Source organism: Triticum aestivum, chromosome 7D (assembly GCF_018294505.1).
Source record: "Triticum aestivum cultivar Chinese Spring chromosome 7D, IWGSC CS RefSeq v2.1, whole genome shotgun sequence".
Taxonomy (NCBI): Eukaryota; Viridiplantae; Streptophyta; class Magnoliopsida; order Poales; family Poaceae; genus Triticum; species Triticum aestivum.
Window position 1 is genome coordinate 589,357,856 of NC_057814.1, and position 72,089 is coordinate 589,429,944.

At 45.8% G+C, this 72,089-nt stretch overlaps 1 protein-coding gene and 1 long non-coding RNA gene across 7 annotated transcripts; one reads left to right on the plus strand and one right to left on the minus strand.

Moving 5' to 3' along the window:
• Window positions 1-20,943: 20,943 nt before the first annotated feature.
• Window positions 20,944-25,936, minus strand: LOC123168343 (pollen receptor-like kinase 4). Its single transcript, XM_044586213.1, has 4 exons — window positions 25,325-25,936; window positions 22,431-22,723; window positions 21,957-22,338; window positions 20,944-21,858 (listed from the first exon to the last, which is right to left on the minus strand). The coding sequence occupies exons 1-4, from the start codon at window positions 25,716-25,718 to the stop codon at window positions 21,194-21,196; spliced, it is 1,734 nt and encodes a 577-aa protein (XP_044442148.1). The 5' UTR covers window positions 25,719-25,936; the 3' UTR covers window positions 20,944-21,193.
• A 19,164-nt stretch (window positions 25,937-45,100) lies between these two features.
• Window positions 45,101-50,500, plus strand: LOC123168347 (uncharacterized). 6 transcript variants are annotated; one of them, XR_006484291.1, is made up of 6 exons: window positions 45,101-45,632; window positions 45,731-45,782; window positions 45,869-45,932; window positions 47,485-47,638; window positions 49,113-49,289; window positions 49,392-50,500. It is a non-coding gene; the product is annotated as an uncharacterized lncRNA (long non-coding RNA). The 6 variants fall into 6 exon arrangements; XR_006484293.1 differs by having other exon boundaries at window positions 45,869-45,928; window positions 48,146-49,289; XR_006484294.1 differs by having other exon boundaries at window positions 45,869-45,928; window positions 48,392-49,289.
• Window positions 50,501-72,089: the final 21,589 nt, after the last annotated feature.

A 72,089-nucleotide genomic window follows, 5' to 3' on the forward strand; every position in this document is an offset into this window, starting at 1 on the left:
TTTTGAACGTCATGGAGCATATGAGATGTTCCAGGAGTTGAGGTTAATATTTCAAGCAAATGCCCGGATTGAGAGATATGAAGTCTCCAATAGGTTCTACAGCTGCAAGATGGAGGAGAATAGTTCTGTCAGTGAGCATATACTCAAAATGTCTGGGTACTGCAATCACTTAATTCAACTGGGAGTTAATCTTTCGGATGATAGTGTCATTGACATAATTCTTCAATCACTGCCACCAAGCTACAAGAGCTTCGTGATGAACTATAATATGCAAGGGATGGATAAGACAATTCCTGAGCTCTTCGCAATGCTAAAGGCTGCGGAGGTAGAAATCAAGAAGGAGCATCAAGTGTTGATGGTCAACAAGACCACCAGTTTTAAGAAAAAGGGTAAAGGGAAGAAGGGGAACTTCAAGAAGAACGGCAAGCAAGTTGCTGCTCAAGTGAAGAAGCCCAAGTCTGGACCTAACCCTGAGACTGAGTGCTTCTACTGCAAAGGGACTGGTCACTGGAAGCGAAACTGTCCCAAGTATTTGGCGGATAAGAAGGATGGCAAGGTGAACAAAGGTATATGTGATATACATGTTATTGATGTGTACCTTACTAATGCTCGCAGTAGCACCTGGGTATTTGATACTGGTTCTGTTGCTAATATTTGCAACTCGAAACAGGGACTACGGATTAATCGAAGATTGGCTAAGGACGAGGTGACGATGCGCGTGGGAAATGGTTCCAAAGTCGATGTGATCGTGGTCGGCACGCTACCTCTACATCTACCTTCGATATTAGCTTTAGACCTGGATAATTGTTATTTTGTGCCAGCGTTGAGCATGAACATTATATCTAGATCTTGTTTGATGCGAGACGGTTATTCATTTAAATATGAGAATAATGGTTGTTCTATTTATATGAGTAATATCTTTTATGGTCATGCACCCTTGAAGAGTGGTCTATTTTTGATGAATCTCGATAGTAGTGATACACATATTCATAATATTGAAGCTAAAAGATGCAGAGTTGATAATGATAGTGCAACTTATTTGTGGCACTGCCGTTTAGGTCATATTGGTGTAAACCGCATGAAGAAACTCCATTCTGATGGAATTTTGTAATCACTTGATTATGAATCACTTGGTACTTGCGAACCATGCCTCATGGACAAGATGACTAAAATGCCGTTCTACGGAACTATGGAGCGAGCAACAGATTTGTTGGAAATCATACATACTGATGTATGTGGTTCGATGAATGTTGAGGCTAGCGGCGGGTATCGTTATTTTCTCACCTTCACAGATGATTTAAGAAGATATGGGTATATCTACTTAATAAAACATAAGTCTGAAACATTTGAAAAGTTCAAAGAATTTCAGAGTGAAGTGGAAAATCATCGTAACAAGAAAATAAAGTTTCTACGATCTGATCAGGGAGGAGAATATTTGAGTTACGAGTTAGGTCTTCATTTGAAACAATGCGCAATAGTTTCGCAACTCACACCACCCGGAACACCACAGCGTAATGGTGTGTCCGAACGTCGTAATCGTACTTTACTAGATATGGTGCGATCTATGTTGTCTCTTACTGATTTACCGCTATCGTTTTGGGGTTATTGTTGGGGAACGTAGCAGAAATTCAAAATTTTCTACGCATCACCAAGATCAATCTATGGAGTAATCTAGCAACGAGGGGAAGGGGAGTGCATCTACATACCATTGTAGATCGCGATGCGGAAGCGTTGCAAGAACGCGGATGAAGGAGTCGTACTCGTAGCGATTCAGATCGCGGTTGATTCCGATCTAAGCACCGAAGAACGGTGCCTCCGCGTTCAACACACGTGCAGCCCGGTGACGTCTCCCACGCCTTGATCCAGCAAGGAGAGAGGGAGAGGTTGGGGAAGACTCCATCCAGAAGAAGCACGACGGCGTGGTGGTGATGGAGGAGCGTGGCAATCCCGCAGGGCTTCGCCAAGCACCGCGGGAGAGGAGGAGGGAGAGAGGTAGGGCTGTGCCAAGAGAGAGACCATCTCGTATGTTTGCATCCCCAAATACCTCAAGTATATATAGGGGAAGGGGAGGGGCTGTGCCCCCATCTAGGGTTCCCTCCCCAGGGGTGGCGGCAGCCCCCAAACCCATCTAGGGTGCGGCCAAGGGGAGGAGAGAGGGGGCGCCACTAGGGTGGGCCTTAAGGCCCATCTGGACCTAGGGTTTGCCCCCTCCCACTATCCCTGCGCCTTGGGCCTTGGTGGGGGGGCGCACCAGCCCACCTGGAGCTGGTCCCCTCCCACACTTGGCCCATGCAGCCTTCTGGGGCTGGTGGCCCCACCTGGTGGACCCCCGGGACCCTCCCGGTGGTCCCGGTACGTTACCGATAGCACCCGAAACTTTTCCGGTGACCAAAACAGGACTTCCCATATATAAATCTTTACCTCCGGACCATTCCGGAACTCCTCGTGACGTCCGGGATCTCATCCGGGACTCCGAACAACATTCGGTAACCACGTATATCTATTCCCTATAACCCTAGCGTCATCGAACCTTAAGTGTGTAGACCCTACGGGTTCGGGAACCATGCAGACATGACCGAGACGTTCTCCGGTCAATAACCAACAGCGGGATCTGGATACCCATGTTGGCTCCCACATGTTCCACGATGATCTCATCGGATGAACCACGATGTCGGGGATTCAATCAATCCCGTATTCAATTCCCTTTGTCTATCGGTATGTTACTTGCCCGAGATTCGATCGTCGGTATCCCGATACCTTGTTCAATCTCGTTACCGGCAAGTCTCTTTACTCGTTCCGTAACTCACATCATCCCGTGATCAACTCCTTGGTCACATTGTGCACATTATGATGATGTCCTACCGAGTGGGCCCAGAGATACCTCTCCGTTTACACGGAGTGACAAATCCCAGTCTCGATTCGTGCCAACCCAACAGACACTTTCGGAGATACCTGTAGTGCACCTTTATAGCCACCCAGTTACGTTGTGACGTTTGGTACACCCAAAGCATTCCTACGGTATCCGGGAGTTGCACAATCTCATGGTCTAAGGAAATGATACTTGACATTAGAAAAGCTCTGAGCAAACGAACTACACGATCTTGTGCTAGGCTTAGGATTGGGTCTTGTCCATCACATCATTCTCCTAATGATGTGATCCCGTTATCAACGACATCCAATGTCCATGGTCAGGAAACCGTAACCATCTATTGATCAACGAGCTAGTCAACTAGAGGCTTACTAGGGACATGGTGTTGTCTATGTATCCACACATGTATCTGAGTTTCCTATCAATACAATTCTAGCATGGATAATAAACGATTATCATGAACAAGGAAATATAATAATAACCAATTTATTATTGCCTCTAGGGCATATTTCCAACAGTCTCCCACTTGCACTAGAGTCAATAATCTAGTTCACATCACCATGTGATTAACACTCACAGGTCACATCACCATGTGACCAACATCCAAAGAGTTTACTAGAGTCAACAATCTAGTTCACATCACTATGTGATTAACACTCAATGAGTTCTGGTTTGATCATGTTATGCTTGTGAGAGAGGTTATTAGTCAACGGGTCTGAACCTTTCAGATCCGTGCGTGCTTTACGAATATCTATGTCATCTTGTGGATGCTACCACGCGCTACTTGGAGCCATTTCAAATAACTGCTCTACTATACGAATCCGGTTTACTACTCAGAGTCATCCGGATTAGTGTCAAAGTTCGCATCGACGTAACCCTTTACGACGAACTCCTTTTCACCTCCATAATCGAGAAAATTCCTTAGTCCACTAGATACTAAGGATAAGTTCGACCGCTGTCATGTGATCCATTCCCGGATCACTATTGTACCCCTTGACCAACTCATGGCAAGGCACACTTCATGTGCGGTACACAGCATAGCATACTGTAGAGCCTACGTCTAAAGCATAGGGGACGACCTTCGTCCTTTCTCTCTCTTCTGCTGTGGTCAGGTCTTGAGTCTTACTCAATACTCACACCTTGTAACACAGCCAAGAACTCCTTCTTTGCTGATCTATTTTGAACTCTTTCAAAATCATGTCAAGGTGTGCGTTCTTTGAAAGTATCATCAGGCGTCTTGATCTATCTCTATAGATCTTGATGCCCAATATGTAAGCAGCTTTATCCAGGTCTTCCTTTGAAAAACTCCTTTCAAACAACCCTTTATGCTTTCCAGAAATTTTACATCATTTCGGATCAACAATATGTCATTCACATATACTTATCAGAAATGTTGTAGCGCTCCCACTCACTTTATTGTAAATACAAGTTTCTAACAAACTTTGTATAAACCCAAAAACTTTGATCACTCCATCAAAGCGTATATTCTGACTCCGAGATGCTTGCTCTAGTCCATGGAAGGATCGCTGGAGCTAGCATACCTTTTAGCATCCTTAGGATCGACAAAACCTTTCTGATTGTATCACATACAACCTTTCCTTACGAAAACTGGTAAGGAAACTTGTTTTGACATCCATCTGCCAGATTTCATAAATGCAGCTAATGCTAACATGATTCCGACGGACTTAAGCATCGCTACGGATGAGAAAATCTCATCGTAGTCAACTCCTTGAACTTGTGAAAATACTCTTTGCCACAAGTCGAGCTTCATAGACGGTAACATTACCGTCCACGTCCGTCTTCTTCTTAAAGATCCATTTATCTCAATGGCTTGCCGATCATCGGGCAAGTTCACCAAAGTCCATGCTTTGTTCTGATACATGGATTCTATCTCGGATTTCATGGCTTCTAACCATTTGTCGGAATCCGGGCCCACCATCGCTTCTCCATAGCTCGTAGGTTCATGTTGTCCAACAACATGACTTCCAAGACAGGATCACGCATTACTCTGAAGTAGTACGCATCCTCGTCGTCCTACGAGGTTTGGAAGTGACTTGATCCGAAGTTTCATGATCACTATCATAAGCTTCCACTTCAATTGGTGTAGGTGCCACAGGAACAACTTCCTGTGCCCTGCTACACACTAGTTGAAGTGACGGTTCAATAACCTTATCAAGTCTCCACCATCCTCCCACTCAATTCTTTCGAGAGAAACTTTTCCTCGAGAAAGGACCCGTTTCTAGAAGCAACTACTTTTGCTTCCAGATCTGAAATAGGAGGTATAGCCAACTGTTTTGGGTATTCTATGAAGATGCATTTATCCGCTTTGGGTTCGAGCTTATCAGCCTGAAACTTTTTCACATAAGCATCGCAGCCCCAAACTTTTAAGAAACGACAACTTAGGTTTCTCTAAACGGTGTCGTCTCAACGGAATTGCGTGGTGCCCCTTTTAAAGTGAATGCGGTTGTCTCTAATGCCTAACCCATAAACGATAGTGGTAATTCGATAAGAGACATCATGGTATGCACCATATCCAATAGGGTGCAGTTATGATGTTCGGACACACCATCACACTGTGGTGTTCCAGGCGGTATTAATTGTGAAACACTTTCCACAATGTCTTAATTGTGTGCCAAACTCGTAACTCAGATACTCATCTCTATGATCATATCACAGACATTTTATCCTCTTGTCACGGCGATCTTCAACTTCACTCTGAAATTACTTGAACCTTTCAATAATTCAGACTTGTGTTTCATCAAGTAAATACACTCAGCATCTACTCAAATCATCTGTGAAGTAAGAACACAACGATATCCACTGCATGCCTCAGCACTCATTGGACTGCATACATCAAAATGTATTACTTCCAATAAGTTGCTCTCTTGTTCCATCTTACTGAAAACGAGGCCTTTCAGTCATCTTGCCCATGTGGTATGATTTGCATGTCTCAAGTGATTCAAAATCAAGTGAGTCCAAACGATCCATTTGCATGGAGTTTCTTCATGCATATATACCAATAGACATGGTTCGCATGTCTCAATCTTTTCAAAAACGAGTGAGTCCAAAGATCCATCTACATGGAGCTTCTTCATGCGTTCTATACCAATATGACTCAAATGGCAGTGCCACAAGAATGTGGTACTATCATTACTATTTTATATCTTTTGGCACGAACATGTGTATCACTGCGATCGAGATTCATTTTAGGTGCAAGACCATTGAAGGTATTATTCAAATAAACAGAGTAACCATTATTCTCCCTAAATGAATAACCGTATTGCGATAAACATAATCCAATCATGTTTATGCTCAACGCAAACACCAATCTCGATGGTAGAGGGAGCATGCGATGCTTGATCACATCAACCTTGGAAACACTTCCAACACACATCGTCATCTCACCTTTAGCTAGTCTCCATTTATTCCGCAGCTTTTATTTCGAGTTACTAACACTTAGCAACCGAACCGGTATCTAATACCCTGGTGCTGCTAGGAGTACTAGTAAAGTACACATTCATATAATGTATATCCAATATACTTCTGTCGACCTTGCCTGCCTTCTCATCTACCAAGTATCTAGGGTAGTTCCGCTTCAGTCACCGTTCCCCTCATTACAGAAGCACTTAGTCTCGGGTTTGGGTTCAACCTTGGGTTTCTTCACTAGAGCAGCAACTGATTTGCCGTTTCATGAAGTATCCCTTCTTGCCCTTGCCCTTCTAGAAACTAGTGGTTTTACTAACCATCAACAATAGATGCTCCTTCTTGATTTCTACTTTCGGGGTGTCAAACATCGCGAATAGCTCAAGGATCATCATGTCTATCCCTGATATGTTATAGTTCATCACGAAGCTCTAATAGCTTGGTGGCAGTGACTATGGAGAACCATCACTATCTCATCTGGAAGATTAACTCCCACTCGATTCAAGTGATTGTAGTACTCAGACAATCTGAGCACATGCTCAACTATTGAGCTTTTCTCCCTTAGTTTGCAGGCTTAAGAAACTTGTCAGAGGTCTCATACCTCTTGACGTGGGCACTAGTCTGAAATCCCAATTTCAGTCTTCGGAACATCTCATATGTTCTGCGACGTTTCAAAAACCGTCTTTGGTGCCACAATTCTAAACCGTTAGCATTACGCACTGAACTATCACGTAGTTATCAAAACGTGTATGTCAGATGTTCCGCAACATCTACAGACGACGCTGAGGTTCAGCACACCGAGCGGTGCATTAAGGACATAAGCCTTCTGTGCAGCAATGAGGACAATCCTCAGTTTACGGACCCAGTCCGCATAATTGCTACTATCAACTTTCAACTAAATTTTCTCTAGGAACATATCTTAAACAGTAGAACTAAAGCGCAAGCTATGACATAATTTGCAAAGACCTTTTGACTATGTTCATGATAATGAAGTTCATCTGATTATTGAACTCCCACTCAGATAGACATCCCTCTAGTCATCTAAGTGATACATGATCCGAGTCAAACTAGGCCATGTCCGATCATCACGTGAGACGGACTAGTCATCATCGGTGAACATCTCCATGTTGATCGCATCTACTATACGACTCATGTTCGACCTTTCGGTCTCTTGTGTTCCGAGGCCATGTCTGTACATGCTAGGCTCGTCAAGTCAACCTAAGTGTTTCGCATGTGTTCCGAGGCCATGTCTGTACATGCTAGGCTCGTCAACACCCGTTGTATTCGAACGTTAGAATCTATCACACCCGATCATCACGTGGTGCTTCGAAACAACGAACCTTCGCAACGGTGCACAGTTAGGGGGAGCACGTCTCTTGAAATTTTAGTGACGGATCATCTTACTTACTATCGTCGTTCTAAGCAAATAAGATGCAAAACATGATAAACATCACATGCAATCAAATAGTGACATGATATGGCCAATATCATTTTGCTCCTTTGATCTCCATCTTCGGGGCACCATGATCATCTCCGTCACTGGCATGACACCATGATCTCCATCATCATGATCTCCATCATTGTGTCTTTATGAAGTTGTCACGCCAACGATTACTTCTACTTCTATGGCTAACGCGCTTAGCAATAAAGTAAAGTAATTTACATGGCGTTCTTCAATGACACGCAGGTCATACAAAAAATAAAGACAACTCCTATGGCTCCTGCCGGTTGTCATACTCATCGACATGCAAGTCGTGATCCCTATTACAAGAATATGATCAATCTCATACATCACATGTATCATTCATCATATCTTCTGGCCATATCACATCACATAGCACATGCTGCAAAAACAAGTTAGACGTCCTCTAATTGTTGTTGCAAGTTTTTATGTGGCTTGTATAGGTTTCTAGCAAGAACGTTTCTTACCTACGTAAAACCACAACATGATATGCCAATTTCTATTTACCCTTCATAAGGACCCTTTTCATCGAATCCGTTCCGACTAAAGTGGGAGAGACAGACACCCGCTAGCCACCTTATGCAACTAGTGCATGTCAGTCGGTGGAACCTGTCTCACGTAAGCGTACGTGTAAGGTCGGTCCGGGCCGCTTCATCCCACAATGCCGCCGAAACAAGATAAGACTAGTAGCGGCAAGAAGAATTGGCAACATCTACGCCCACAACTACTTTGTGTTCTACTCGTGCATAGAAACTACGCATAGACCTAGCTCATGATGCCACTGTTGGGGAACGTAGCAGAAATTCAAAATTTTCTACGCATCACCAAGATCAATCTATGGAGTAATCTAGCAACGAGGGGAAGGGGAGTGCATCTACATACCATTGTATATCGCGATGCGGAAGCGTTGCAAGAACGCGGATGAAGGAGTCGTACTCGTAGCGATTCAGATTGCCGTTGATTCCGATCTAAGCACCGAAGAACGGTGCCTCCGCGTTCAACACACGTGCAGCCCGGTGACGTCTCCCACGCCTTGATCCAGCAAGGAGAGAGGGAGAGGTTGGGGAACACTCCATCCAGCAGCAGCACGACGGCGTGGTGGTGATGGAGGAGCGTGGCAATCCCGCAGGGCTTCGCCAAGCACCTCGGGAGAGGAGGAGGGAGAGAGGTAGGGCTGTGCCAAGAGAGAGACCATCTCGTATGTTTGCAGCCCCAAATACCTCAAGTATATATAGGGGACGGGGAGGGGCTGTGCCCCCATCTAGGGCTCCCTCCCCAGGGGTGGCGGCAGCCCCCAAACCCATCTAGGGTGCGGCCAAGGGGAGGAGAGAGGGGGGCGCCACTAGGGTGGGCCTTAAGGCCCATCTGGGCCTAGGGTTTGCCCCCTCCCACTATCCCTGCGCCTTGGGCCTTGGTGGGGGGGGGGCGCACCAGCCCACCTGGAGCTGGTCCCCTCCCACACTTGGCCCACACAGCCTTCTGGGGCTGGTGGCCCCACCTGGTGGACCCCCGGGACCCTCCCGGTGGTCCCGGTACGTTACCGATAGCACCCGAAACTTTTCCGGTGACCAAAACAGGACTTCCCATATATAAATCTTTACCTCCGGACCATTCCGGAACTCCTTGTGACGTCCGGGATCTCATCCGGGACTCCGAACAACATTCCGTAACCACGTATATCTATTCCCTATAACCCTAGCGTCATCGAACCTTAAGTGTGTAGACCCTACGGGTTCGGGAACCATGCAGACATGACCGAGACGTTCTCCGGTCAATAACCAACAGCGGGATCTGGATACCCATGTTGGCTCCCACATGTTCCACGATGATCTCATCGGATGAACCACGATGTCGGGGATTCAATCAATCCCGTATTCAATTCCCTTTGTCTATCGGTATGCTACTTGCCCGAGATTCGATCGTCGGTATCCCGATACCTTGTTCAATCTCGTTACCGGCAAGTCTCTTTACTCGTTCCGTAACTCACATCATCCCGTGATCAACTCCTTGGTCACATTGTGCACATTATGATGATGTCCTACCGAGTGGGCCCAGAGATACCTCTCCGTTTACACGGAGTGACAAATCCCAGTCTCGATTCGTGCCAACCCAACAGACACTTTCGGAGATACCTGTAGTGCACCTTTATAGCCACCCAGTTACGTTGTGACGTTTGGTACACCCAAAGCATTCCTACGGTATCCGGGAGTTACACAATCTCATGGTCTAAGGAAATGATACTTGACATTAGAAAAGCTCTGAGCAAACGAACTACACGATCTTGTGCTAGGCTTAGGATTGGGTCTTGTCCATCACATCATTCTCCTAATGATGTGATCCCGTTATCAACGACATCCAATGTCCATGGTCAGGAAACCGTAACAATCTATTGATCAACGAGCTAGTCAACTAGAGGCTTACTAGGGACATGGTGTTGTCTATGTATCCACACATGTATCTGAGTTTCCTATCAATACAATTCTAGCATGGATAATAAACGATTATCATGAACAAGGAAATATAATAATAACCAATTTATTATTGCCTCTGGGGCATATTTCCAACAGTTATGCTTTAGAGACGGCTGCATTCACGTTAAATAGGACACCATCTAAATCCGTTGAGACGACGCCTTATGAACTGTGGTTTGGCAAGAAACCAAAGTTGTCGTTTCTTAAAGTTTGGGGCTGCAATGCTTATGTGAAAAAGCTTCAACCTGATAAGCCCGAACCCAAATCGGAGAAATGTGTCTTCATAGGATACCCAAAGGAGATTGTTGGGTACACCTTCTATCACAGATCCGAAGGCAAGATATTCGTTGCTAAGAATGGATCCTTTCTAGAGAAGGAGTTTCTCTCGAAAGAAGTGAGTGGGAGGAAAGTAGAACTTGATGAGGTAACTACACCTGCTCCCTTATTGGAAAGTAGTTCGTCACAGAAATCTGTTCATGTGACTCCTACACCAATTAGTGAGGAAGCTAATGATGATGATCATGTAACTTCAGATCAAGTTACTACTGAACCTCGTAGGTCAACCAGAGTAAGATCCACACTAGAGTGGTACGCTAATCCTGTTCTAGAGGTCATGTTACTTGACCATGATGAACCTACGAACTATGAGGAAGCGATGATGAGCCCAGATTCCGCAAAATGGCTAGAGGCCATGAAATCTGAGATAGGATCCATGTATGAGAACAAAGTGTGGACTTTGGTTGACTTGCCCGATGATTGGCAAGCCATCGAGAATAAATGGATCTTCACAAAGAAGACAGACGCTGACGGTAATGTTACTGTCTACAAAGCTCGACTTGTTGCGAAAGGTTTTCGACAAGTTCAAGGAGTTGACTACGATGAGACTTTCTCACCCGTAGCGATGCTTAAGTCCGTCCGAATCATGTTAGCAATTGCCGCATTTTATGATTATGAAATTTGGCAAATGGATGTAAAGACTGCATTCCTGAGTGGATTTCTGGAAGAAGAGTTGTATATGATGCAACCTGAAGGTTTTATCGATCCAAAGGATGCTTACAAAGTGTGCAAACTCCAGCGATCCACCTATGGACTGGTGCAAGCATCTCGGAGTTGGAATAAACGTTTTGATAGTGTGATCAAAGCATATGGTTTTATACGGACTTTTGGTGAAGCCTGTATTTACAAGAAAGTGAGTGGGAGCTCTGTAGCATTTCTAATATTATATGTGGATGACATATTATTGATTGGAAATGATATAGAATTTCTGGATAGCATAAAAGGATACTTGAATAAGAGTTTTTCAATGAAATACCTCGGTGAAGCTGCTTATATATTGGGCATCAAAATCTATAGAGATAGATCGAGACGCTTAATTGGAATTTCATAAAGCACATACCTTGATAAAGTTTTGAAGAAGTACAAAATGGATCAAGCAAAGAAAGGGTTCTTGCCTGTGTTACAAGGTGTGAAGTTGAGTCAGACTCAATGCCCGACCACTGCAGAAGATAGAGAGAAAAATAAAAGATGTTCCCTATGCATCAGCCATAGGCTCTATCATGTATGCAATACTGTGTACCAGACCTGATGTGTGCCTTGCTATTAGTTTAGCAGGGAGGTATCAAAGTAATCCAGGAGTGGATCACTGGACAGCGGTCAAGAACATCCTGAAATACCTGAAAAGGACTAAGGATATGTTTCTCGTTTATGGAGGTGACAAAGAGCTCGCCGTAAATGGTTACGTCGATGCAAGTTTTGACACTGATCCGGATGACTCTAAGTCACAAACCGGATACGTATTTATATTGAACGGTGGAGCTGGCAGTTGGTGCAGTTCTAAGCAAAGCGTCGTGGCGGGATCTACGTGTGAAGCGGAGTACATAGCTGCTTCGGAAGCAGCAAATGAAGGAGTCTGGATGAAGGAGTTCATATCCGATCTAGGTGTCATACCTAGTGCATCGGGTCCAATGAAAATCTTTTCTGACAATACTGGTGCAATTGCCTTGGCAAAGGAATCTAGATTTCACAAGAGAACCAAGCACATGAAGAGACGCTTCAATTCCATCCGCGACCAAGTCAAGGAGGGAGACATAGAGATTTGCAAGATACATACGGATCTGAATGTTGCAGACTCGTTGACTAAGCCTCCCTCACGAGCAAAACATGATTAGCACCAAGACTCCATGGGTGTTAGAATCATTACTGTGTAATCCAGATTATTGACTCTAGTGCAAGTGGGGGACTGAAGGAAATATGCCCTAGAGGCAATAATAAAGTTGTTATTTATATTTCCTTATATCATGATAAATATTTATTATTCATGCTAGAATTGTATTAACCGGAAACTTAGTACATGTGTGAATACATAGACAAACTAAGTGTCACTAGTATGCCTCTACTTAACTAGCTCGTTGAATCAAAGATGGTTAAGTTTCCTAGCCATAGACATGAGTTGTCATTTGATTAACGGGATCACATCATTAGAGAATGATGTGATTGACTTGACCCATTTCGTTAGCTTAGCATATATGATCATTTAGTATATTGCTATTGCTTTCTTCATGACTTATACATGTTCCTATGACTATGAGATTATGCAACTCCCGAGTACCGGAGGAACACTTTGTGTGCTACCAAACCTCACAATGTAACTGGGTGATTATAAAGGTGCTCTACAGGTGTCTCCGATGGTACTTGTTGAGTTGGCATAGATCAAGATTAGGATTTGTCACTCCGATTGTCGGAGAGGTATCTATGGGCCCTCTCGGTAATGCACATCACTATAAGCCTTGCAAGCAATGCAACTAATGAGTTAGTTGCGGGATGATGTATTACAGAACGAGTAAAGAGACTTGCCGGTAACGAGATTGAACTAGGTATTGAGATACCGACGATCGAATCTCGGGCAAGTAACATACCGATGACAATGGGAACAGCGTATGTTGTTATGCGGTTTGACCGATAAAGATCTTCATAGAATATGTAGGAGCCAATATGAGCATCCAGGTTCCGCTATTGGTTATTGACGGGAGACGTGTCTCGGTCATGTCTACATAGTTCTCGAACCCGTAGGGTCCGCACGCTTAACATTCGGTGACGATCAGTAATATGAATTTATGTGTTTTGATGAACCGAAGGTAGTTCGGAGTCCCGGATATGATCACGGACATGACGAGGAGTCTCGAAATGGTCGAGACATAAATATTGATATATTGGGCGACTATATTCGGACATCGGAAGTGTTTCGGAGAAGTTTTGAATATAACCTGAGTACCGGAGGTTACCGGACCCCCCCCCCCCCGGAAGCTATTGGGCCTTATGGGCCTTAGTGGAGAAGAGAGAGGGCAGCCAGGAGGTGGCGCGCGGCCCCCTTGCCCTAGTCCGAATTGGACAAGGAGAAGGGGTGGCGGCCCCTCTCTCCTTCCTTCTCTCCACCTCCTCCTTCCCCCTTCTCCTTCTTGGAATAGGAAAGGGGGGGGCAAACCTACTTGGAGTAGGATTGCCCCCCCCTTGGGCGCGCCTCTCCCCTGGCCGACCCTCTCCTCCTCCCCCCCTTTATACGGAGGAGGGGGACACCCCATAGACACACAAGTTGATCAGTTGATCTTTTAGCCGTGTGCGGTGCCCCCCTCCACCATAATCCACCTCGGTCATATCGTAGCAGTGCTTAGGCGAAGCCCTACATCGGTAGCATCATCATCACCGTCATCACGCCGTCGTGCTGACGGAACTCTCCCACGAAGCTCTGCTGGATCGGAGTTCGTGGGACGTCACCGAGCTGAACGTGTGCTGAACTCGGAGGTGCCGTACGTTCGGTACTTGGATCAGTCGGATCGTGAAGACGTACGACTACATCAACCACGTTCTCATAATGCTTCCGCTTACGGTCTACCAGGGTACGTGGACGACACTCTCCCCTCTCGTTGCTATGCATCACCATGATCTTGCGTGTGCATAGGAATTTTTTTTAAATTACTACGTTCCCCAACAAAAAATCTAGTATAAATAAACTTGTGCATGTGCAGCCCAACCTAACGACTTGGCCCAAAAAAACCTGGCATGTTCAGATCTCCTGAGTCAGGCTCGGACCTGGTTTAACTACCAAACTAGGAATATATTGTGTGGTGTGGGTGTTGATGCTGAAAACTAGGAATATATTGTGTGGGTGGATAGTTCATATGTGGATGATGAGGCTGGAAACTAGGATTAGATTGTAGACTAATTTGGTTTTGTGGATTTTGTAGGTTGTTTGGGCTCTGTGCATCTGAAGGTGATAATGAGGAGTCCATCGAGAGTGGCGATTTGGTGCCCGGGCTCAAATGAGCCCGGACATGAAAAATACCGTGATTTAAAATAGAAAAAAGTTCAAAAAAAAAAACTCATCTGAGCCCGGGCTCTAAGTTTAATTATCGGAGTTCATCATGCTTGTGAAGTTTTGAGAATATGAAAGCTCCATGTTTTGTGGGAGAACATTATAGGATCTGTTGAGTTCCATGAACTTGGTTTGTACATTATATAAAGATTTTCTTCTCCAAATGGGCAAATTTTGGTTGTGCAATGCAACGGTCATATGATGTGAATTAAATGTTGTTTGCTGTGAATTGAATGCTGTTTTTTAGTAGTAGTTGAGATAGGAAAGCTCCAGTAGAGATGGTAGTTACAGTTTAATATATTTTATTACAATCCTGGAAGTGGCGCCGGAGCAGCTATTTGCTCCGGTTCCCTGAATTCTTTTATGACACCGCATGGGCAATGGAGGGCACCACTGCCAAATGATGAAAAAGTGGATTTGGCACCTGTCTTGGCCTACATAGTGGAAGGCCTAATATAGACTCGGACAATCCTGAAATCCTTGCAGTCACTTGAGCATGGTTGTCAGCGAAATGTGGCTGCACATTCATAGAGATCACTTCATTATATAAGAGAACTCACAAAGGAAAACGGAGAAACTAAATAAGACTAGAATATGTTAACAAACCTTGGCAACTAGTGAGTCCAATTTAGATGCATCAACCGGTAGTCACTGTAAAATCTAAAAAAAATGCAAAAAAGAACTGAAAACAGAAAAACAATCAAATAAAAGAACAACACAAGTCAAAAGCTTGTGGATACGCCATTCATAATATGACACAAAGACCAGATGATGACAAATCTAGAAGGAAAACACACACACTGCCAGCAGCATTCAAAATCGCGTACACAAAGACATGAGAAAATATGGGTAATATTTTGTGAATGTCAGCTAGAGAAGTGGAGAAACAGATCTCAAGTCCAACTATAATTTCTCAAAACATGTTTCAGAGTTCCAGATTCCGATTCAGAATGACAAACGTTCAATCAATATGAATCCAATTTGGCATATTTTTTACTAGAATTTCTTTTTTTCTTTCAGCCGCTCATTTCCTACTTTAATCAATCCAACCAAATCTTGTCCAATAAACCATTGGACAACGAGATGAGAAGTACTCCTTCCGGAGCAAGTATCTGCCAGGTTTCAGTGCCACACCACCGGCAGGGCCGTTCTTCACGGCCAGCTCCGCCGCCGCTGACCCCTCGTGTCGCGGCTGCTGGATCAGGGCCTGCCGCCACTCGGCAACCACAGACTCGACAACGAAGAGGTTGGTGATGTCCCTGAGCGGCACCCGCCACTGCGCCCTCCCGAGCCGCTTCAGCTTGCAGCTCCTGAGAACAACGCCATGTGTATGGGCGATGGCGGCGGTCGAAGGCAGCAGATTCTCCTTGTCGGCGTGGTTAACTACCATCTTGGAGAAGAGAAGAGCCGTTGCTCTCGGAATCCTGGCACAGCGATGAGCTATGCCTAGGCGGCGAGGTGTCTGGTTTGGAGCTTGATGGGACTGGGAAGATCTTCCATGGGTATTTGTACCGGAGGTGGGGGGAAGGAGAGGGAGGGGATGAAAAGATTTGAGTTTTGGCAGGAGAGGAGTGGAGGGAGCGGAGGATCTGTGTTCCCTGCCTTTTTTGGTCGGAAGGCTCGAAGAGCCAGCGAATCTTGAAAAATTTCGCTAAATGTTTGGAGGAAATTCGGATTCAAGGCAGGGAGGGGAACGGGAGGAGCGCGAGCTAACCATTGTGCTCGTGTCGGACATATTGATGAAATCTATGGCGCGTCATACTTGAGGCGACACGGTCCGGTTTTTCACTGTTTTTTTTTTGTTTTTTGTTTTTTTTCATTTTTTCACTGTTTTCAAATACAAGTTTTACTGGTTTTTGAAAAATGGGTTTTCTTATACACATTTTTAAATGATTGATTAATATTTTTCAAATAAAAAGATCAATATTTCTTGAGTAAATGGTCACCATTTTTTATACACATTTAACATTTTCCATACTCTTGATTAAAAAAATTCAAACACCTGCTCAACATTTTTTCATATGCTTGTTTAACATTTTTATATACATGATCAATTTCTTTTATCATTTTTTAATACATGGTCAACATTTTTCTATGCACATTTAACATTTCTGAAATGATTGATTAACATTTTTCATATACTTGTTTAACATTTTTTAATTGTTTGTTAACATTTTATATACTTGATAAAAAATTCATCATTTTTTATACATGATCAACAAATTTTCTATTCATGTTCAACATTGTCCGAATGCTTGTTCAACATTTTTCAAATAAATATTCTATATTTTTCAAATAATCCCTCAACATTTTTCAAATACTCGTTCAACAGTTTTCAAATACTCGCTCAACATTTTTCGAATGCTTGTTCAACATTTTTCAAATGTTTTTTGGTGAGTATTTTAAAGTATAAACAAAAGTAAAAAATAAAGCAAAAACAGAAAACAGAAAACGCAAAGCAAAGAAAAAGAGGCTGTGCCCTCCCGCGCGCGTGGGCCAGCCCATCTCACTCGCCCTTCATCGAGCCGGAAGCTGGATTCGCTGAAGGCAAGATAGGGCGCCCGGGCACATAGGCATGGCTTCGCTGAAGCGAGCCTACAGTTGGGCCGGCCCATGTACGTAATTCGCGTGATGTTTGTTAGCTGCTGTTTCTTGCGGGTTTTTTTCTTCTGTGGTTTTTTGCTTCCGGGTTTTCACTGTTTTGTCCGATTTTCAGTGGTTTTGTTTTTCTTTTCTTTTTTTCTTCTGTTTTCCCTTTTTACCTATCTATATCTATATCTATATCTTTACCTATTAATAAAAGGAGGAATATTTACTTCTCCTTTCGTCACCCTTTCGTATTCGTTGATTTTGTGTTAACCATAAAAATTGAAGGCTGAGATTTTTGGTTCTCTTTCGTCGTTGTGTATTTTTTTAATAACTCCGCATGTAGCCGTCTGTTACCTGCACGCACTAATAAAAGTCCCGACCGAACACACCTTACATTATATAATCGTAATGATTGGATAGGAAGGAGAACCAACCTTATGTTATATAATCGTTCCTTCTACTTGCAGCCCCCCCCCCCCCCCCCCCCCCCCCCCCCGATTTTCTCATGGTATCAATCCAATCTCTTGCGGCCTGTGGCCTCGATCCGCTCAACGGAGCATGTACTTTCGTCTCGCGACCAACGAACGAGAAGACGCAGAGGGATCATACCCGAGAGGATGAGAGGAACAATTCCATCAGGCTAAATAGTGAGCAACAGCCATGCCTCGACACAGATGATAGCATGCCCGCCGAGAGGTTGTCTGGCCTCAACTCATATGCAGAAGTACTCACGTACTCTCCTCTTTCCAATCAAGCACGTGAGCACTCAGATCAACCTTGCTGATTGATGGCATTAGCGGCTGCTTCCAACAATGGTATAAAGGACCATGGATGATCACATCGTATACATGTATTAGTATCGAGGACTTGGTCATCCGGTTGTTGATTCTAGCACTTGATGTGCTTCATGTAGGCCACACACAAAAGTAATCTTGGCATAGGCACCTCGCCGAAAGTTTGTTGGCACCGACTCCTCATACCAGGATGCCCCCATCTGACGGGCGTTGATGCCAGATCGCTAAATGCCGCTGTCGTAGGCAATAATCCCAATGTTGTTGTATCGTTTGTGGGTATAGGCATTGCCATCTCGTGGCTGGATATGACTGTGGCTCCTATACAACGCCGGCTTGCGACTGGACGAACGAATCAGGGAGCACCCCGTCCGATCATTTGATTATTCAGGTACATCTTCACAGTCGTCTATTTTTCTGTCAAGTCATGTGATCACGGGATTCTCATCTTTTTTTGTTTGTTCATCCGTTTAGCACAAAACCCATCAGCAAAACTTTACTTAGGTGGCAGTACACTATGGTATGAATGCATGATTGGCAAAGATGCATGTTGCATCTGTTGTTCTTGTGCTAATTCAGGAATGTAATCAAGGCAAGTGCTCCAATAAGGTGGGAGGTATATGATGGATTGATGGATTGCCCAATTGAAAAACTCCAAAATCAATCTTGCAGCTAAGTACTCTTGGCGTAGCTTATTCCTAGTTTTTCATTCAAGTATCAATCTCATATGTTTCTTGTCACATAATACTAAAATGGGAGAAAATTGCCCCGTTGTTAAATTTTGACATGTTTTCTTTCTTCACAACATATTAGTTCATATGGAACTACTATCATATTTAGCCCATATGTAATTAATTAAGATGCAGATTCATGGTGACTGATGAAGAGGTCGTTTCAGGCCTATGACTATGAATAATGAACGCATACTACAAAAAAGAATCAAATGCTCTCACTAGGAATACATTCCTCGCCTTTTCACTTGCAAGCCTTCCTCGCCTTTTTTCTGTAGCAACACTCATTTTAGGTGCGAAGGTTGAACTGAACTTAATAGTCCCGTGATTCAGTTACTCGACCCGATCATTCGTGATTCATGGCAACTGGCATTTGCTCCATAGTGAAGCACATGCGTTGTATTTGGCACTATTGATCTTATGCTATAGTATTTATGCCTCGTTGCAACACACGTGCTACCTAAACAGTTGGTCCCCACTACTCAATTATCTTAACATGCAACCATGCCAACTAATCATACGAACATGATGCCTCACTAAATTTAATTCTTTCAACATGCAACTATGCCAACTCACCATGCCACCATGCATGAAAAAAATCCCACCTTAACATGCACCATTTGTGCTACTCATATTCAATAATATTTTAAAACTATATAATAATCAGATATAAGAAATTATATGTACTTTAGTTTCGATTCTCATATTGCTAATCCAAAATGCTAAAGTTTCATACTGCCAGTTCTCATAGAAATAACCGCATCCATTTCCCACAGCGCGCAGGGTGTCATGTCTAGTTTATATGAATCAACTACATTTTGCTTCTGATAATTCTAACGGATATGATTCAAACAAGGAAGAATATCATGCCTGATGTGCTCTCGATTATGTACGTTCCCATGACATGTCACTATCTGAATAGCTGTAAAAGATCAATTCTTCTTTTCCTTTTTTGTATATGCATCCAAGATTAATGCTAGCTTTTACATTGTGCAAGATTTGCTTGACGTCGCTCATATGTTTGATTGTCGGATTCTCCATAGTGCAATATCTGCAATATGTTGTTTCTTTTTTTATAGTGTACAATAGGTTATTCGTTAGTGTTATATTTAGCAATTAATAGTTTCACATACTTAATATTCCGTGATGATTGAATTTACTAGAAAAAGGAGTTTCATTTTATCATCTCTCTTCCAACTTAGTAAGACGCGACATCGCTGAGAGAAAGTTATCTAGAATCATTGTTTGGCTAAAGCAAAACACCTCGTGTACATGCTCTTACTAGCTTCCCTCTAGTTTGTTTCTTTTATTTGTTTAATGATACGCGGGATTTCTCAAACACCCACTTGCCCGATCCATTTTCATGATAAATTCAGAAAAACAAATTTGTCTAGAAACTACCAGCACTAGCAAACTGTCACCACGTGTGACAAAAATACTTGTGTTAGATTTGGTCAAAGTTTGAAAACTTCTCCACTTAAAAAAAAGAGTAAAAAACTGTGAAGCTAGTTTGGGCCAGGTTGACACCAAACTGCTCATCAGGCCTGTCATATTCCTACTCTACCCTAAAAAGTATATATTCCTACGCAGGGCTCATTTTTTTTTTGATAAACGCAATGCTCCCTCGACAATGGGGCCCCGAAACCCGCATCCCCGCGGGTTTTTACCCTATTAGGGGAGGGGATGACGTCTTTCTATCCACGCGGGCTGTTGGTGGGTAAATTATAAAATCCGACATGTTTCACGGGTTTAAACCCGTTTCAGTATTACCCAGACCAGAAACCCGACAATACCCGTCAAACTACAGTTTAACGCGAAACCCAACAATAATCTTGACTCAAGAGGCTCGAAGCCACATCGGCTGAGTGATCAAGCCCCCTAGTGTCGAGCCCCTTGAGTACAAACCAACCCCCAGATACTATTTATCTTATGTTGCTGCAGCTGAAATATACTAGGTTTTTGCTGCTGTAATATGCTCCTGCTTTTCATTCAAATGCTGTTATTTTCATTGTCTGCTCGTGAGGATGGGTTTCCCGTGGGTTCAGAAAAACAGATGGATTTAGGGGACGGGCAAAAAATTAGCCCCATGACAAGGACGGGGACATGTTTGCGATTTTTCGTGAGGATAAGTTTGGTCGAGCAAAACCGATGGATTTCGGCCCCATTGCCATCTTGACTCACACTCCTTTATTGTGACAACAACGACGTTTGCAACTTCGCATGCCACCCCTGCAACAATTTATCAATATCATACGAAGGAAAATTAACACAAATGAAACGGCCTTATTCTGACACGACCAGTCCCCCCCTACGACTGACTGACGACGACGAGATCCCACAATCAACCCCTCCATTTTCCTCAACAAACTCTAACGATTCATACACGCACGCACCCAAGCCGTCACAAGTTTACATACCCCTGGCATGGATGCACGCACGGAGCAGCCAGCCATCCACCCAATGCAAGAATTTCATATGTTGCTATAGGTTACGTCGAGAGGGAGTGCGGGTGGTCGCTCGCGGCGCCGGCGCCGGCGCCGTCGCTGAGGTAGGACGAGGCGGTGCTGCTGTCGTCGGCGGGGTCGCGCTCGCGGACCTCCTCGATGCGCGCCAGCGCCTCCTTGATGTCCCAGCGCGCGGCGATGTCGGTGTCGCAGCAGCCGAGGCCGACCTTGAGCAGCTTCACCATCTCGCCCTCGGCGCTGCGGGTGTCGCGCATGTCCTTGTCGAACACCTCGCCCGTCCACTCCTCCCGCACCACCGAGTGCACCCAGCCGGCCAGGTCCGTCGTGCCCTCCCGCCCCTTCCGGAGGTAGTTGGTCGGGAACCGGCCCGTCAGCAGCTCCAGCACCAGGATGCCCAGCGTCCACACGTCGCTCTTCCTGCTCGCCCGCCCCGCCGCCGCGCACTCCGGCGCCTTGTAAGCCACCATCACCTGCGACGCGTGGCTCGGCGTCACCACGGGCACCAGCGCGTAGTCGCTCAGGATGGGCTCCAGCTCGGCGTTCAGGAGCACGTTGGAGGACTTGAGGTGCCCGTGCGGCACGGTGAGCATCGGCAGCTCCTCGTACAGGTACGCCAGCCCGCGCGCCACCCCCTTGATGATCTTCAGCCGCGCCGGCCAGTCCAGCCGCGGCAGGCTCGACGTCGCTCCTGCATTGCATTGCATGCACTCATCAGACGTCCATCACGTCTCACATCGATCGGCACTCCAGGACGCACATGAAATATGTATGATCAGTTATCATTACCGCCATGGAGGATTTGAGCCAGGCCGCCGTTGACCATGTGCTCCGTGACGAACAGCTTCTCGTCCTTCTTGTAGAGGTAGGCGACGACGGGGAGGAGGTTGGGGTGGACGAGACGGCCGAGGCGTCGCATGTGCTCGTTGAAGTCCGCCCGCCCGGCGCCGTTCATCTCCTTGAACCGCTTCACCACCATGGGCTTCCCGTCCACCAGGGTCGCCTTGTACGACGCGCCGAAGTTGCCGCTGCCGAGCACCTCCGCCGACGCCCGGAGCAGGTCCTCCAGCTCGAACCGCTCCCGGCCCTCCTGGAGGAACACCAGCCCGTCGCGCCGCCCGCCGCGCTTGGACGGCACCGGCGCCACCACGCCGTGCTGCTCCGAGTCAGCCTGCACACGCGCGCACGATCATGTCAGTTTCAGTGCTGATTCAGTTCAAGGGTTTTATGTTCTAACCCGGCCACGAAATGCCTGCCGGTCACCTGTACGATCTTGATGGACTTGTCGGCGGTGGACTGCATCTTGGCCGCGGCAATGCCGCCTCCACCGCCGGGTGTCTCGGTGGCGTCCGCCGGCTCGTCCTTGTCCTTGTTGCGGGAGAGGAGCGCCGTGATTATGCCGATGATGGCGAGGAGGCCGCCGAACGCCACCACCGCGATGGCGATGATCATGAGGACCCTCAGGCTGCCTGATGAGTCGGAATCTGGTGAGGCGCCGAGAAGCGCCGATGGAGGGCACGCAACGTCGAGCGGCGCGCCGCAGAGATCCGTGTTGCCTGAGGATTCCACGGGCAAATTAGGATGAGACTTGAGAGGATGCATACATCGTGGCAAGATCAAATCTACACATAAGCAATTTGGTGTGTTTCTTAGGTTTGTCCTAATGCCAATGTTGCACTAATGTCCACACGTATAGAGTAGTTTGGTCACAACACTGTCCATGGTGCCGAGAGGCCACAACTCTATAATTTGTGACATTGTAACAATTTGTCTTTAACCGCGTGCATTTCGCGTAACAATCATTTTTTACCCATGCAATTCATCCACATTAATAATGCATGTTTGCCCATCATCAACATGCCATCTCATCATAGTTAATCCTCACGCTTTATCTATGTAATCCGCCTACAAATCTTAGCATGCATTTCCGCTGCAATCGTATGGGCTATCTTCTAGTTTTTGGAGTATCTGAAGAGTATTGTCTGTTTTTATAACTTCGATGTGTTTGGCATCGACAAATATCATAGTTTTATAAACCGTAGTATCCCAATACCATGTTGCTTTTTTGTAGTATTTGAGAAAGATGTCTTGACCTCGTTTTCCTAAACCCAACCGAGAAAATATGTTGTTACTAGAAAGTGAAGTATTCATTGCCGAGTCATCGGAATACTAAAGTTTTATATCACTACGTATTTTGAAGAATCATCGTTGCCAAACTAATACGTCTCTCTAGACCACGACTAGTTGAAAACTCATGGCCAGCTAGGATTTTTTTCATGGCCTGCTGACCACCACGGCCACAAGACCGACAACGTGGAGCACATGGATCTATCTAAAATGTCAAAATCTTACCTGGCTCATGATCTAAACCAAGTGGATAGTTGACCATCAGTGATGAGATGCTCAAATTTTGTCTTTTGCGGGGTTTGCCCACCTTACTCAGAAACCATAGATCACCTTATGCTCGGATGCCTAACTAGGAAAATGTGGAGGTCTGTCCTGATGTGGCTTCACCTTAAATTTTACACACCTTGTCGTGCCAATAGGTAACCTTGGTAAAGGAGTGGTGGATAAACGGAGCCACAAACTTGGATCACCAGTGGAAGGCGCCCCCCCTCTCATGCCAGGTTATGTGGAGTTTTGGCATGGGTGAAATGCTGGACTCTTCCTTAACATCTCACCTACGCCTTCTTTCATTTTGATTATAGTAAAATGTAAGGTTGAGGGTTGGGAAATTGCAGGGGGCGGACACTTGGCAGAATAACTGTGGGAGAGTAGTTTTTATTTTGTGTGGTACCCTTGGAGGTGCTTTTATTGACGTAACCGTTTTACTTTCGCTTATTAAAAGAAACGAGAGAAATATTTGGACTCATAAGAACGTGATTAAGTGTTGCAAGAGTATGTGGATTTGCTATGGTTTAATTATGCGCCCAGATCCACCCCCTATTTGGACTGGATATGATGGGTGCCGGTCAGCCCGGACGTTTGAGGCCCTTTTGGGGCGCCCAGTTGAATCAGTTTCGTGATCGGTTAATAATCGGGCCGTTCGTCGAATGTTTGAAGCCGGTTTGGGATGCCCGACTGAGGATGCTCTTACTTCTTGTTCTTGGTTTAGGAAAGATTAGCGTTCCAGAGCTACAATATGAGCCCCGTGATTTCTTCTCCGTAAGGCACATCCTAGACACATCAGTGTTGAAGTATGTGACCACTGATGGTGCTCCTGCCAATTCACCTTTAGAGCATTGTTAATAGTATAGCCGGCTGCTGGTTATATATTATTGCCAAGTCATCTATAGTCAATCTTATAATTGACATATATAATCGTTAGTTATGAATATATACTACTATGATCCACCTTACACTCTCGTAGAGTTTTTAGGAGCATGTGTTGCAACTCGTTGTTCATCTATAACCTGCCTCTTTTTTCTTTCATATTCCCTCTCATCCACCTCAGCAAAATATATAATTTAAATTCTAGCCCAGTTACATCACCCTATTATATTTGCTCTTATATTTTCTTAACATATTTACTAATAAAATTTTATACATTAGTAGTATATTGAATCTATTCACAAAAATAGTATATTGATTTTTTTAGTAGAGTACTTGTGTCCCTTCTCCCAGGCGCTGTTTGCTTGGCCGGCTAAGCAAGGCATATCCACGTTAATTTTATATTAATTTCGAGGGGTATCACTTTGTTTTTTTCTTCACCTGATCTTGTAGCGAAAGCTACTATCGGCTCTCTACTTCATCAATCTTTAGTTCCCTGGAATTAATAATAACTTGCTGAACTGTGCGCGACAAATGCGAGAATGAAAATTAAGTTTGGCTCCGTTACACCCAAACCATCCTATTACTAACTGATTTTAACGCTACCTCTAGCTACAATTAACTGCACTCGAATGAAGTGTACATTTACGTTCACAAACAGTGAGATTTGCTCAGAAAAAAAAGAATTAAGATTCACACAAAACAATTCCATGCCAGCAACGAGAGAGACAGAGAGGATTAATATAGTCCTATATTAACACCAGCACGATCGAACGAAAGCCACATGCAGCAAGCTAAGTATAACAAATTAATGAGACTATAGTAGAAAACGTAAACGTGCGTGCATGCACGTCGTCGTGCAATGAATGAAGGAACGAATTACTCACCTTCGAACGAGGCGGCCTTGAACCGGCGGAGGCCTTGCGGGATGGGGCCGGAGAGTCGGTTGTGGGAGACGTCGAAGAGCTGGAGGTCCTTCTGGTCGAAGTCCGGGATGTTGCCCTGGAAGCGGTTCCTGGCGAGCTGCACCACGAGCAGCTTGGGCGAGGTGATGGAGCCCGGGATTTCGCCCGTGAAGGCGTTGTCGGCGAGGAAGAGCTTCCTGAGCCCCATCATCTCCCCGAAGGTGTCGCTGGGGATTTCTCCGCTGAGGCGGTTCCGGGAGAGGTAGAGCATCTTGAGCGCCGGGAGCTCGGTGAGCCCGGGCGGGAACGGGCCGGTGAGGTTGTTGTTGGCGAAGCTGAGCACGCGGAGGGACGTGAGGGCCGCGAGCGGGGCCATGTCGGGGGCGTTGCCCTGGAGGCCGAGGTACTCGAGGCGGAGGCCGAGCACCTTGTTGGAGGAGCACCGCACCGCATACCAGACCGGGTCCTGGCACGGGCCGGTGCTGGCGGAGGAGACCCACTGGTCGAGCGGCGCCGGGGGGCGGTCGCCGGATGGCCCGCGCAGGGTCGCCCGGAGCGCCAGCAGCACGTCGCCCTCGGACGCCGCCGCCGCCGCCGCGACGAGGGCGGCCAGGGCCAGGAGGAGCAGCCCGGCCGCGCCGGCGCCGTCGCCGGCCATGGCGAGCGCGGCGCGCGCGGGTGTCGGAGGAATAATTAATGGGAGGCGTGCGCGCGCGCCGGCGGCTAAAGAAAGGCGGGAGGAAGGAGGTGGTGGGGAAGAGGAGGAGGGACGACGCGACGACGGAGGTGGCGGGGAGAGCTAAGAATAGGCGTGCCGCGCGGCCGGGCGGTGCGTGCCGGGCGCATGCGGAGTGGCCGCGGCTTAGGTTCCGAGGCCGGGGCACAGCCTGGCCTGGCGCGCGCGTGTGAACTCTCTGACATAGGCCCCAACGTCTCCCTTGTTCGTCGTCTTCGTTGGTTCGTCTCGTCATTTTTCTGTAAACTACTCCTACATTCCGGCGAGACGGGTGAGCATGCACGCACGTAACGCACGTACGGGATGACATGGTACTGTAATTTCGTAACAAGATGAACATGGGACGCGGCGACAACGAGACCTGATGATTCGATGCAGCCAGCTGCTACTAGCAAGTCCAAGTAGTAGTAGCCGTGTCGCGCCCACGATATTGGCGATGTGAGTATGTTGACCCGTGAGTATATGTATTCTAACAAAGTGTAGCACGACAGGAACGAGGCAGATCTGCAGATGTCGCTGTGGGGATATTCCTCGTGCTGAATTAATTAACCCAAGTGATGTGATCCCTAAAAGGCGTCCTTGGCACCTTCATGTGCTATTCCAAAATACGTAAGTTTTACTAGCACAAATGCCCATGCGTTGCAACGGGGGAAACAAACTCACACACAGACCTAACGAGTCATCTTCGTTGCCATTTCTCCCATGCCATCATGACGCTGGTCACTTGCCCACCTATTACAACAAACGTCATCAATCCCAAGGCGGCGAGCTTGGTCATCACACTCTACCATGCTGATTTCACAAACCTCTCCCTACACCGACTTGTAGTTCCTTGCGCGTCACATACATCTTCACACGCTTCAACACAAATGTCTTAACAAATCAGCCGATGCATTTCCTTCTTAGCGCACACAATAATAATTATTAATGCAAATTAAGTTAAGTCAGGAGGACATCAATTACTTGAGTCAACACAAACTGCATACACTTCACTGTCAACAACGTCCTCCTTCTTCATCTCTAGCATGAACTTGGGTATGTTTCCGGCAGCGAACTATGGCGTGCTCTTCCGCCATGGCCATGTAATCATAGTTTAAAAAGCAAACGAGCGACTCACCGGTTGTATCGCCGGCTCATCGGTTCATTCGTGACAAAAAAAAAAGAATATTTAAGTTATTCAAAATTAACCTTAGATCAAATGAGTACGCATAATATTGGATGTAATCCATTAAAAAGTCACAAAATGATTATGGCCTAGTTAGTTATTGGTCCTTTAGAGTCGATGGGCTCAAGGACAACGGTTTGAACACAATTTGACGCACCATTTAACAAATATTTTCTTGAATTTTAATGAAGTCTTAAAAAACATGCAAAACGTTGGTTCCCATTGGCTACAAATCAATAATTGTTAACTTGACATTCACACTGTCCGAAAAATTCATACTTCATATTTCTTCTTTTAAATTCCTTCCTTTTCTTCCTAATAACAGGGGTCGGCTTGCAGCAATCCTTTCTTAATTGTGCAACTGTTAACCGTTAATTATGGGTGCATTAGCAGCCCCACAAATCCCGCATCCTTTAAAGGACACACAAATCCAGCCCCATCATGATCCCTCCCTTTAATCAAGCTATTTTTTTAAATAATACATTTTTTTTAATTTTCATAAATATTACGCTGGGTAAATTTTTTTCAAAAATAATACACCGTCGGCCCGCTGCAGGCCGACTGGGCCTAGTCGGCCCACAGCAGGCCGATTGGACTCCAGTCAGCCTACAGCTGGCCGACTGGCCCCTGTCGGCCCACTGTGGGCTGATTGGGTCCTGTCGGCCCACAGTGGGCCGACTAGAGCTAATTAGCTCGCTGTGGGCTAATTGTTTTTGCAAAAAAAGTAGGCATAAAAAAATATGTTTAAAAGATGTTAATTATGTAATTAAAAAATGTTAACCATGTATAAAAAAATGTTCCTGATGTATACAAAAAATGTACAATATATATGCAAAAAAGTTGACATAAAAATATGTTTTAAAAAGTGTTAAGCATGTATTTAAAAATTGTTAAATGTGTGTATAAAAAATGTTCCTTATTTATATAAAAAATATAGAATGTGTATGAAAAAAAGTTGACACCAAAAAATATGTTTGTAAAAAAATACATGATTAACATTTTTTTGTAAAAATTGGTCCAAAAAATATAGAATGTTCAAACATATTTTTTAGAACATATTTTTTATGTCAACTTTTTGCATATATATTTTACATTTTTTTTATACATCAGGAACATTTTTTTATACACGTTTAACATTTTTTAATTACATAATTAACATTTTTTAAACATATTTTTATGCCTATTTTTTTGCAAAAACAATTAGCCCACAGCGAGCCAATTAGCTCCAGTCGGCCTACAGCTGGCCGACAGGACCCAATCAGCCCACAGTGGGCCGACAGGGGCTTCAGCCTGCTGTGGGCCGACTAGGCCCAGTCGGCCTGCAGCGGGCCGATGGTGTATTATTTTTGAAATTTTTTTATCCAGCGTAATATTTATGAAAATTAATTAAAAAAATATATTATTTAAAAAATAGCTTTAATCAAGGGGACTCCTCGCCGGTAATTAATGCCCCCAAATATTTCTCTTTTTTGCATGGCAGCCACACAATCTCAGGGTCAATTCCTTTTAGTCTCTTGCAAGCAATTAGGGAACGTACATCGGGGCGATTCAATATAAATCCTCGAAGTGGGATTAATCACAAATAGAAGTCAGCTGAGTTGGTTACCGCGGGTTCTTTTGATATGAGAGGTGTTGGTTACTCGCAGCCCATAAATTGATGTACGCCCGTATTTGTTTTTTGCCTGGATGGGCTTCGATCGCATACACTGGCCCAGCCAAGCGATCGTTCAACCCAGAAACAAAAACGCGAGCGAGCTTGGCAGCTTGCGCAGCCTCAAAAAATAGTACCACCTCGGATAATAAAAATCTTCAAGGCGGGACGAAACAAAAAAAAATCACCTAAACAGGACGAAACAAAGCGAAACCAAACCAAGAATACCTACTCCCTTTAATAGTAGGTATAGATGTAAACTATATTTTACTTGATATTACGAAGCCCACTCATTTTTTACTTAATTTTCTGGAGCCCACTCGCAGCCCATAAATTGATGTACGCCCGTATTTGATTTTTGCCTGGATGGGCTTCGATGGCATACACTGGCCCAGCCAAGCGATCGTTCAACCCAGAAACAAAAACGCGAGCGAGCTTGGCAGCTTGCGCAGCCTCAAAAAATAGTACCACCTCGGATAATAAAAATCTTCAAGGCGGGATGAAACAAAAAAAATCACCTAAACAGGACGAAACAAAGCGAAACCAAACCAAGAATACCTACTCCCTTTAATAGTAGGTATAGATATAAATGTTTGTTTAAGTTTCCCTCGCAAAAAAGAAAAAAAACTTTTTAAAGTTTGACCACATATAGAGAAAAACTTACGCCATGTTCGGATCCCCTCCACTTCCCAACTGCAACTCCCGGAGCGGAGGGAGCGCCAGCACAATCGTGCGGAGCGGCTCGAACCCAGCTCCTCGCGCGGAGCGGAGTTGAGAGTTGGGAGAGCTTCTGAACAGGCTCTTACTAACATCTACACAATTAAATTTATATAACATGAAAAATATGTTTTACGATGAATCTAGTGAAACCAATTTGGTGTTGTAGATATTGATATATTTTTCAATAAATTTGACCAAACTTAAAGACGTTTGAGTTAGGACAAACTTATCATTTCAAGTATTTCAGAAAGGGGGGATATAAACTAAAGAAATAGAGTAACACTATAATGTTTATGTGTAATACAATGATTGTTTTTCCAACTAATCGATAAATCTTCAATAAGAATGACACAATTCATTTGGACTTCATGAAAGTTGGCCCCAAGATTTTAATGATGGGTACTAAATATTATGTTAATAAAGGAAAAATATAAGAAAACTATATACAAAAGTTAACTACTATTCCTCTGATCCATATAAATTGTCTCAGCAGGGATTAGTAGCTATATAAAAAAAGGAACAACATTAATAAAATAGATTTACTATTTCACATCTAGATATAAAATAGTTACCACACATCTAACTCTATCACCATAGGATGAAAGGCCTTTAAGATTCATTCTTTTTTCTCAGCACAGTGCGTTTTTTTCTTTCTCTCTTTTTTAGGGGTGTTCTTCCGCAGACTGCGCTTGCACTAGTTTGTTTCACGTATCGATCCATAGGGTTTTATTGAGCCTTTTTTTTGCACATCGTTTTGGGGGTTGTGGTCGATTTTGCACGTATGTGTAGCTGCATTCATGGGTTGTAGCTCGTGCAAACACACCCTGCATCACATTAAGTTGCATTTTTTCCTTATTTGTTATCTTACTGCAAGAGGTGAAGAATGAAAAAATGGACAAGTCACACGTATTTTTTGTTTGTTTTTGTTTTCACTTTTATTTCAAATATCGTTAATTTCTTTTTTTCTTTTGGATCAAACATGTATGTATCGTGCAAAATTGTTTTGTTCACATGCATGTACCTTGGGTCGTGCTGGTGTTTGCGTTGTGGAGCCGGTTTTTCGTGTCGCACTGGTGGCCATTTTTCTCTTATCTTCCATGTTTGCGTACGTGTGAGTATATGATCCTGTGTTTCACATAGGTTGTGCCACATCGGGACGAGATTTAGCAACGTCTTATCTAAATTTTCAAATGTACAATCTTTTGCTGCTGAAATTTTCGGGCAGCATTTTGATCCGCGTCACGTTGTCGACCCATTTCGCAATTTCCGTCTGTTGTTGGCCGGCTATGTGACGTCGCACACACTAGGGGCGTTTTGCGGCTCGCATTTGTTGTCGGGGTTGTGTCAATTTTCACTTTGTGCGGGCAACAACTTTTTCTCACTCTATGTTGTGGGTGCGGGTTCAATTTTGGTATAGAGTAACATGACACTTTGCTCTCACTCTCTTTCTTCCGTTGAGCTACTATTCAGTTTTTTATTTTTGCTTTTTTATTTTTCTATTTCTTCTTTTCTTTTTAGTTTTGTGTAGTTGTCCGAGTTACAAATCCACCCTTGACTCGCATTTAGGCCCATAAATTGTTTCATTCGAGTTGCAAATCCATCCTTGAATCGCAACTAGGCATGCAATTTGTGTTTCCCGATAAAAAGTCCACGCTCAACTCGCAATTGGGCTCGTAGTTTGTAGTTGTCCCAGGTCCAAGTACCTTGGGTCGTGTTGGTGTTTGCGTTGTAGAGCCAGTTTTTTTGTCGCACCGGTGGCCGTTTTTCTCATTGTCTTTCATGTTTGCGTAAGTGTGAGTATATGTTCCTCTGTTTCACATAGATTGTGACACATCGGGACGAGATTTAGCAATGACTTATCTAAAGTTTCAAATGTACAATCTTTTGTTGCTGAAATTTTTATGCCGCGTTTTGATCCGCGTCATGTTGTCGACCCGTTTCACGATTTTCTTCCATTGTTGGCCGGCTATGTGACGTACCACGCTGGGGGCGTTTCGCGTCTCGCATTTGTTGTCAGAATTGTGTCAATTTTCACTTTGTGTGGGCAGCAACTTTTCTCACTTTATGTTGTTGGTGCGGGTTCAATTTTTGTATAGAGTAACATGACTCATTGCTCTTACTCTCTTTCTTCCGCTTAGCTACTGTTTAGTTTTTTATTTTGTTATTTATTTTTCTATTTCCTCTTAGTTTTGTGTAGTTGTTCGAGTTACAAATTCACCCTTGACTCGCATTTAGGCCCATGATTATTTTCATTCTAGTTGCAAACTCATTCTTGACTCGCAAATAGGCATGCAATTTGCTTTTCATCCAGATCACAAGTCCATGCTCAACTCGCAGTTGGGCTTGTAGTTTGTAGTTGTCCCAGTTCAAGTACACCCTTGAATCGCAACTGGGCCTGTAGTTTGTTTTATCCCAGTTGCAAACCCACCCTTGACTCGCAACTCGGCATGTGTTTTGCTTTTATTCCAGTTGCAGATCCACCCTTGACTCGCAACTAATCCCGTAGTTTGTTTTATCCTAGTTGCAAGTCGACTCTTGACTCGTGACTGGGCTCATAGTCCGCAGTTACCCTTGTTGCAAGTTCATCATCCATTCCTAATTGGGCTCGTAGTTGTCGGAGTTGCAAGTCCATCCTCGGCTCACAACTGGAGATTGTGTTTTAATTGTTTTTCATCCTAGTTCCAAGTCCACCCTTATAGTTTGTTTCATCCCAGTTGCAAGTCAATACTTGACTCGCAACTAGACTCGTAGTTTCATAGTTCTCTCGGTTGCCAGTCCACCCTCATGACACACAACTCGTATCATAGTTTTTTGTAGTTGTCCCAGTTGCAAGTCCGCCCTCGACTCGCAACTCGTATCGTACTTTTGTGTAGTTGTCCTAGTTGCAAGTACACTCTCGACCCGCAACAAGGCCCATAGTTTGTTTCATCCCACTTTCAACTTCACCCTTGACTCGCAACTCGGCCAATGTTTAGTTTTTCATCCTGGTTGTGGGTCCACCCATGACTTGCAACTGGGCTCATAGTTTGTTTCATCCCAGTTGCCAGTCGACCCTTTACTCACAACTAGGCTCATTGTTTCATAGTTGTCTTAATTGCAAGTCCATCCTCAACTGGCTAATGGAATCATAGTTAGTTGTTTTCCTAGTTGCAAGTCCACCGTCGAATTGCAACTAGGCCCATAGTTTGTTGTTGTCCCAGTTGCAAGTCCACACTCGACTCGCAACTGGGATGTGTTTTGTTTTTCATCTCAGTTGCAAGTCCATCCTCAACTCACAACTCATGTCATTGTTTCATATAGTTGTCTCAGTTACAAGTCGACCCCTGACTCGCAACCAGGCCGGTAGTTTGTTTTATCCCAGTTGCGAGCCCACCGTTGACTCGCAACTGGGCTTGTGTTTTGTCTTTCATCCCAGTTACAAGTCCACCATTGACTCGCAACTGGAACTGTAGTTTGTTTCATCCTAGTTGCAAGTCAACCCTTGACTCGGAACTGGGCACATAGTTTCGTAGTTGTCTCGGTTGCAAGTCCACCTTCGACTCACAATTGGGCTAATAGTTCTCCCAGTTGCAAGCCCACCCTCAACTCGCAATTAGGCATGTGTTTTTGTTTTTCATCCTAGTTGCAAGTATACCCTTGACTCGCAACTGGGACCGTAGTTTGTTTCATCCCAGTTGCAAAGTGGACCCTTGACTCGCAACTGGCCTCATAGTTTGTAGCTGTCCCAGTTGTAAGTTCATCCTCAACTCGCAACTCACCTCGTAGTTCTCCCAGCTGCAAACCCACCCTTTGACTCACAACTAGGCTTGTGCTTTGTTTTTCAACACGCAATTTGCCCCGACCCCTAGTTCCATGTCCAACCCCAACATGTAAACTCACCTGACCCAGTTGCATGTCCAAGCTAAACATGCAACTCATGCTCGACATAGTTGCATGTCCACTCTCGGCACGCAACTCGTCCCCAACCTAGTAGCCCTATATAGTTGTATTTGTTTTTTGCAAATACATGTCCATTTTTGTAATACACACTCTATGTTTTTCTGTATACACGGGGAACATTTTTTAACACACATTGAACATCTAAAAAAATACATGATGAATTTTTTTTTCAAATACAGGCCCACGCATTTTTTAGAATACATGGTAAACATTTTTCAGACACCTACTGTTCACTTTTCTGAATGGTATGAAACGTTTAAAAAAAATTATGCGAACATTTTATTTACAATGCAAAAAATATTTCTAGAAAATGTCATATTTTCTCAAATGCGTGAAGTTTCTTTTAAGAAGCTGTCACGAACATTTCTCTGAATATTATGATTTTTTCCCATTCTATAATACATTTTTGAAACATCACAAATCATTCTTTTGAAATGCATAAACATTTTTTAAATGGTGCAAACAAATTTTTTATTGAAATAAAAATAGTATAAATTTATTCTTTTTTTCAAGTTTGGAATTTTTAAAAGTGTCCACACTCTAAAACCAGTTCGGGGATTTTCAAAAATTGTCCATGTTTTCAAATTTTGTTCGAGAAGAAATTGTTTGGAATACCAAATTTTGTTCAAAAATCGGAATTATATAGTTTATTCACATTTTAAAAATAGTTTTTGAAATTTTAAAATCATTTGAGTTTTTAAAAATACTCAACATTTCAAAAAAAGTCACATTCCTTAAAAAAGGTTTCCAAAAAAAATCAAACATGTCTACTAGTCTGGACGCTGTGCTCTGTATGTTAGCAGCATGTATTAGTTGGAGTGATAGGAGCTCTCGTTCCTTTGTATGAGGTCCCGAGTTCAATTCATACCTAGTGCACTAGGGTCACTTTCAAAGAAAGATGGTCGCGCTTTAGTCATGGAAAAAGACAAATAAGATGGGACATGGATTTGGTGAACATGGTTCCACGCACACCCTTTATGAATAGTAAATTTAAAAAAAATACTAGAAAAAATAAAAAAGATTGGGACATTTTTTGTAACATACTTAGTCAACCGATATCCCTGCATATGAAGTTTCACAAAGAATTTACATCTTTATTATTCTGGGCAAAAATGACAAAAATCAAAGCTATATTAAGAAACACAATTTAATGAATAGTAAGGTCCCAATTGTATTTTCTTCACTAAGAATACCACGGGTGTCAATACTTAGTGAAAATTTACACGTGAGTAGAATGGTCGACCAAGTTTGTTGCCGCAAACTTATAGTTTTTTTTTCGATTTTCTTAGTATATTTTTTAAATTTACTATTCACGTGGGTGCGCGTAGAACCATGTACAACTTTGTAATTTTGAATATGTTGTACAGTCAGACCCTTAAGAAAAGTAACAAAAATAGCACAGAAAACTTGCATAGTTTTAAAAAACTTAGTGGGGGAGGGAGACACTGACACCCCATCCCCCAATAGCCCTAGGCGTTTCGTTAATTTGGTTAACTAGATGATTCCCCGCGCGTTGCGGCAGGACCTGCTAACAAATTTATGTGAAAACTGTATTTGTTGTACCATGGAAACATGAACCCATGGATCGGCAATTAATTTATTTGAGGACTCTTTTATGTAGAGCTTAGAGTTAACTATCTGACTACAAATGGACTCGACTAAACATGGTAGAAATAGAGTTGTAGTATTCTTCAAGAAGATGCAATCATGGGTGCCAGAAAAGCAAAAATGATGTGAAAAAAGTTGTAAATCATCAGTTTTTTGTTTGGATAATGGAATAGATGGCACTCAGTCATCCTTTATAGACCATGATTTTAGCTCATCAATTTTACTTCAAGATGACTCATCATTGTAATTAAGGACAAACAACTGAGTCACATGAAGCAAGTGGGTAGAATTTAAAAACCAATTGAATCTGATCCACCATTGCCTGTTTAGACATAATTCTCCGTTGCTTCTCATTGTTAGGTGTCACAGGAAGTTGAAACTCACTGTTAGGTCTCATAGGGTCTTGGATACTGGAGATTTGACAGTAGTTTATTGCATAACATCGTAGGAAATATATACTAATCTACACTGAACAAAGAGTTGATGTCAGGGTATACAATGTTCCTGTTATAAAGTAGCGCCAATTAAATCTTCAGAACATAACTACAGTAGAGTAGAAACTGAAAAAAATGAAGATTTTCTGACCATCAACAACAATTGAGCCAAACAAAGTTAGTACTAAGAGGGCATTCAAATAATCATAGCAGTATCTAGTGCCTAGTGGTATCAAGAGGTATAAAAAGCAGATGGGTCACTATTATAAAAAGTTAGTTCTTCAATCACTGTTCGCTCCTGCCATTTTCTTTCAATGTGGGGAGGGCATTTGGAAGACCTGGGCTCCTCTCAAATATAAAATCTCCCTATGGCTGTTAGTTCGCAGGTGAATTCGGACGACTGATCATCTTGCAAGGAGAGGCTACGTCACAATGATAGTTGTGCATTTTGTAGCGGGCATGACGAAGACGCTGACCATTCATTCTTCGGCTATGCGGCTGTCAGTATGGTTTGGCATGCCGCGCTTAGCTGGGCCGGCCTACAACCCCTCCATCAGTAGATGAACACCACTTTCACGTACTATTAGTGAACTGCTGCTGCTTCAACTCTTCGGAGAACAGCAAGGAAAAAAGGGTTTAACTCTCTGTAGTCACCTTGGTCGACGTTTGGTCCATCTAGAATGAGCGAATAGTACAATTAAATGCAAAATGCATGTGTAATGCAAATATAATCATAACTTTGGTAAGGCATGGGGCTCGTAGATACCAAACCTGCCAGATGGTTATATATGAATTTGGGAAGTAGGTTAGGTTGCACATCAAGAAGCACTAATTCACTGTCAGACCCTTACATATTTGAAGAACAATATCCTCTCAAAGAAACAACACACGGAAACATGAGCATCTGGGACTGGGCAATGACTGTCGAACAAAATTTAGTTTAGATATTAATCAAGCACACAAATATGCAGAAAGTAGCAATGTATAGGAACAGTGTGTGTGCCTGTAGCATGTAAGGATGCACAGGAAAAAATCTACTTGAGAACAACAGGGGTACATGACCTTCAAGTGCAGAAGAATCCTTGCCGTAGTCCGTAGGTCGCCGTCCTCGCCCAGTTGAAGCTAGCAACCACCTCGGACCTATCTTCAAGTGCCTAGAAACATACGAATACCACATCACAACACCAAATCAAGCCAATCACGAAGCAAGCACACCAGAACAGAGCAGAGGCCCAAGCTCACCATTGATATCGATCTTCATCAGACCTGTGCTAACCACAGAAATCCAACAAAAATGAAAGAAGATTAATCAACCAAAGCACCACAAGAAGTCCAAAACTACAACAGCTAATAAGTGAATGAAGATACGGGCCAATCATGAGGAAGAGATGATCACGCTCTTCTTCAGGTTGTGCTTGCGGGCGTTGATAGCGACGGCTAGGAGGCAGGGCGTAGCGAGCTTCTCCTTCCAGAACTCATCCCGCAGGGACCGGGCCGCGTCTGCTGCATCTGAGGCCATCAGCGTTAGTAGATCCCGGAGCAGAGCAACTCGTGTGCACTGGCTCAGTGGGCTGCGCGGGGATGGCTGGTGCATCCGAGGCCGCCGTCATGAGGAGGCATGTAGTAGAGCGTCCCGCTAGAAGTGGGGCCGCAGTGGCCATGGCCGCATCTGGTGCGTCCGATGACGCCAGAGCGAGGAAGGTTCAGAGCATCGCGTCTGAGGTCAGAGGTCAGAGCGCCGCGTCTGAGGTCGCCGACGCGAGGAGGGCCCGGAGCAGACGAATGGCCTGCACACATGCTGATTCTGCTGTGTGGAGATTGCCGCTTGATCACTCCTTTGACGGAGAGGATGATGCCTACAATCAGATCAGGAGACAGCGGCGTTGAGTTGCAGGAATCGTGGAACAGGAGGTGCAGTGCCTTGGTGCGGTAGGATGCGGGGATTGCAGAAATAGGAGGGGAGGTGAAGTGGAAGGGACGGTTCACGGTTGATGAGGGAAGAATGCGAAGCATATGCGGCGTCCAAGGAGGGGAAGGGGAGACGGGCGCAGGCCAAGTTCGGGCTTCCAAATTAATTAGGGGGTGTTTGGTTCAGGGACTTTTTAGTCCCAGAGACTAGAAAAAGTCCCTAAAAAGTCCCTAGGAACCAAACGGGAGAGACTTTACTCTACTAGAGACTTTTGATTAGTCCCTGGGACTAGAAAAAGTCCTAGGACTTCTGAACCAAACACCCCCTTATTGTGATGCTCGGGAAACCGAAAGAAGAACCTGAGCGTGCCGGTTAATTGCATCGAGGTAAAAGAACACAGAGAGGTCACCATCAATCCGATGACCACCAGTAAGGCTGGCCATAGTGGGGATAACATAAGTAGTATCATGCACTTGGGACTCGCAAACTTGCTTATGTGGCAGGCAATTAAAGAAGAGAGAGATGGTTATAGTAACATAGGTAGATACCGTAACATAATTAATGTTATGCTACTATGTGTCATGCATGGCAACAAATGAGACCACCTATGATACTAATCTATGATACTATGTACTATAGAGGTAGTAACATAGACTAGTAACATATGCATGTTACTAGTCTAAGTTACTCCCCACTATGACCAGCCTAATGAATGTCTAGACCGATAGATTGTACAGCTTGGAAACTGAATGCTGATGTGGCATGATGATGACGTGGATAGTGTGCATGTGAAGAGAATTGGTAGTAGTGGGGATCAACTTCTTAAGAATGTAAGATACGGCTCGGTTAAAATGGTTATTTGGTAAAAAAAATTGGGTCAGTATTCACTCTACTAAACCTTTTCCCGATATTCCTGATTGTTCCCCTCTTCATCCCCGTTCAAGGTGGCAACGGGGACGGGGATAACCGGGGATGACTCCACCATCCCCGCCCCGATCCCCGCCAATCCCCATCCCCGCGATCCCCGTGAAGCTTCGTGGGGGACAAAACACCCCCCATCACTGTTAATATCGGGTACCCGGTACCTGTCGGGTATCCATGGGGATTTCAGAGCTGACTGTGATAGGTGAGATTGGAGAAGACATGGTTGTTGGGAGAGGTGGAGAAAAATAATTGTGTGAAATATCTAGGTATTAATCTATATATTCTGCATTTGTAGTACGAATGGCATAGTTTTCGGGTATCCATGAAGTCCCCAACGGGGAAATTTTATAACCATCCCCGCCCCGCGAAGACTAACGGGTACCCACCAGACAATACCCATGGGGCTAATTTGTCCTTCATCCCTGCTCCATGATGGGTAAATCCCCGCGGGTACCCATCCCCACGAGGAATATTGCCATCTTGAATCCCCGTCTTTGTTTTAATGGCGCTTGATAGCCATGTATTTTGGGGTGCTACAGTTCTCTTGCTTGTGATTAATCACTCTAGTTACATCAGTAAGCTCCACAACGTCACGAGGCTACCCCTTAAGATGAGGTACACCCTGCTTCATTTTCGTTCTAATGGATGTAAATATTCTCCAATAAAAAACTTATTGCAATCCCCATTTTACAGGTATATTAGTGTTCTGCATCCCGTGCAGTTTTTTGTACATCCAATGGTCATGTAGAAGTAGTTCAGCATTGTTTCCATCTTTTTTATTTGTTCGTTTGCAATGGGGTTTTATCCACTGATATGTTAGTATTGTTACATTATGAACAAAAACCACTTTGTTGGACGGGTGCATTGGAGCCTATATTTTCAATAGTTCCAAAATGATATTTTGAAGTTTCAAAAAGTTCCAAAATTAATTCCACATGTTCGTATGGATGTATGTTACATATGCACAAATTCTGGTAATGAAATAAGTAACCATGGGAGTTACACACAAACGACAAAATCTTGATTTTGGAAAGATGAACAATGCATGTATTATTCACTATTTAGAAAACGCCATTTTTTCATTTTTGTATAGCTCACATGTTTACTTGTTTCATCACCAAACTTTACACATGTGTAATGTCCATCCATATGATCATGTAGAATTCTTTTCAGGACTTTTCAAAATTTTGAATGTGATGTTTGAACTATTTAAAATAAAGTCCTCCAATGCACCGATGTTTTGAAAATCTACTCTCCATTATGAATAGTTTTTATACATCCAAAAGGCGGTGTTGAAAGCCTACCAATTGTAATTCCCCTTGTATGAGTGTTCTTACATCGTGTCTAGGTTTCATAGATCTAATAATTGTGAAGAGAATAGTTCTATCCCTGTTCCCCTCTTGTTTTGTTCGCCGCACGGTGGAGTTTTATCCGTAGCTATTTTACTATTGTTATACATCATGAGTAGTTTACAACCATTCAAAACTAAAATGGTCTAACACTTAACAAATGTTTTGCACATTTAAAAACTATTAATTGAATTGATGAAAATGTTCAACGCGTGTTAAAAAAAGTTCATCATGTATTAAAAATTGTTTAACATGTGTTGGAAAAATATTGAACGTGTACCTGAAAAAGTTTAACACATACTAATAAAATGGTCAACACGTACTAAGTCATGTTCAATGTGTATCTGAAAAATACTGAACGTGTATTTGAATAAAATTCAATTTTGTATTTGAAAAATAAGAAAAGGCAAAAAATATAAAAACTATAAATAAAGCTTTAAAAACCAATAATAAGCACACATAAAAAATAAAAATAAAAAGAAAAAAGACACACAAAAGTTTCTAAAGCTAATCAGAATCGATCTGAAGAATCTTCCAAAACATTCATAGTTGGCCAGCCAGCTAACTAGAGCGCAAAGCCATGTGCTTCAGACAATGAAGTTAATTTATTTTCTCGCACGGGTCAGGGGATAGTGCCAAACATGACACCCTTCCCACGGAAATTGGCCAGCCTGTTAATCTGTGTCTGCAAAAAAAATTGTTTACTTCTTTCTATTTTTTTTCATTTCAGGTTTTCCATTTTATTTTTTTGGATTCAAATCCTTTTTAGAAATTTGACATACTTTTTAAAATCATGAATATATCTTACAATCGCAAACAATTTTTAAATTTCCAAATATTCATATTTTAGTGATTTCTTTTAAATTCATGATCAAGTTTTGACATGCTTAAATGTTATTTGAGATTATTTTAACTAATGAACATTTTTTAAAATTGGTGCAATTCTTTCGCTTTCATGAACATTTATTTAACCATTGTACATTTCAAACTTGTGAACATTTTTTGAACCCACAAACATTTATACGAAATTCATGTAAATTATTTGAATTCGTGAAATTGTTCTGAACTCAAAAACATTTATTAAATTCGTGAACATAACTTGAATTTGCAAACGTTTTCTGAAACGCATGATTTTCTAAATTCTATATAAAACAAGTCATGAACTTTTTGGGAATTCACGAGACTTTTTTGAATTCATGAACACTTCGATGTCGCAAATTTTTATTTTACAAACATTTTGTTTTTCCAAAAGGAAAGAGAACCCGGATTTGCAAACATTGAAATTCATGAATGTTTTTAAATTTAGAACTTTATGAAAGCAAAATGTTTTCCTAAAAGAAGATAAAAACCAAAAAAAATGCATTGAAATAAAACAGGGGCACTAGTGATGGGCCGGCTCAAAGTGTGGAGGAGGGTGCGCGTTTACTCATTTCCACCTGCACGGGTCAAGAAGAGTGCTCCTAATCAGGAGAGAAACTAGTCAAGGGGGACTTCTTTCGGAGTCGCCGCAAGGGTCATTTTTGGTAGGCTGAAAGCACGCCGCGCTCTCAGCCGTCGCCATGAGTCGCGCTCTGGGCGCTCCCGCTGTATTTTTGTAGTTTTTTCTGTATGTGCTTTCTTCATTTAGATGATTTGTTTTTGTTTTTTCAGCTTTTCGGTTTTCCCTAGGATTTGGACAAAAAAGATTTAAAAAATTATGAGGAAAAACACTTTTTCTTTTTTTCTTTTGCGATAGACACAAATTTACTTCTCGTGGAGGTACAGATTTGCTTCTGCGAGAGGCACAATCATGCCTCTTGAAAAGAGAAAAAAATATGTTATTTTCCTTCCGCAAGAGGCACAAAATCATTTTAATGGAGGCATGGATTTGCTTCCGTGAGAGGCATAGTCTTGCCTTTCGTTAAGAAAACCAACACATTTTTTTCTTCTATTAGAGGCATAGATTTACTTCTCGTGGAGGCACGCATTTGGTTCCGTGAGAGGCATAGTCAGGCCTCTTGGAAAGGAAAAGTGCATTTTTTCTTCCCGCAAGAGGCACAAATTTGCTTCTCGTAGAGGTACGGATTTGCTTCTGCGAGCGGCATGGTTGTATCTCTCGGAAACGGAAAAAAATGTTTTTTTTTCTTTTGAGAGATGCACAAATTTACTTCTCTGGGAGTCATAGATTTGCTTCCGGGCGAGGCACTGTCATGCCTCCCCGAAAGGAAAAAGGCGCGCTTTTCTTACGCGGCACGTATTTGCTTTTCGTGGAGGCACACATGTTTTTTCCGCGAGAGGCATAGTCGTGTCTCTTCGGAAAGGGAAAAAAGTGCTCCCTTTTCGACTTTTTTCGTCTGTTTTTTTTTTGTGAAAAGGAAGTTCGTCGAAACCTATCAACATGAGGTCTAGTTTTAAAAATCTCGACGCGAGGAACCAAACGGTTAAAATGATGCGAGAATTGGGCGCATGATTTAAGATATAAAATGTTTTGAATAAACGAATTTATAAGAAAGGAGAAAACTCCCAGGTCGCGTGCAGTGCGTTACTTGTCGAAACCTGCGGATGTGGGAGTGATTTTTAAAAGGAGTACTCCTTAGTTAGGGATTTGGCCTAGTCGGCGCGTTCTGCTTTGGTTAGGAGAACTGGCGCTCACGCACCTCCCATCTCGAACGGCGCAAATAAACGTGTGAGAGCTAGTTTGGTTCCCTTGATCGCTCGTTACAGAAGAAAGTCTCGGTTCGCGTGGCTTTTTATTTCCCCGGTTCACTCGTTTTAATCAGTTCCCCGTTGACTGGTCATTGTTGACCGATGATCAGGGCCCACGTCGACTATTGACTATTTAGAAAAATTTCACAAAAAGTCTGGAAATAAAAAATGTTCACGGATTTGTAAAAATATACAAAAAAAAAGGAATTCGAAAACAAATCATCAAAATTTCCCAAGGATGTTCATGAACTTGAAAAAAAAAGTTCATCATTTTTTCTTCAAAAAACATCAATTTTAAGCAAATCGCATATTTTAAAAAATTCTCCGATTTTGAAAAAAAGTTTATCTAATTTTAGAAAGTTCAGCAATTTTGAAAACAAGTTCACAAATTTGAAAAAAGTTGCCAAATTATCGCCATCCGGCGAGGTACAAGGAGCGCCGCCAGGAGCAGATCATGGAGGATCTGTCGCAAGACGGGTGTACTATCTTCAAACTTCTCAAGGTCGACATCACGGGAGATCTTGACAAGCGCCACCATGAGCAGCAGGAAGGCAAGATCTGTGCGGTTCGCAAGCTCCTCTACGAAAACTCTACAAGGCTAGAAAGCGTCATCACCAAGCGGATCGATGTCGCGTGCGAGGAGCTCGGTCTCTACACCAACGAGATCCGTCAGGAATTCAACAAGGAAGATCGGCCAAGTACTGGTGTGCAATTTTCTGAACCATGGACACCTACTGTTGACCAATCTAGTGGATCTGCGCTGTTCTCTACTAAATTTTGTAAGGAAAAGGAACACAGAGGAAAGAGGTGCAGATATATATGTGCCATCACCTGCAAGAGGCGTTGGTGGGCATAAATTTATGAAAGTTCAGTTCCTAAGGAAAATTTTGTTTCAGATGCTCATGGCCGATTTGTTCCTGGTCCATGGATTGAATTGTCTCATTTGACGGTAGTAATCCCAGGTTGTGGCAGAACTGTTGGGAAGATTACTTCATGCGTTGGGGGTACTCCTCTGGATTCGCGGATATCTCTCGAGTCAGCATATTCTGAAGGAGCTGCAGCGATGGCTGGAGTCTGTCCAACGCAGAGTACCAAATGCGAGTTGGGAGCAGTTCTGTCATTTATTGCATAATAGGTTTGGTAGGAACCATCACCAACAGTTCATTAGGAAGCTCTTCCATATTGCTAAACATCAACAGTAGAGGACTATGTAGACCGATTTGCAGATCTATATGACCAGCTAATTGCTTATGAAACAGTCCCTTATCCACTACACTGCACAACCAGGTTCTTAGATGGATTAAAACGAGTTATTAGAGTTCAATTGGCCTTGCAGAAACCAAAGGATTTGGATGCAACTTATGAATTGGCACTCTTACATGAAGAGTTGGGCACTGGAGTAACTCCCTTCACTCTAGTTATTACTAGTAAGCGTGCACGTGCAACGCACGTATCCTAATAAACTACAATAAAAACATGAACTTTGTCTTGTGTTTTTCCAGAACATTTAGATGTGTGTCACGCCCAATGATTTCAATGCAATAATTTATTTTAGATCAGGTCATAGGTCTTGTTTGACCTGTGAAAGACTTCCATTGTTGAAATGTTGTGATCCCAAAATTCCAAAAACAAAAATGAAAAAACTCGCGCATGTAACACACGACCAATACACATGTCTTCACATAAAATTAACGATCACATAAATGTATTGTAATTGTTACTTATTACAAAAAATACTTAAAATAACAACTAAGGAACATTATCTAGTAATCATTATTTTTGATGATGATCCTCTCTAGAAGGTCCATCTTTTGATCCGATCTATGATGCTTCGTTCTACGACTGGGATATTGTTTAGAGCTTCATTCTCTTCATATTTCAAAATATAAACCAAAAATCTGTCATGTGAACCTAAAGTGAAGTAGTAATAAGACTTAGTTTTTAAATAATGATACAACACGAAATAATTAGTATCATGATACGATGCAAAATATACCTGTTCGGGAGTGTCGGACAAACTATCTCCTGTGAAGTACTCCATGTAATTTAACATCCAGAGACCACAAGATGACCTTGATGATAAAGAAATTTTGTTATGATTAATAACAAAAGTATTAATAAAAAATAGTATCATAGAATGATGATGACTGAACCACACTGTCATTCCGGACACGCTCGATAAAAAAAGAATTGAACAACGTTTGCCAATAATATAATATAAATCAAATGACCAAAAGGGCTATGATTAAGAGAAATGAATTTCTGAACGCATATTTTTTATATAAATCAAATGAACAAAGGGTTATCAATAAAAAAATGAATTTGTCAATGCATAATTATTTTGAGAGGAACCCATATAATTATTACTTCACCGAATGGGTTGTCGATCATAGATATAAAAAACAAAACAAAAGAGACACGATACATTTGGTCGGTGATCCGTTTAATATGGGTGGCGTAATTAGGCCAAGCAACCAGAGTGCAAAAGAAAAAAAAGCAACCAAAGGAACACTAATAAGGAGCAGTTAAAATAAAAGAAAGAGCAACAGGATGTAACCCGTCGCACTTGGCTTTCTCAGTCTCTCTAGTGATATGGTGTCTCACGGTCTCACTCTCACCGCACACATCACCACTTTCTCGGTCTCTCCAGTGAGAGTAGGTGCGGCTGACTCTCTCCACTCCTCACTTTCTTCCTCCTCCAGCCGCCTCCTCTGTAACTCGGCGCCTCCTCTGCAGCAGGCCGCATCCTCTGCCGCCACGACGTCGCCCGGCGCCCCCACCCACCCACACCACCACCACCACCACCACCACCACGGCCTTGCCCCGTCTCCTCCTATCCCCACCAGGGCCTCGCCCCGCCGCCCTTATCCCCAGCACGGCCTCGCCCCGCTCCCTTCTCTCACCACCGCGGCCTTGCCACGCCGCCAACCCCGCGGATCTTCCCTAGATCGACTCTGCCGCCTCCATCCTACTGCCCCAGAGGAGGTCGAGATGCGGAGCAGGCATATCGAATTGGATTGAGATCGAGTGCGTCGACGTGCCCATCGTAATCATCGCCCCCCGTGCTTGGCTCAAACAGTCGCTCTGGGAAGGAGTTCGCAGCTCGCGTACGTGCTCTACAGGATCAGCCTGATCTCTATGTCGCCGCTGTTGCCAGAATCTATCCTCAAGTAGGCTTTGACTCCATTCCTCTGTTTATCATGTAGATTCAGTTTGTACACTTAGTAGAACACACTTCCTGACCAAATGATGGACAATAACTCTTCAGGTCTCACAAAGCGGTTGCTTCATAGTTCCCACTATTTATATCACAGCCATAGGTAATGCTAATAGCAATTTCAGTGTGTGTTCTTGATCTCTTTAAGTGTGTAGAATGATATTTTTACATTGCTTCTTCCAATTGCAGAATGGTACAAATGGAGAAGTAAGAAAATAAGGCTTGGAGTTATACCCAAATAACATTTATGTAGGTGTGGAGAGAAACACTTGCTCTATGCTCATTGCCTAATAGTATAACAGAACACACTCTGATTCTCCTGTAATATTGCTAGCATAGCTGATACTACAAGTTAATGCGTGACTGCTTACTCTAAGTAGGCATATGACTGCATAAAAAAAAGATTGAAAACCGTAAAGCATTTTTTATATGCAGCCCAATGAATTGTATCGCCTTGAGCTCCATTATTTAGGCCAGATCTCATGAGAGGTGTTGTTTCAATTGCATTGGCATACAATAAGGTAAAGAATTGCATTGGGATACCAAATCTCTTGATCAAATGTGCTTCAGGAATGCTATGCAGTGATAAAATAAACATAATAGCATACCAAATGTGCCCTGTTAAGCATAAATGCTCTGAGTTATATTAAGAGGCGTACCCATCCATCTGAAGACTGCTCTTAATATATTCTTCTCTTTTCCATGTTGTAACATCTAGATCAGTCCACTTATCGGATTTTAATTCCATGTGCTTGGATGCATATTTGAATAAATCCTCCAGCCCTTCTAGCTATTGTACCAACAAATGGATAAAGTATAAGCATCACAAGCGAGAAATAAGAAAAAAAACTTCTTCGAAAAGATGGGGCAGTAGGCCTAAGTACTAACTGTATCAGTGAGGTCCTTGCGGCTCATGTATGGGCCTAGCGAGTCGAGCACTTGAACACATGTTTTCTGGCATTTATAACACATAGGTACCAGTGAACGCCGTCCATGTTTATTGGAATGTATATCTGAAGAAAATGATTATTTCAGTTGTACTCGTATGTGGACGAATCGGTCGTTCTCGCTGTAATTCATAGAAATATGTAGGAAAGTAAGACTAACCATATCATTTTCCAGATATGCTTTGGCTCTGTTTAATACCCATGCTGGTGCAGCATCCATGTCATCTGAGGGCAGATAGCTACCGATCTTCATCATCTTAGAGATGCATGCATTCTCTAAGAACACACTTCCACCTGACCTTACTTGTAGATGCTCCGTAGCAAACATGCAATTTATGTACATATTTATGACCTACAATTAAAAGTATACATAGTATATTAGATGACACATACTCCTATTCAAATAGCATCTTCCTGTCCTAATATACTTACTTCGTCGCCAACCCATTCTCCGGGAGATAGAAGAGACAGTAAATGTCTTCTTTTCAGAAATGCGTTGCCGATGCTCACTAAATTTCTTTCTTTGCTTGGTTCAGATCTGATTTTTTCTTTAACGGACCAATCATCGCCAGTGCAGGCATAATCTGTCACGATGGCTATGATAACATTTAATGATAATGAACACAAAAACAATAATGTAGCATTACAAGGACACTGAAGGTTTTGTTCTGTGCCTTGTGGAGAAACAACATAGTCTTGTGCCTTCTTAGGTTTCCCTCTGCCGCTTAAGTGCTTGTTTTGCTTCTGTACAATAAGTGTTAATTTGGTACAAGACAACATGAGCAACAATTGTTTTTACTCTGTATGGTAGTTAATATGAGCGGCAATTGATTACCATATGAACTGCTGCCTCTGTAGGATTGAAGTGGCGGTGGTAACACAGTCAGTTGGGAGGACCCAATGGCAGAGTCGATATTATTGACATTTTCCTTGTTAGAAATGGCGGCATCTGGTGTTCTTAATGAATTTGGACCATGAGGTGGAGTCTGATCACTCATTATCACATCAACAGGTATGCCTGCATCATAATTGTATGTACAATGTCAGTTGTTGACACACAAACGCCGATATTATGGTTGGATGTAGGAGAACACATGACCTTCCGCAGCTTGTGTGTGTCGTTGTTGGGTGACAGCAGACTGCGCACTAGGCCTCTCCAAAGTGTCAAAACCTGTCCAAAAGAACAGTTAATTAACATGAATTTACTTGTGATTCATGAAATGTATGGTTAAAAACAGAGAAAATGGAGTAACCAATCGACATGGCCCCATGTGGCTTAGATGGAGTGTTGATTCCATTTAGAATAGCAGCCGTAGCTTTCTTACGATCCCTTGCCTCCTGTCTTTTCTTTAATATTGCATCCCTGTTTAGTGCATACCTCTCCCTTTCCCTCTGTCTCTTCAGCTCTTTTGGATCTGGTTTTTGACCTATGAGACAATGGCATATTTTGGATTTACAAGATCAAAGTAGGTAAGAGTAGGTGATATATGTATTTACCTGAATTGTTGTTGTTTGTCAGGTCCTGAAAGGGAGTACTTATCCCACTACGCTGAGAGGATGCCATATTGTATTCTCAATGGTTCTTTTTGTGAAAACACTTATTTAACCCTTCGTCAACTCAGTTTGTTCATGATATACTATAAGTATCAATTTTCACAGTACAAATTACTGACTGCCAGATTGAAAGAGCAATTTCCTTTGTCTTTTGTCGGATCATAAGACATGCAAATTAAATTGATCTAACCTGTGGCACTGGCATGTCAAGATGCTGCTGCCCACATGGGGTGATGACACCGCAGAGAGGGCAGCGCGTCGGGTTGAGGACGTCCACCGGGTCGAGGACGTCGCGGACAGGGCGAGGGCGGCGTGGCGAGGACGGCGGGGCGAGGGGAGGTAGGGAAGCAAGGCGGGTCGAGGACGTCGCGGAGACCAGGGGCGAGGGCGGCGGGGCGGCTGGCCGAGGTGAGGTTCGTGGCGTGATGGCGGCGTTGATCGTGGAGGATCGTGGCGTGGTGGGGCTGTGTAGCATCCTGAACGGGGGAGTCTGCTGGCAGAACATTCGTTTTGAACCGTAGATCTGTTTGATGTAACGTGGACTGTTGGATGCATCTAAGTGGGTTTGATCGGACGTGGGCGGTTATCTCGTGTGCACTTTGTGGGGCATGTTTGGTCTTTTAATAGTAGTATAGATAGGAAAACAACAACTATACCAAGTGCATCAAGATAGTGTTCAATCTTGGGGAAGTAAAGCTTCCTCAGTACACTGTGGACCTAATGGTTGAAGATAACTGGAAAGCTCTTAGAAATTTTAGGCAGTCTAAGGCCTCTGTTTTACTTGTGGTGAGAAAGGTTCAAGGATCATGCGTGCAAGCTAGGAGTTCAACTTCATGGCTCAACTCCATGGTGTGGAAGAAATGATTGAATCGGTGCAATGTTCTTCACCTGTCCTTTCTGAATGTCCTCACAATCAACATGTTTCTTTCCAGGTAATGTCCATTTCTGTAGCTTCTTTAGGCAAAGATTGTTCAACCCCAAGATTACAACTGGTTTGGAAATTCAAGGGCACTCTTTTATATTCTTGGTGGAAACTAGGAGTACCATTCATTTATTGACAACAACTTTCGTGTGTCTTGCAAAATGTTCAGGATATTCAACCAACGAAGGTAACTGCAGGTGGTTCTCATTTAATGTGCACTGCTAGCATTTAGAAGTGTCAATGGACTTGTTCTGGACACTCTTGTGACACTGACTTTTGTTTATTACAGTTGGGATCTTATGATGGCATTCTAGGATTGGATTGGCCGGCCAACCACAACCCTATGAAATTTGATTGGGAGGAAAAGTGGATTGCTCTAAGTTGCAAAGGAAAAAGGTCACACTACAAGAATTGTTGCCTAAGGAATGTGCTCCCACTTGTATTTCCTTAGCAACCCTGTCTGAATGTGAACATGCATCTACCTGTTGCAAAGCCACTACAACAAATTTTAGACAAATACCAAGAAGTATTTAAACCACCTGAAGGGTTGCCACCAAAAAGACAATATGATCATGTCATTCCCTTAGTCACCAGGGCCAGGCCAATATCTATCAGGCCCTATATGGTTGCTCCACAACTTAAAGATAAACTGGAGGAACATGTAGCTGAATTGCTTAAAACTAGAATGATTAGACACAACAATAGTCTCTTTTCTCCTCCTGTTATACTGGTCAAGAAAAAGAAGGGGTTGGAGGATGGTACTAGATTATAGACATCTAAATGCCATATCTGTCAAGGGTAAGTGCCCCATTCCTATCGTTGATGAATTATTGGACGAATTACAGCTGTTGCATGGTTTTCTAAGCTGGACTTAAAGGCATGATATCACCAAATAAGATTGGCACCTAGTGAGGAATACAAAACAACCTTCCAGACACATAATGGGCACTTTGAGACTTCTGTCTTAGCATTTGGCCTTTCTGGAGCACCAGGCACCTTCCAGGGTGCCATGAATTACTCATTGTCTTCTTGTCTAAGAGTATGTGATGTGGTGCTTTTTGATGATATCCTCATATTCAGTAAAAACTTTGAGGAACATTTGTCTCATGTGGAGAAGGTTTTGAGAATTCTTCAGAAAGACTCTCGGAAATTCAAAATGTCCAAAAATGTGCATTTGCTTAGTAACAAATAGCTTATTTGAGTCACATTGTCAGTGCAGAAAGGGTTTGTATTGATCCTGGTAAGGTGGTTACTATTTAGAATTTGCCTCATCCTACTAATGTTAAAGAAGTGGGAGGATTCCTTGGTTTGAGTGGATATTACAGAAAATGCATTAAGCAATATGGTCTGATTTGTAAACCTCTGACTGAGTTGTTAAAAAAGGGAACGATTTTTGTGCGGAGTTCCATCACTTAAGAAGCATTAAACTTCATCAAACAAGTTTTGGTCTCTACCCCTGTTTTAGCTTTGCCCGGCTTTGATCTTCCTTTCACTATTGAAACAGATGCATGTGACACATGAATTGGAGTTGTCCTTATGCAACAAGGTCAACCACTTGCTTATGTTAGTAAAGCTTCGGGCCCTAGGAGTAGGGCTTTGTCAGTATATGAAAAGGAGTATATGGCTATTTTACTCGTAATGGAGCAGTGGAGAGCTTACTTACATGTTCATAAGTTTGTCATCAAAACTGACCAGAAGAGTTTGGCTCATTTTCAAGATCAAATGCTCCACACTCCTTGGAAATAGAAAGCACTCACTAAATAGTTGGGTTTTAATTATGAGATTGTCTATTAGAAGGGATCTGATAATACAACTGATGATACCTTGCCTAGAAGACCTCATGATCATTCTAAAGTGTTGTCCATCTCACATCCCACCTGGCTTGTTGAAATTGCTGACAACTATAAGTTGGATGACAAGTCCACTGAGTTGTTGCAACAGTTCACAGTGGACCCAAATTCTAAAGTAATTTTTCAGTTAAGAAATGGGCTAATCTGATATAAAAATGCTATTTGGATTGCCGATAATATTGAGTTACAAGCCAAAAAATTACAGCTTTCCATAGTAGCCCTGTTGGAGGACACTCTAGGTTTCCTGCCACTTATAAAAGAATTCAATCTCTCTTTTGGTGGGCTGGCATGAAGCAATTTATGATGGAACTGGTGCAGTCTTGTGTTGTGTGTCAGAGAGCTAAAACTGAGGGAATTCCTTATCCAACTTTGTTATCTCCCCTACCTGCTGTTGGTGTCAAAACTGGCGGATCTCGGGTAGGGGGTCCCGAACTGTGCGTCTAAGGTCGATGGTAACAGGAGACGGGGGACACGATGTTTACCCAGGTTCGGGCCCTCTTGATGGAGGTAATACCCTACTTCCTACTTAATTGATCTTGATGAATATGAGGATTACATGAGTTGATCTACCATGAAATCGTAATAGCTAAACCCTGGATGTCTAGCCTGTATGATTGTGATTGCCTCTACGGACTAAACCCTCCGGTTTATATAGATACCGGAGGGGCCTAGGGTTATACAAAGTCGGTTTACAGAGGAAGGAATCTTCATATCGAAATGCCAAGCTTGCCATCCACGCAAAGGAGAGTCCCATCCGGACACGGGAGGAAGTCTCCTGTCTTGTATCTTCCTGGCCCATCAGTCCGGCCCACGTCACATAGGCCGGACGTCTGAGGACCCCTTAATCCAGGACTCCCTCAGTAGCCCCTAAACCAGGCTTTAATGGCGATGTGTCCGGCGCGCAGATCGTCTTCGGCATTGCAAGGCGGGTTCCTCTTCCGAATACTCCAAAGTAGTCTTCGAATACAGAGAACGTGTCTGGCTCTGCAAAACAAGCTCCGCAAAGATTGTTATATTTAACAAGTCCCATCTACTGACATCTTCTGTAGTGAGACACCACGTCTCTGTCCGGTCATTATTTTGAACCCTTTTTTTAGCCTCCCGCTCCATGTTTCGAGATGTGGTTTTCATTAGCACGTCTTGTCAAAGCAGAGATCGTGTCCCCTTATTGCGGGATTCTCATCCATACGGGCGTGGGTAATCCAACCGCGCCGCCTGCACGGCCCTTGGGGAATAGGAGAGTTTTAAGGCGAATGGGGAGGCGCTTGATATTCCCTGCCTTTATAAAGAGATAAGGATTCACTCTTTCACCCACGCCTTCTTTCTCTTTGCCCACTCATTCTCGAGCTCCAGCGTCCAAGCTTCCATTCTTTCCGCCTCAAAAAAGCACTCTGACCATGTGCGGATCCGGAGCGCAGGGCAAGTGGATGGTCTCCTCCGTCATGGAGAAGGACATCACGAAGCTCCGGGAGGCGGGGTACTTGGCCCAGGAAATCACCCATCGGCTTCTGGTCAAGGGGCAGATCATCCCCACCCCGAAGCCCCACGAAAGGGTGGTGTTCATTCCCCACTTTGTCCGCGGGTTAGGGTTTCCTCTCCACCCCTTCGTCCGCGGACTCATGTTCTACTACGGGCTAGATTTCCATGATCTGGCCCCAAACTCCTTCCTCAACATCTCGGCATTCATTGTCGTGTGCGGGGCCTTCCTCCGCATCCCACCCCACTTCGGATTGTGGATAAAGACCTTCAATGTGAAGCCAAAGGTGGTGGGTGGGCAACACGCGGAGTGCGAAGGAGCTATGGTGAGCAAGATGTCCAACGGCACGTGGCCCAAAGGAACCTTTGTGGAGACTGTCAAAGGGTGGCAGCAGCAGTGGTTCTATGTCACGGAGCCCCGCGACACCACCTAGGCCGCGGCTCCCGAATTCAAATCCGGGGCCCTGATGCGGCTCACCTCCTGGCTAGAGAAGGGCCTGGACTGGGCGTCGTCGGACGAGGTGCCGTGCTGCAGACGCGCATCGGGAGCATGGTGGACAAGAAAATCAAGCTTGTTATGTGATCCAGGTGATGCTTTTTTGCCGGATCCTTCCTTGCCAAAGCCGGACTTGCCATTTGTGGGAGTTCGATCCGGCCGAGCACCAGACCCTGCAGCAGTTCTTCGGCGTTACACACGAAGGCATCTGGAAGGTGCTTTGTAAGGCCAATGAGACGTGGCCGAAGACGACCGAGGACCGTGGGTACAACCTGGCCCACCCAGCCAGCCAGGTAAGTTTTTCATATTTCAAGGTGTATCCTTTACCTGTACATTCAAGGAAGATGTCTGAGCTTTCCTATCTGTCTTTTCAGGGCTGGACAAAGAAAGCGGAGCAGATTCAGTGTCCGGCTCCGCTGCCCGAAAACCCAGCAATCCCTCTTCTGACGAAGATGCTGGTTCCGGCGCCCTACCAGGTGCCGGAGAAGAAGGCCAAGGACACCAGAAGTGGCCTCCGCCGTAAAGGCACTTCAGACGTGGCGTCCGAAGATGCCAAAACCCACTCCTCCCCCACCGAGGACGATGAGGAGGAGGATGAAAGCAACTCTCCCCCTGAGGGGGGAAGGAAGAAAAGGGAGGCCTCCACGCATCTAGAGGCAGAGGCATCCAAGAAGGGGAGAGCCTCCCTCGCGGATAACTCCGTGTTGGACACTGACAGCAGCTCAGAGTGGCGCCCCAGAGATAAGCCCCTGGCCGAATCGGAAGTACTCAAAGGCACTGGCGCACAAATATATCCAGCTCTTTTACTTCATGGTTTTAACATGTTGAATCATGCAGTGCAGTCCGGCTTGTTCCCACCTCCAGCGATCCTCATCTTCGGGGAATTCGCTAGATCCCAAGGTGATGGACAGCGGGTCGCCCCCGCCAGCCTTCTCCCCCAAGACTACGGACGAATGTGAAGTGTTGTCCCGAAGGACCCTCCCAGCTCGGGGGAAGGCACAGGAGGCCGTCCCGGTGGCGCCAGAGGATATACCTGGGCCGCCAGACACATGGGGAGCAAATCCCCCTGGAGACTGGCGATGGGGGCCATATCCTATTCGGCACCCAGCCGAATACTATTCCGGAGGCCCATACGGCTCCGGAATCAGGCAAGCAGCCTCCTTCAAAAGAAGGAGGTGCACCTATTCCGCCGGTGACTTCTATCCACCGAGAGGCACCGGATACTCTTCTGGAAGCGCTGCAAAGTGCTTCCATTGTTGAGGAACACCGTATCCTCATGGGTACGGTGGTTGAAAGGGTTCAGTCCGTTAAGAGCGGACTGACCGAAGCCTGCACCAGCCTTCTAACGGGCTTTGAGGTATGCGGCATAATTATGCAAAAAGAATGTCATAGTACAGACAGTAGCCCTGAGACTTTGTCCGGTGCTCGAAAAGAAAAGCCGGACAGAGGATCAAATAATTTTCGCAGGAGACTAACCATACATGTCAATGTGAATAAGCACGCGTCGATGCTTGCTGCGACCTCCCATTCTGCCAAAGTCTCCAAACTAAAGCAGAGTCTGGAGCGGGTCAAGGAAGAGCTCGGCCATTTGAAAAAGCAGCTAGAGGACAATCAAGGTATGCAATGGTCTATTCAGATCTAGAAAGATATGAATTGTTTGTGTTGATCATGTTAGCATGATACTTTGTAGGAGCGGCGTCCGAGGTGGAGACCCTCAAGAACGCGCTGGCTGAGGCCCAGAAGAGGGCGGCAAAGGAACAAGCCGCTCATGAAAATCACGAGGCAAGGGTCGGGGAGGTCCAACAGGAGCTCCAGGACGCTCTAAAGAAATGCGAGTCCTTGGAGCGCAAGTTTGCGGACCAAGAGTCCGAACTTGCGAAGGCCTGCCAAAGCGCACAAGACGCCCGGATTGAAGCCCTGGGCGCCCTCCAGGAAATCCAGGAGGCCAAGAAAATCACGGCGGGTAAGGCCTTTATTATGCAGAGCAAGTATGTGAAGAAAAGGTACCTCTTACTAACCCGGATTTGGAGTTCTCCAGGAGCGTTTGCGGATCTGCCGCGCAGTGTTGCTAATGCTGCGCAGTTCTTCTGAGCCAAAGAGGGGAGCTCCACGGAGAAATTGTTCTGGTCGCAATACCTTGTGCCAGAGCATCCGGTGCCCTATAGCGGTCAGCTGAAACAGCTGACCGAACTGCATAGGGTGGCCGAATTGGCCATGAAGGATTTGATAATCCGTCTCTGGCCTGCCGAAGCCATACCCAGCAGCTACTTCGGGCTCGTGAAGCGGCTGATCGATGCCTGCCCTCGGCTTGATGCCATCAAGAGGTCGCTCTCCATCGAAGGTGCGCAGATGGCCTTGGCCCGTGTTAAGGTGCAGTGGGCGAAGATGGACGCCGTCAAGCTCGCGACCGAGGGACCGCCCGCGGGCAAGGAACACCGCACGCCCGAGCGGTATTTTGATGATGTCCTGAAGGGATCCCACATTGTGAGGGCCAGTGTGCAGAAGACATTATCTTTGAATGAAAACATTCATGTTATGCCGTCCTGTATTATGAAACAAAGCTGATATGTAATATAATGCTTGTTGTTTGTTTAAAATTTTGCCTCCTGTGCGGCCGTTTTAGTAAATCTGAGATTTGATCAATCGTCGTCTTCAGCCCCCATGTAGGTAGTACGGGGGTGTTTGGGTTGAGCCTAAACACTCTTGATCCAAGATTTTGGTCCTCGAAGGAGGTCTTTAGCGCAACGAACTATGCAATCGGACTATGTGGCTTTATCACCCTCACTTAGCCATAGGAGTTTGACAAGAGAAATGTAGGCGCAGCCCCTAGTTAGTATTTGTTAATCCAGACTAGGATGCTGTAGACACCTGATCGGGTAGATGCCGATCCGTCGCGTAATGCGGAAAAAATCGCAAGAGATTTTAACCTCCGAATAGCTGACTAGCTCTCGCCACATCATGATAGTCAGTTTTCGGCTTTCTCTACTGAGGTGTTTACTCGGATAAACCAGAAACACAATCGCAGTAGTTCTCCCTTTACTACCCTAGCCGATAGGACGGAACATAAGGTAGTAAGCACAGGAGCCGGGCAACCCACCAACTATTGACCAAAGATATGATTCGGAGCCGGTGCATATAATGCTCAATTCGGGGTGCCGAGCTATACTGTAAAAGTGTTCGGACTTTGTTGCCGTAGTATGGAGCGCAATGAAGCCCCTGGCGAATTAAAGCGTACCAAAGTGTACGGGTGCAATCGATAAGAATAACGAAGTACAATGAAGTAGTAAGCCAGTGCCACATAAGTTGGGCCGCGAACTGTTTCCATTATAATTTGATTAATACGTCAAAGCGTATTTGTACAAATAGTGCGATAAGAAACATGGCTATTTAACATGCCGAGATCAAGGGGGAGCTGCGTGCGGGTCCTGAAAATAGGTAGAGTGATCGTTAAGAAGACCACCTAGAGATTCCCCAACATGTCTATGCTACTTGCCGCCTTGGTATATCCATCCTTCGAAAGGATCAATGATCAGGCCGTCGTGAGGGGCCTGTGGAAAAGAAACCTGAAAAAGGATAAAAAAGAAAAGGGAAAGTATGTGTGTCCAGGGAAGATCAAGCCGTATGATGGACCACAATAAAGTTACGCCTCCGTCTATGCCCATGGTATTTTGAGTGCGTAGTTATGTACGCGCAGTACGTACGCTGCCATTTGGTCTGGACTGAGACAGAGGCCGAATTGCTAGTCGAACTCCTGACGAGATGGACTGTCAAGCTGCAGAGTAGTCCGGACTCGTTTGACAGTGTCCAGGAGCTTGGCCGATGAATTAAAGTTCTGCTTGATAAGGCCGCTCTGTACTTCTGCAGCCAGGGCCGCGGTGTGCTCCTCGGTACGAAGGGAGAGTTCCGTGTTTCCATTGACTGTTATGACACCGCGTGGTCCGGGCATCTTGAGTTTGAGATAAGCATAGTGTGGCACCGCATTGAATCGAGCAAATGCAGTTCGTCCGAGCAGTGCATGATAGCCACTTCGGAAGGGGACGATATCGAAGGTCAAGTCTTCGCTTCGGAAGTTGTCCGGGGATCCGAAGACGACTTCCAATGTGAATGAGCCCGTGCAGCGGGCCTCTACACCTGGTATTACTCCTTTAAAGGTAGTTTTTGTGGGCTTGGTCCTTGATGGATCGATGACCATCTTGCGGACAGTATCCTGATAGAGCAGGTTTAGGCTGCTGCCGCCGTCCATGAGGACTCGCGTGAGGTGGAATCCATCAATGATTGGATCAAGGACCAGTGCAGCTGAACCGCCATGACGGATACTGGTCAGATGGTCCCTGCGATCGAAAGTGATCGGGCAGGACGACCATGGGTTGAATTTTGGGGCGACTGGCTCTATCGCGTAGACGTCCTGAGCGCGCGTTTGCGCTCCCTCTTGGGGATATGGGTAACGTATATCATGTTCATCGTTTTAACCCAGGGGGGGACTTCTTCTGTCCTCCTGTGTTCGGCGGACGGGGCTCTTCGTCGTCGTCCTCACTTTGCGACCCCTTCTCCTTGTTCTCGGTATTTAAATTACCGGCTTGTTTAAAGACCCAACAACTTCTGTTGGTATGATTAGCTGGTTTATCGGGGGTGCCGTGGATCTGACATGGACGATCGAGTATGCGGTCCAAGCTGGATGATCCCGGATTGTTTCTTTTAAATGGCTTCTTCCGCTGGCCGGACTTGGAGCCACTGAATCCGGCGTTGACCGTCGTGTCATCGGTATTGTTACCGTTGCTTCAACGCTTGTGCCTGTTGCATCGGGGCTTGCTGTTGCTATTTCTGGCTTCAGAGGTGCCAGGTTCGCTTGCATTATTATTGCTATGGGCTAGCAAACTATCTTCGCCCGTGCAAAAGCGGGTCATAAGTGCCGTGAGGGCTGCCATGGACTTTGGCTTTTCTTGGCTGAGGTGTCGGGCGAGCCATTCGTCGCAGATGCTATGCTTAAAGGCCGCTAGGGCTTCGGCATCTGGACAGTCGACGATCTGGTTCTTTTTAGTTAGGAACCTAGTCCAGAATTTCCTGGCTGACTCTCCGGGCTGTTGAACTATGTGGCTTAAGTCATCGGCGTCCGGAGGTCGGACGTATGTACCTTCGAAGTTATCACGGAAGGCGTCTTCCAAGTCCTCCCAGCTGCCAATGGAGTTTTCAGGCAGGCTGTTTAACCAGTGCTGAGCCGGTCCTTTGAGCTTTAGCGGGAGGTATTTGATGGCACGAAGATCATCATCGCGGGCCATATGAATATGGATAAGAAAGTCCTCAATCCATACCGCGGGATTTGTTGTTCCATCATATGATTCGATATTCACGGGTTTAAACTCTTCTGGGAATTCGTGCTCCATTACTTCATCAGTGAAGCAGAGGGGGTGTGCGGCGCCTCTATATCGGGCCAAGTCGCGACGTAGATCGGATGGAGTCCGTCTGCGGTTTTCGGCCCGGACGTGGTTGTGCTTGTCATGTCCGGCTAGATAGCCCCCGTGATCCGTAGATCGATCTGGTCCGGCCTGCTCTATTTTGCAGGTCCTGCCGCAGGTCATATGTATATCCCCGGGCTGTTGTGTCTCTACCTTTACGGCGAGGTGGTATGGGCTGGTGTTCGGCTTGAGTTGCCGTTTTGTCCCTGCCACGTGGTGGTCGATCAGCGGCGTTACGTGATACGTCTCCAACGTATCTATAATTTTTGATTGTTCCATGCTATTATATTATCCATCTAGGATGTTTTATATGTATTTATATGCTATTTTATATGATCTTTGGGACTAACCTATTAACCCAGAGCCTAGTGCCAGTTTCTGTTTTTTCCTTGTTTATTAGTATCGCAGAAAAGGAAAACCAAACGGAGTCCAATTGACCTGAAATTTCACGGAGATTGTTTTTGGACCAAAAGAAGCCCACGGAGTATCGGAGATGGGCCAGAAGAGTCTCGAGGCACCCACGAGGGTGGGTGTGACGCCCCTGATTTGACCGTACACTAATCATGCACGCAAATGTGTACGATCACGATCAGGGACTCACGGGAAGATATCTCAACACAACTCTACAACATAAATAAGTCATACAAGCATTATAATACAAGCCAGGGGCCTCGAGGGCTCGAATACAAGTGCTCGATCATAGACGAGTCAGCGGAAGCAACAATATCTGAGTACAGACATAAGTTAAACAAGTTTTGCCTTAAGAAGGCTAGCACAAAAGTAGCAACGATCGAAGAGGCAAGGCCTCCTGCCTGGGACCTCCTAACTACTCCTGGTCGTCGTCAGCGGCCTGCACGTAGTAGTAGGCACCTCTAGTGCCGTGGGAGTCGTCGTCGACGGTGGCGTCTGGCTCCTGGACTCCAACATCTGGTTGCGACAACCAGATAGAAAGGAAAGGGGGAAAAAGAGGGAGAGAAGCAACCGTGAGTACTCATCCAAAGTACTCGCAAGCAAGGAGCTACACTACATATGCATGGGTATATGTGTAAAGGGGCATATCAGTGGACTGAACTGCAGAATGCCAGAATTAAAAGGGGGATAACTAGTCCTGTCGAAGACTATGCTTCTGGTCATCTCCATCTTGCAGCATATAGAAGAGAATAGAGTGAAGTCCTCCAAGTAGCATCGCATAGCATAATCCTACCCGGCAATCCCCTCCTCGTCGCCCTGTTAGAGAGCGATCACCGGGTTGTATCTGGCACTTGGAAGGGTGTATTTTATTCAGTATCCAGTTCTAGTTGTCATAAGCTCAAGGTACAACTCCGGGTCGTCCTTTTACCGAGGGACACGGCTATTCGAATAGATAAACTTCCCTGCAGGGGTGCACCACATAACCCAACACGCTCGATCCCAATTGGCCGGACACACTTTTCTGGGTCATGCCCGGCCTCGTAAGATCAACGCGTCGCAGCCCCACCTAAGCACAACAGAGCGGTCAGCACGCCGGTCTAATCCTAAGCGCGCAGGGGTCTGGGCCCATCGCCCTATGCACACCTGCACGTTGCGAACGCGGCCGCGAGCAGACCTAGCAACCCACACGATCACGGCGGTTACGTCAAAGCGGTCCAACACGGCGCGCGCCACTCAGTCGCTGACGTCACGAAGGCTTCGGCTGATACCACGACGCCGGGATACCCATAACTACTCCCGCGTAGATGGCTAGTGCGTATAGACCAAATGGCCAGACTCAGATCAAATACCAAGATCTCGTTAAGCGTGTTAAGTATCCGCGAACGCCGACCAGGGCCAGGCCCACCTCTTACCTAGGCGGTCTCAACCTGCCCTGTCGCTCCGCCACAAAGATCCACTTGCGGGTACTCCTACGAGCCGACCCGACTTTTAGTCATCACATGTGTCATGTATATAATATATAAGTATATGCCCGTGTCCACCGCCCAGGTGATCACGGCCCGATAGTATAGCACAGCAGACGGACAAGAATGTAGGGCCACTGATGGAAAACTAGCATCCTATACTAAGCAGTAGGGTAGCAGGTAAGGGAAACAACTGTAGCAACAATGACAGGCTATGCAACAGAATAGGATTAACCGAAAGCAGTAACATGCTACACTACTCTAATGCAAGCAGTATAGAGGAGAGTAGGCGATATCTGGTGATCAAGGGGGGGGGCTTGCCTGGTTGCTCTGGCAAGTAGGAGGGGTCGTCGACTCCGTAGTCGAACTGGGCAGCAGCAGTGTCGGTCTCGTAGTCTACCGGAGAGAAGAGGGGGAAGAAACAGTAAATACAATGCAAACATAAGCATGACGATGCGTGACATGACAGTGAGCGGTGCTAGGGGTGTCCTAACGCGACAGTAGGTGGTACCGGTGAAGGGGGGAACATCCGGGAGGTATTCCCGATGTTTCACGTTTTCGGACAGACGGACCGGAGGGGGAAAGTTGCTAGTTCGATAGGTTAGGGAGGTGTGGTGGACGAACGGACTGCGTATTCGGATTCGTCTCGTCGTGCTGAGCAACTTTCATATAGAAAACATTTTCATCCGAGTTACGGTTTAAAAGATATGAATTTTCAAAGTTTATTTGAATTTCTGGAATTATTTAATTAACAGAAAAAGGGATATGACGTCAGCATGACGTATGAGTGACGTCAGCGGTCAACAGTCCGGGTTGACTGGTCAAACTGACACGGGGGACCCACCTGTCATAGACAGTGGGTTAACAGAGGATTAAACTAATTAACTTTTAGTTAATTAACTAATGGGCCCACCTGTCAGTGAGAGATTATTTAAACTAATTATTTTTATTTATAAAACATTTCTTTTCTTTTCTTTTTTTAAATTTTGCGGCGGGGCCCGCATGTCAGTGACTGGGCCTGCCCAGTCAGCAGTTGACTGGGTCAACCCAGTCAACTGGGGCCCGTGGGGGCCACTGGCAGTGACCCAGGGGGTGGCCCCAGGTGTGCCACGTCGGCGGCCGGCGCCGGAGCAACGCCGGCGACCAGACGCACGGCGGCGCGGCTCGGGAGGGGTACGGGTTTCACGTACAGGGGGTCTCCGGGGGCGTGGCTGGGCGCGTTCGACGCGGCTCGACGTCGCGCGTCCAACGGCGGTGGTCGGAGGGGCTGGAACGGCCGGAGACGAGCGCTACGAACTCGCCGGCGGCGAGGAGCTACGGGTGCCCGACGGAAACATATCTACGGCGAGCTAACGAGAAAGCGGAGGGGCTGGGGGGCATCTACAAACGGCGGGGAGTGCAACGGGCTTGACCCCGTGACCATTTGGTCACCGGAGACCCGCCGGCGGCGAGCTCCGCGGCGCGGCGTTCGGGCGCGCGTGGGGGGAAAGCTAGGGAGCGTGGGCGAGCTAGCGGAGTGGGGGAGGAGGTAGAGGAGCTCACCGCGTGGCGCAAGAAAGGCCCGTGGGTGCTTAGAAGCAGCAGGTCGGCGCCGGGGAAGAAGGGGGTCGTCGGCGTCCGAAGATGAAGGCGAGCTCGGGGAGGCCGATGCAGTGGCTCCGAGCTTCGGCGGAGAGGCGGAGGGGGTGTAGTCGAGGGCGGCGACGTCGTACGACACGGCGAGGTGGCGAGTGGGGCACGGTGGCCGCGTGAACGACGGGAACGGCGGCGAGCGCGTCGGGCGTGGGGCAGAGGAGAGCGGCGCGGATCCGGGGGAGGGAAGAGGGAGGCGCGGGGGCCGAGAGGGAGAGCGGGGTGAGTGGGAGGGAGGCCCGAGGAGGCGGGGGAGCTGGCGACCTTATCCCCTCCGGCGTCGGTGCCGGCGAGGGGGTCGGGCGGCAGCGCGCCCCTGTTCCGACCCGGTCGGGGGAACAGGGAAGGGGCGAGGGAGGAGGTGGGCTGGGCCGGGGGCGCGGCTGCGGCCCAGTTTGGGCCGGGGGGGGGCAGTGGGGGGGGAAGCGGGCCCTTTTTCCCTTTTTTTTCTTTTTTTCTCTGCCTGGTTTCTGTTTGCTGTTTTCTTTTATTTGTTTATCTCCTTTTCTGTTTTATTTCATTTAAAAGTATTTAGGTATTTATAAAAATGTGTTTTCTCCACCATAATTACCAGTGTATTATTTAGCACCCACTGAACATTTTTGTTTGAATTTTTGAAAACTTTTATTTTTCACTTTAATTATATTTGAAGTTTGAGCTAGGAGTTTGAAAGGAAGGTGATTCAAATGTGATCAAGCCCTGTTTAGCAACATGATTAGCTTAATCACAGGGGGTTACTGTAGCATGATTCTCAGGGTGTTACAAATCTCCTCCACTACAAGAAATCTCGTCCCGAGATTTAGGAGGTAGAAGGAAACAGTGCGGGGTATTCTTCGCGCAGACGATCCTCTCGTTCCCAAGTGGCCTCATCTTCAGAATGGTGCGACCACTGGACTTTGAGAAACTTGATCGCCTTCTGACGTGTGCGGCGTTCAGCTTGGTCGAGAATGCGGACCGGATGCTCCTTATAGGAGAGGTCTTGCTGCAATTCGAGCACTTCATGATCCACAGCTCGGATTGGATCCTTGAAGCAACGGCGGAGCTGTGACACATGGAACACATCGTGAACCTGAGAAAGGTTCGGCGGTAGTTCCAGTTGGTATGCCACTTTTCCACGCCTTTCGAGAATAGTGAATGGGCCAATATAGCGAGGAGCTAGTTTGCCCTTGATCCCGAAGCGGTGAGCACCCTTCATAGGTGTGACTCGAAGATAAGCCTTTTCGCCAGGTTGATAGACCATGTCTTTATGATGACGGTCATACTGACTCTTCTGACGTGACTGAGCAGTCTTGAGATTCTCGCGAATAATGCGGACTTGTTCTTCGGCATCTTGGATAATATCCGGACCGAAGAGTGGACGTTCCCCAGTTTCTGACCAGTTCAGAGGGGTTCGGCACTTTCGTCCATATAACACTTCGAAGGGGGCCATCTTCAGACTAGCTTGATAGCTATTATTATAAGAGAACTCAGCATACGGGAGAGATTCCTCCCATTTCTTGCCGAAGGAAATAACGCAAGCTCGAAGCATGTCTTCGAGAACTTGGTTGACGCGTTCAACTTGTCCTTGCGATTGAGGATGAAACGCAGTACTGAATGACAGATGAGTTCCCATTGCTTCTTGGAAACTTGCCCAGAATCTTGAAGTGAATAAGCTGCCACGGTCTGAACTGATAACCAATGGAATACCGTGGAGTGAAACAATCCTGGACATATAGAGCGTTGCCAACTGGCTAGCAGTGATCGTTTCTTTGACTGCCAGAAAATGTGCAACTTTGGAAAGCCGGTCAATGACGACAAGAATAGCATCATTACCTTTCTGTGATTTGGGAAATCCAGTGACGAAGTCCATCTCAACATGGTCCCATTTCCATTCAGGAATAGAGATAGGTTGCAGAGTTCCAGCAGGCCTTTGATGTTCTGCTTTGATACGACGGCAAACGTCACACTCAGCAACATAACGAGCAATGTCTTGCTTCATATTAGTCCACCAGAATCTCTGACGGATGTCTTGGTACATCTTTGTACTACCAGGATGGATACATAGAGGCGTATCATGAGCTTCTTTCATAACTTCCTGTGTCATATCCAGGTTTTTCTCTGCACATGGCACCACTAGGCGGCCCTTGAAGTATAGGGTGCCATCTTCAGAAATGGTGAAGAATGAGGGCTTTCCTTCTGCGAGGTAGCGCTTAATCTTGTAGGCTTCAGAGTCATACTTCTGTAGCCTTTTGATGCTGTCCTCGAGATCTGGTTTAGCAACTAGGGTATTGAGGGAACCCTGGGTAACAACGTGGAGGTTCACCTTGCCAAATTCCTTAGGAGGGGGAGCGAGTGCACCCGGAGGAACAATATGGAGGTTCAGCTTCCTGAATTCTTCAACAAGCGAGGGCTGAACTTTATGAACCTGGAGGTGGTTGCAGTAAGACTTGCGGCTCAAGGCATCAGCCATTACATTAGCCTTGCCTGGCGTATAGGAAATACCCAAGTCAAAGTCTGCAACAAGCTCCATCCATCTCTGCTGACGGAGGTTCAGATCTGGCTGAGTAAACAGATACTTCAGACTTTGGTGGTCAGTGAAGATCTCGCAACGATTACCGAGAAGGTAATGTCGCCACTGCTTCAGCGCATGAATGACAGCAGCAAGTTCGAGGTCGTGAACTGGGTAGTTCTCTTCGTGAGGGCGCAATTGTCGAGAGGCATAAGCAATCACTTTGCGGTCTTGCATTAGGACACAGCCTAATCCTTGACGGGAAGCGTCGCAGTAGATGACGAAGTCCTTCTTAGTATCAGGTGGAGCTAGAACTGGGGCAGAAGTCAACTTGTCTTTGAGTGCCTGGAAACTTTCCTGACATTTGTCTGTCCATTGGAACTTGACACCCTTATGCAACAGGTTAGTCAGAGGCCTGGCGATCTTAGAGAAGTTCTCGACGAATCGACGGCAATAGCTGGCGAGACCGAGAAAACTTCTGACTTGCTTAACGTTCTTGGGAGGAGTCCAATCAAGAATAGCCTGAACTCGCTCGGGGTTGACGGCAATACCATCCTTAGAGATGACATGCCCCAGATAGGTTACTTCCGGTAGCCAGAATTCACATTTAGAGAACTTGGCATATAGTTGATGTTCTCGTAGTTTTTCCAGCACAAGTCGAAGATGTTCAGCATGTTCTTCTTCGTTCTTGGAAAATATCAGGATATCATCCAGATAAACCACGACGAACTTGTCGAGGTAATCCATGAATATGTAGTTCATCAGACGAGAGAAGGTGGCTGGAGCATTGGTTAAACCGAAAGACATGACGGTGTACTCGTATGAACCATAGCGAGTCACGAAGGCGGTCTTTGGGATATCCTCTTCGCGAACACGGATCTGGTGGTAGCCCAACCTCAAGTCGAGCTTAGAGAACACTGACGAACCCGCCAGTTGATCATACAGATCATTGATCCGAGGAAGAGGGTATTTATTCTGAATGGTAGCTTGGTTTATAGGACGGTAGTCTTGAACTAACCGGTTTGTCCCATCCTTCTTCTTGACAAAGAGAGAAGGTGCTCCCCAAGGAGAGCAACTTGGGCGAATGAATCCTTTGCGAAGAGACTTGTCGATTTCCTCCTTAAGCTCAAGGAGTTCATGCGGCGGCATTTTGTAGGGTCGCTTTGCTATAGGAGTGGTGCCTGGTTTCAAGTCGATGATGAATTCGACAGCTCTAGCAGGGGGAATCCCTGGAAGTTCTTCAGGGAAGACATCGAGGAATTCACGCACGACGGGAATGTTTTCAATGCCCTCGAGTGGTGCAGCGTTCAATGCATTCAATGCATAGAGCCTTGCCTCGGCATTTTGCACCAGATGGGCTTGGTAAGTAACTATCTCATCTGAAGGGTGTAGCAGATGGACGGTCTTAGTGGTGCAAACGATTGAAGCAGTATGCGCTTTTAACCAATTCATTCCCAGAATGAGATCAATGCTACAGGACTTCAGTACGATGGGAGAGACAAGAAATTCCAGTCCTTCAATTTCAACAGTAACATCGTGACTAACCATAGTGGTTTGACATTGGCCCGCAGGGGTGTGTACCACTAGCGGAGTGTTTATCTCTTCGTAATTAATGCCATGCAGGAATGCAAATTCTGCAGATATGAATGAATGGGATGCTCCTGTATCAAATAAAACGGATGCTGGTACTGAATTTACGAGGAGTGTACCCATCACAGTAGCAGGCTGGTCTTGAGCTTCGCTGAGATCAACGTGGTTGGCATGAGCACGACCATAAGACTTAGCGTTGTTGTTGCGGGGCTGGTTGTTACCACGGCCAGCTGCTGGAAGGGCCAGTTGATTCTGGTTCTGATAGCAGTTCCTGGCAAAGTGACCCGGTTGACCACACTTAAAGCACAGACCATTATCGGGAGTGGGAACAGGAGCCCCAGGTGGGGGAGCTGGTAGCTTTGACTGCCTAGATGGTGGAGGAGGCAGACGCGGTGCAGCATAAGATTTCCTGGGAGCAGGTGCATTTGGACGTTACATGCTGTTCGGGATCCATATCTTACGCTTCTGTGAGGGTGAGCCCGAAGATGAGCCCGTGTCACGGTTGCGCCTCTGAGAGCTCTGGTATTCCTGCAGACCAGTCTCGACATTGATGGCCTTATTCACCAAGGTGGAGAAATCGGCGAAAGTCATGCACTAGAAGTGCGAGCTTGATGTCAGCTTGAAGGCCATCACGGAACTTCTCCTGTCTGCGTGCATCAGTTGCAATGTCTTCTTCAGCATAGCGGGACAAGTCCAGAAACTCCCGCTGATAAGCTTCGACAGTTTTGTTGCCTTGGGTGAGGTTGCGGAACTCACGCTTCTTCCGGTCCATGACTCCCTGAGGAATGAAGCGGGCACGGAAAGCAGCTTGGAAGTCTGGCCAGGTGATGATTGTTCCAGCTGGCAGAGTACGCCTGTGGCTGTCCCACCATTGAGCTGCGGGTCCCTTCAAGAAGAAGGAAGCAAAATTGACATAGCTGGCAGGGGCTACATCAGCAGACTCCATCTCATAGGTGATGTCACGGAGCCAGTCATCAGCATCCAAAGGCTGAGTTGAGCTGCGGTAGATGGTTGGGTTGAGGCGTATGAAATCTTGAAGAGTCACTTGGGCTGCTGCTGGTTCATATTGGGGCGAGGAAACTGAGCCATCATATTTTCCATGAATTGGCGGTTCAGTTCGAACTGTTGGATCATACCAGCCATGTACTCAGGTGGTGGTGGGGCATCGCCACCACGACCACGACCACCTGGTCTAACCATCCTGCTAATATATAACAGGGGTAGTTCAGCATTGAGAAAATTTGCAATGACAAGAATCATTCATGATGAAACATGCATAATTGAAAGGAGCACGATAGCTACTACATAGTAGTCGGCATAGTTTACAAAAGGGGTCATGCATAGAGTTCAGTACACAGAGTTCAGTACATAGACTAAAACATCATAGGCGGCACACAGGCTCGCGGCGACTGCAACTAATACTACAATCAAGCCTACATCAGTCCCAAGAGGTACTGTGGAGGTAATCGTAGCCCGACAGCTGGTAGTGAGGCAACGGATAGCCCTCCACGTCAGCAGACTGGGGCCGCGGATACTCAAGTGTAGAGCCCGACGCTCAGGTGGCAGAAGAGGACCAAGTGCGGGAGAGTAGCCTCCCACCTCTGGCCAACCAACACCGTGGGGCATCACGGTCCTGGCTGGGTAGATCGCAGTACGCGGTACCTGTCCAGACCGGACAAAGGGGTGCAGTAGCGTCAGAGCACGGTAAAGGTGCTGACGGGTGGTGTACATCTCGTGGCGAAGAGCTCGGTTAGCTCGATCCAGCCCATCAGCATGCAGAACCAGGTGCTGATGGTAGAAGGGCTCTCGGGTGACAGTGGAGTAGGCAGCAGTATAGTATCCCTCTGCACCAACATCAGAGGCGATAGCAATGTGCCTGAAAGGGGAGGTGTCCAACTCCCGATACTCTCCACGAAGACGTGTCAGAGCAGCATAGGCTGCATCGTGGACAGCCATATCGATGGTCACACCAACACCATGTGCGGTGTGCAGCACAGTAGTGGAGTCGTACTACCGAGAGTAGAGGTGGACGATGGCACGGTACTGCTCCTGGTTAAAGTCCTGGTACTCCTCGTAGACGGTGTACTCAGGGTGCCAGCGATAACCTAGATAGGTCATCATCTCAGCTAGCACCGCAGGTGATCCCGAGGCACCAATGGCCGTCGTGTGGCGCACGACCTGCCTCGAGGGTTCCATCTGAAAGCAAAGACGTTTCAAAGGAGTCAATTGACAGTGTGTGAATTGTTCAAAATACTATTCTAAGAAACAACTATGGCTTATCCATCTTTGGGGTGAACGCGGTCACGGGATCCTAGTGTTAGAGTTAGTAAATTCGTTTAACCCGAGTAGAAGAGAGTTCAGAGTCCCAGAGTAAAGGTCGAGGAGTAAAAGATCCTAGTACCACCCAATGGCGACGTGGGCCCATAACCCACAGGTCCCAGGATCGAAACCTGGCTCTGATACCAACTTGTGACGCCCCTGATTTGACCGTACACTAATCATGCACGCAAATGTGTACGATCACGATCAGGGACTCACGGGAAGATATCTCAACACAACTCTACAACATAAATAAGTCATACAAGCATATAATACAAGCCAGGGGCCTCGAGGGCTCGAATACAAGTGCTCGATCATAGACGAGTCAGCGGAAGCAACAATATCTGAGTACAGACATAAGTTAAACAAGTTTTGCCTTAAGAAGGCTAGCACAAAAGTAGCAACGATCGAAGAGGCAAGGCCTCCTGCCTGGGACCTCCTAACTACTCCTGGTCGTCGTCAGCGGCCTGCACGTAGTAGTAGGCACCTCCAGTGCCGTGGGAGTCGTCGTCGACGGTGGCGTCTGGCTCCTGGACTCCAACATCTGGTTGCGACAACCAGATAGAAAGGAAAGGGGGAAAAAGAGGGAGAGAAGCAACCGTGAGTACTCATCCAAAGTACTCGCAAGCAAGGAGCTACACTACATATGCATGGGTATATGTGTAAAGGGCATATCAGTGGACTGAACTGCAGAATGCCAGAATTAAAAGGGGGATAGCTAGTCCTGTCGAAGACTACGCTTCTGGTCATCTCCATCTTGCAGCATATAGAAGAGAATAGAGTGAAGTCCTCCAAGTAGCATCGCATAGCATAATCCTACCCGGCAATCCCCTCCTCGTCGCCCTGTTAGAGAGCGATCACCGGGTTGTATCTGGCACTTGGAAGGGTGTATTTTATTCAGTATCCAGTTCTAGTTGTCATAAGCTCAAGGTACAACTCCGGGTCGTCCTTTTACCGAGGGACACGGCTATTCGAATAGATAAACTTCCCTGCAGGGGTGCACCACATAACCCAACACGCTCGATCCCAATTGGCCGGACACACTTTTCTGGGTCATGCCCGGCCTCGTAAGATCAACGCGTCGCAGCCCCACCTAAGCACAACAGAGCGGTCAGCACGCCGGTCTAATCCTAAGCGCGCAGGGGTCTGGGCCCATCGCCCTATGCACACCTGCACATTGCGAACGCGGCCGCGAGCAGACCTAGCAACCCACACGATCACGGCGGTTACGTCAAAGCGGTCCAACACGGCGCGCGCCACTCAGTCGCTGACGTCACGAAGGCTTCGGCTGATACCACGACGCCGGGATACCCATAACTACTCCCGCGTAGATGGCTAGTGCGTATAGACCAAATGGCCAGACTCAGATCAAATACCAAGATCTCGTTAAGCGTGTTAAGTATCCGCGAACGCCGACCAGGGCCAGGCCCACCTCTTACCTAGGCGGTCTCAACCTGCCCTGTTGCTCCGCCACAAAGATCCACTTGCGGGTACTCCTACGAGCCGACCCGACTTTTAGTCATCACATGTGTCATGTATATAATATATAAGTATATGCCCGTGTCCACCGCCCAGGTGATCACGGCCCGATAGTATAGCACAGCAGACGGACAAGAATGTAGGGCCACTGATGGAAAACTAGCATCCTATACTAAGCAGTAGGGTAGCAGGTAAGGGAAACAACTGTAGCAACAATGACAGGCTATGCAACAGAATAGGATTAACCGAAAGCAGTAACATGCTACACTACTCTAATGCAAGCAGTATAGAGGAGAGTAGGCGATATCTGGTGATCAAGGAGGGGGCTTGCCTGGTTGCTCTGGCAAGTAGGAGGGGTCGTCGACTCCGTAGTCGAACTGGGCAGCAGCAGTGTCGGTCTCGTAGTCTACCGGAGAGAAGAGGGGGAAGAAACAGTAAATACAATGCAAACATAAGCATGACGATGCGTGACATGACAGTGAGCGGTGCTAGGGGTGTCCTAACGCGACAGTAGGTGGTACCGGTGAAGGGGGGGAACATCCGGGAGGTATTCCCGATGTTTCACGTTTTCGGACAGACGGACCGGAGGGGGAAAGTTGCTAGTTCGATAGGTTAGGGAGGTGTGGTGGACGAACGGACTGCGTATTCGGATTCGTCTCGTCGTGCTGAGCAACTTTCATATAGAAAACATTTTCATCCGAGTTACGGTTTAAAAGATATGAATTTTCAAAGTTTATTTGAATTTCTGGAATTATTTAATTAACAGAAAAAGGGATATGACGTCAGCATGACGTATGAGTGACGTCACGGTCAACAGTCCGGGTTGACTGGTCAAACTGACACGGGGGACCCACCTGTCATAGACAGTGGGTTAACAGAGGATTAAACTAATTAACTTTTAGTTAATTAACTAATGGGCCCACCTGTCAGTGAGAGATTATTTAAACTAATTATTTTTATTTATAAAACATTTTCTTTTTCTTTTCTTTTTTTTTAAATTTTGCGGCGGGGCCCGCATGTCAGTGACTGGGCCTGCCCAGTCAGCAGTTGACTGGGTCAACCCAGTCAACTGGGGCCCGTGGGGGCCACTGGCAGTGACCCAGGGGGTGGCCCCAGGTGTGCCACGTCGGCGGCCGGCGCCGGAGCAACGCCGGCGACCAGACGCACGGCGGCGCGGCTCGGGAGGGGTACGGGTTTCACGTACAGGGGGTCTCCGGGGGCGTGGCTGGGCGCGTTCGACGCGGCTCGACGTCGCGCGTCCAACGACGGTGGTCGGAGGGGCTGGAACGGCCGGAGACGAGCGCTACGAACTCGCCGGCGGCGAGGAGCTACGGGTGCCCGACGGAAACATATCTACGGCGAGCTAACGAGAAAGCGGAGGGGCTGGGGGGCATCTACAAACGGCGGGGAGTGCAACGGGCTTGACCCCGTGACCATTTGGTCACCGGAGACCCGCCGGCGGCGAGCTCCGCGGCGCGGCGTTCGGGCGCGCGTGGGGGGAAAGCTAGGGAGCGTGGGCGAGCTAGCGGAGTGGGGGAGGAGGTAGAGGAGCTCACCGCGTGGCGCAAGAAAGGCCCGTGGGTGCTAAGAAGCAGCAGGTTGGCGCCGGGGAAGAAGGGGGTCGTCGGCGTCCGAAGATGAAGGCGAGCTCGGGAGGCCGATGCAGTGGCTCCGAGCTTCGGCGGAGAGGCGGAGGGGTGCAGTCGAGGGCGGCGACGTCGTACGACACGGCGAGGTGGCGAGTGGGGCACGGTGGCCGCGTGAACGACGGGAATGGCGGCGAGCGCGTCGGGCGTGGGGCAGAGGAGAGCGGCGCGGATCCGGGGGAGGGAAGAGGGAGGCGCGGGGGCCGAGAGGGAGAGCGGGGTGAGTGGGAGGGAGGCCCGAGGAGGCGGGGGAGCTGGCGACCTTATCCCCTCCGGCGTCGGTGCCGGCGAGGGGGTCGGGCGGCAGCGCGCCCCTGTTCCGACCCGGTCGGGGGAACAGGGAAGAGGCGAGGGAGGAGGTGGGCTGGGCCGGGGGCGCGGCTGCGGCCCAGTTTGGGCCGGGGGGGCAGTGGGGGGGGGGGAAGCGGGCCCTTTTTCCTTTTTTTTCTCTGCCTGTTTCTGTTTGCTGTTTTCTTTTTATTTGTTTATCTCCTTTTCTGTTTTATTTCATTTAAAAGTATTTATGTATTTAATAAAAATGTGTTTTCTCCACCATAGTTACCAGTGTATTATTTAGCACCCACTGAACATTTTTGTTTGAATTTTTGAAAACTTTTATTTTTCACTTTAATTATATTTGAAGTTTGAGCTAGGAGTTTGAAAGGAAGGTGATTCAAATGTGAT

Coding starts and splice junctions, on each gene's coding strand:
- LOC123168343 (XM_044586213.1), bottom strand. CDS start 25,718: ATGGCCCCGCTCGCGGCCCTCACGTCCCTCCGCGTGCTCAGCTTCGCC. Junction 22,724..25,324: donor CAAGGCCGCCTCGTTCGAAG/GTGAGTAATTCG, acceptor TGGAATCCTCAG/GCAACACGGATCTCTGCGGC. Junction 21,859..21,956: donor GGCTCAAATCCTCCATGGCG/GTAATGATAACT, acceptor AATGCAATGCAG/GAGCGACGTCGAGCCTGCCG.